A 72,089-nucleotide genomic window follows, 5' to 3' on the forward strand; every position below is an offset into this window, starting at 1 on the left:
GAACCAGCAGAACTGAACCCACACCGCCTGCTACTGAACCCAGATCAGTATGTGACACTAAACACACAACACCACATTACTGATGAGATTATACTGTCAAATGAACATTCTCTGGACGTAACTGAAGTGAATCTGCATCAGTAAAGCTCAACTCTTCAACAGAAAATCATTTCTTTCTACAGCTGATGAGAAAACTGATTCACTGTGTAAAATCTGATGTGCTTCATTTCCATCCTGATATAAAAGAGTTCAAATGTGGCTCCACAAATGTTATTTTACTCCAAAATGTTTCCTTTTAATCAAAGAGATGGAGACAGATGCATTGTGGGTACTATAGTTTGTGTTCTCACCAGTGATTGGCTGAACTGTAGTATTTCCTGTTCCTTTTTTTCTAGTCACTGATAGAGAGAAAAAAACACCAAAGACATGAATGAGCTGCTCATATGGAAGAAGAACACACACGCACACACACACACACACACACACACACACACATATAAATAAAGCCCATGATGAATGTGTCTGAAATAAGCTTGATTGACCCGTAGAGTTGTGCTGATCTGTGCTGCTGCTGGACTGCAGATTCACTTCTGTTGAGCTGAAATATGACGGCGTGTTGGAGAAAGAGCTGACAGATGAACCTTCAGTGTTTTCCTGATCTGATGGACAGACAGAGATGAGCACAAACACTAATGCTGGAGTTCAGTTCAGACACATCTCATTATTCAGTTCATCAGAGTCAATTCACTGAACACACGCCTAGTGGCCTGATGAGGGAGTTATTCACTGCAGACACACACTACAGGAGAATGGGGGAAACAAAAGAAATCAAATTAGATCTCTTACCCTTTTTGACCATCAGCAGAATCTCTGAATAGACATCAGTTAAACTCCTCCTCACAGCACACCAGTATGTTCCTTCATCCTCTGTTCTCAGATCAGTGATGGTGATGGTGAAAACTCTGTTTATTGTGTCGTCAGTCAGAGAGAATCTCTTGTCTTTTGCTGGAGATCCTGATTCTACTATGATGTTTTTATTCCAAAAGTTACACTCGCCTTTACAGAAATACTTTGAGTTTGCCTCATATCTAGACTCATATGAGCATCTGATGTCCAGTTTCTCTCCTCTGCGTCCTGAAACTGTAACTGGAGCTCCAACAACAGCTGAAAACACAGATATGATCATATAGAGCTGTTATGGGCGAGAGATTATCATTCATTTCAGACTGGCGATCCTTCAATAAGGAAAAGTTGATCTGTGAACAAAAGTCTTCAGAGTTTTAATCTCACCTGTAAAGCTGTAAATGAGCAGCAGAATGACGTCCCACATGCTGAAACTGCAGTGTCGTGCTTGAATAAAGCACACAGACTGTGTATGAAACACTCGACCGCCTGTCTCTTCCGTGCTGAGAGCTTCACACAGTCTAAAATTAACATTTCCTTTCTCACCTTTATTTATCTTCATCTCTCTCACTTCACTTCAAGAGGTATTAAAAAAGCACATTCACCCTGACAAACAGCTCCTGCTTTACTTTTATTACTGATCTGAACTGCGTTTACATTCATGATATACACTTATATAGAGGATGAGTGTTTGTTTAGTCAAATTTCAGGTGACAAGTCGTGTGTATTTTTAGGTTTTCAGATTGGTGTTTCATACATTCAATTTTAACATTCAGTGGACAAATGAAAATATTCAGGAAATACGTGAAAATACCAGCCTGATCTCACGAGAAAATGTAAGTATTTTACGTTTTGTCAGTTTAGTGGCTAATTTGTACCAATTCGAAAGATTTTAAAAAAGAAGGCAGGCGTGGCGTGGCACTTCATTTAAGCAGGCTAGGGTAACCCCTCTGCTAAAGAAACCCAACCTGGATCAAACGCTACTTGAAAACTACCGACCGGTATCCCTGCTTCCATTCATGGCCAAGATTTTGGAGAAAGTAGTGTTCAATCAAGTCCTAGACTTTCTTACTCAAAACAACCTCATGGACAACAAGCAATCTGGCTTTAAGAAAGGCCACTCAACTGAGACTGCCCTGCTCTCGGTCGTGGAGGATCTCAGACTGGCTAAAGCAGACTCTAAATCATCTGTCCTCATCTTGCTGGATTTATCAGCTGCTTTTGACACTGTAAACCACCAGATCCTGCTATCTACGCTTGAGTCACTGGGCGTCACAGGCACTGTTATTCAATGGTTCAGTTCCTACCTCTCGGACAGGTCATTCAGGGTGTCGTGGAGGGGAGAGGTGTCCAACCTACAGCATCTAAACACTGGGGTACCTCAGGGCTCTGTGCTTGGGCCACTTCTCTTCTCTATCTACACGGCATCTTTAGGAACAGTCATCCAGAAACATGGATTTTCCTACCACTGCTATGCTGATGATACCCAGCTATACCTCTCTTTTCACCCTGATGATCCCTCGGTTCCAGCTCGCATCTCAGCCTGCCTGTCAGACATTTCACACTGGATGAAAGATCATCATCTCCAGCTTAACCTCATGAAAACGGAAATGCTTGAAGTTTCTGCCAACCCGACTCTTCACCATAACTTTTCAATCCAGATGGACGGAGCAACCATCACTGCATCCAAAATGGTAAAAAGCCTTGGAGTTACGATTGATGACCAACTGAACTTCTCTGACCACATTTCTAGAACTGCTCGATCTTGCAGATTCGCACTCTATAACATCAGAAAGGTCCGACCCTTCCTATCTGAACATACAGCTCAACTCATTGTTCAAGCTCTTGTCCTCTCCAAACTGGACTATTGCAACTCTCTGCTAGCCGGGCTACCAGCTAGTTCTATCAAACCTCTTCAGCTGCTTCAGAACGCAGCAGCACGAGTGGTCACTCCGCTACTCACCCGTTTGCACTGGCTGCCAGTTGCTGCCCGCATCAAATTCAAAGCTCTGATGTTTGCTTACAAAGTGACCTCTAGCTGTGCTCCTTAGTATCTGCTCTCACTTCTGCAGATATATGTGCCCTCCAGAAACTTGCGTTCTGTGAATGAACGTCGCCTCGTTGTTCCATCCCAAAGAGGGAAGAAATCACTTTCCCGAACTCTCGCATTCAATCTGCCCAGTTGGTGGAATGAACTCCCTAACTACATCAGAACAGCAGAGTCACTTGCTGTCTTCAAGAAACCACTAAAAACTCAACTGTTTAGTCTCCACTTTCCTTCCTAATCTGCAACTGCCTCTCTGGCTATACCACTGTGCCCTCTCTCTCTCTCTCTCTCTCTCTCTCTCTCAAAAAAAAAAAAATTAAAAATTTCTACTAATGTTTTGCTTCTTAGACTTTTACACACCTGAAACTTGTCTATAGCACTTGTTCACTGCTGCTCTTATAGTTGTGTAAATTGCTTCCTTGTCCTCATTTGTAAGTCGCTTTGGATAAAAGCGTCTGCTAAATGACTAAATGTAAATGTAAATGTAAATGACCTAACCCCACCCTCAAACCCAACCGTCATTGAGGGATGAGCAAATCGTACTAAATTGTACAAATCCGATTGTACGAATTCATACGAATTAGCCACTAAATAAAAAAGTTACGAATTGCCGTGAGATTGCGTTGGATAATACACTAGTCTCTGGCCATTTTCAGGAAAGGTTGAAGACACATTTCTTTCAACACCTAATCCTTCTAAAATAACACTCCCTATTTACTCTTTACCTAAAATCGTCTGCTAAATGAATAAATGTATGAATATATGACGACCCAGGCTCATTCGAGATACTTGCCAGGGTTACATTTTTAGAGAAGTGTATAAACAGAGGTCAGAGCCAGCTCACAACGGACTGGTCAGCTCCAAGTGGGTGGAATTAAACTGTGTTTAACTATAAAATATGTGCCAGGTTCAACGTTTGCCTGCAGTTTTTTCTTTCACATATCCACTAGAGGCCGCTGTGTACATTTTTGACCATCTCAAATACATTACTTGGTCAGGTTTTCTCATGTGCCATTTGCATGTAAATCCAGCAGAGGGCAGAGTTTACATTTCTGTGAATGTCAATGTCCTTCTGCATATCAGCTTGATATCGACTGACCCCCACACTCTTCCACAAGAACACCCCATAGTGTTTTCAAAAGCAAACTAGATTTAAAAACAACCCAGGCTCATTCTGAAAACGTAGTCCCGAGGACGTTTCTGGAGACCGCGGATTATGTAGCCGGAGGTACGTATGGCTGCATTTAGTTTTTCAAGTGAACGCTGCGAGCGGTATGACGCCGTTCCTTTTAACGCTCGCCGGCTGACCGCTTCCCTTCGTGTGGAGGGCTTTCCCGTCGCATCCAGTTTGTCCGGTTAGCTTGTCCTGTGAGTCGCCGACTCGAGACGCAGAGAGGAGCTGACTACGACGACGATGACCGGGTTCGAGTCTGTGGAAGAGCGGTTCCAGAAATCAGGTAAGGCTAAAACAGAATCCAAGAAATAAAGCGAAGAGGTTCATAACAGGGTGAGAGTGTGGTAAAATCCGAAAATGTGGTAAAAAAAAATTTTATAAAAATTGGACGAGGGCTTTTCTTTTTCCGAACGGCTTTTGTAAATCGTTGGTTGGGTTTAGGGCGGGCGGGTCGATCGGTAAAATCGGTTGGGTTTGGGGAAGGAGGAGGGTGGGTCGCCCAGTCAATCATTCAGCCAGTCGGACAGACAGACGTTCGTTCGACAGCGGCCTCTGGAGGGTTCGCGCGAGAACAGCTCGGGCGTGAACGGCACTCGCGGGTGACATCCGAGAAGCCAAAAAGGCACACACAGCGGCCTCTCGAATTTGCGAAAACCAAAAACTAAAAAAAATACGTACCTCCCGGGACGTATTTCGCGGTCTCCAGAAACGTCCTCGGGACTACGTTTTCAGAATGAGCCTGGGTTGTTTAAAAAAGGCATTGTGGCTCTACGCTTTTACTACAATTTCATGTTTCTTTGTTTCTTGGATATTTTTTTCCCCAAGCAACAACCTCCCGCTCTCCTTCACGAAGCTAATACAGAAATGAGTGAAACTGCAGTTCATTGACTGGCCACTGGGGGCTGGCTCCAAAACATAGCAAATTTCTATCGACTTCCATGTTAAAACGCCCAACTCTACAGCAGAAAAAAAGCAGTTTTTAAAGCCTGGTCCAAAAATTATTTTGGTGTATATAGCTAATATTATGCCTCATGACAACTGTGAAGAGGATTACTTGTTTTTAGCCTAAGGATTTAATTACATATTAAGTCTTTAAATTATGCGTTTTTAAGGGTGTCGCCACTTCAGGGACAGCTAGGTCTCTGCTGCTTGCAGTCACATCACTCCAGCTGATTCTAGTAGCTGAACTTGGCATATATTTATCAGATTTTTGCTTTTAACAAGATGTCGACGGTTGGCCCCGCCCACTTGTAGCTTCATTTTTGTTCTTCAGATACTACTCCATATTTTTTTTACAGTATGATTTCACCTGGTTTCTGGAACTGTCCACTGGACTCGAACCCTGGTGAACTCCACATTCCAAGTCAACACCGTACGAGCTGCCAAGCAAACTGATAACTCTGGAAAAGCTATTCATAAGGAGGTAAGCAGTCGAAAGTAGCACAAAAAGAAACGAAAGTTGTCGGCTGTGTTACACCACATCACACAGCATTCGTTTTACACACAAAGTTCAGCAAGACATCACCCTGTGAACATATTTGACGATTCTCAAAAATGTAGCCCTGGGCACTTTTCCATAATGTACCTGTGTTGATCTATGAAATGCATGAGTTTACTGTGTGTTTGCAGCTGAATTGGTCATCTTGGATGTCGATTTACTGTTTGAAAATTAAGAAGTGTATAGCCCTGGTGTAGTACATCACCTTTAGAGGGAGCAATGTAGAGTAGACTTCTAAACTGCAATCAAAAGCAATGGTGTGCTCTAAATGGGATATATTTGGAACTCTGAATTCTGAAAGGCACTTCAAAGTGAAAACAATCATGACCGCCATATTGAAGTGTCATTTCAATCTAAATAATAATACTAATTCAAATGCCAAATACCATTTACAAATTAATTAAATTTATAAATGCACATAGACAAGAATGAAAGTAGCCCTTTTTTCTTTTTTTCTGCATTTTTACCAATTATATAGTCTATATTTGCACATTCTGTGTTTACAGTAGACATAGTCCAAGTTTTGAAGGCCTGTGTTTGTGCATGCTGTCAAATGGAGGATCATTTGAAAGGCTTTACATTCAAATGTGTGTAATAAATGCTCTATAAACACTTGACTTCAGGTATTGATGCTGAAGCTCTGTGTAAGTCTGTTCATCACCTGTAGAGGGCGCACTAACAGCTGTAGATCAGATTCACAAATCACTAACAATTAATTTTCATTCACACACTTTATTTTTAGTCGTTAGGAACATTTCCTGTTAGTAATATTACACACTTTATAAAAGTAGAGGTGTGAGTAAAAAAAAAAAAATCAATGCATAAACATTTCTCTCGTAATGATTTTGAATCAATTCTTATGAGTTCAGAATTGATTCTCTACTCAAATTCGATCCTGATTATTTGGGCCTGCGCGGCACAAGCTCTAAACAGACAAGGTGCTGATAGACGCACATACACATGCTGTAAAACTCACTTCATTTTGACAGATGGATAATTACAGATGCAGTACTTCTGATCGTAAAAAAAAAAAGGGAAACTGAAAGCAAAACTAGAGGCGGTGATGCTGCTTTCCTACTCATCCAGTGTGCCAGCAGTTTTACAATCACTAAAGGATGCAGAGAGGATAATATGTCAGCGCTACAGCACACACACCCCATTATAAGTGAAAACTCGCGGCTTGTTTTCTGCTAACGCTGCTTGTGAATGAAAGTAAATAACTTGCGGAAAGGATCAACGCAAAAGCAGGATCTTAATCATACTTCATCGTTTAATTCATACATGCAGCAACTTACTTTGCGCCATATAGAGTTGCTTTAAAATGGTAACAGTTGATGTAATATTATTGTAAATAATGATATATAATCATATTCATGAATATAATAATGAATGTACATCAATCATGAGCACGAGCGTTCGCACTCATATTATTATGGCTGTTCTGAACGCCTTTGATTTGCTGCACGAGTGCGCGTCTGCAGTTAGGCTATTCTCTCCCTGTTCGCATGGCTGGTGCAGACTCACTGGACAGACATTGGCCAGATATTAATAATAATAATAATAATAATAATAATAAAAATAAATAAATAAAAGCAAAAAAAAAGGCGTGAAAAGTTATGTCGAGATCACAAGATAATTAGGTTGTGATCATGACAAAACAAGAGTAAAAATATATATTTGAATGCATGGCCTCTCAGGGCTTCCGTATTTTACAGCATCGATAATGTAGATTTTTATTTAGTTTAACAACAGTAAACAGCGCTATTCCGCCTAGCCTGCTTTACTGAGCTGAAGTTGCTTTTATATTCACAATGGTATATTTATATTCATTCAATGGTTCATACAATGACAACCTCCCTATATTGTTTACCATGTTACTCTGAATATTCACTCTGAAATAGCATGTAAGTATGGCTTAGTAATAAGTAGGCCCACATGGAATCTGCGCGTGCAAAATTCAGCAGATTTTCTGCAGATTGTTAGCCCATCATTAATTCTATTTATTTACCTGAGTGAATGTGTGTAAATCTATATTTATTCAGTTTTAAAATTAATTACAGTAATATTATTGACTAATATGAAAATGTTCATCTGATTTATGTACAATGCAGTTTGTACAGTAATATTTTCTGTCTTCACTGCACCTTAAACTAGAGTAATTAGGTTAATTAGGCAAGTGAGGGTAATTAGGCAAGTCATTATATAAAAAATAATGCTTAAGGGGCTAACAATATTGACCTTAAAAAAGATTTTTTTTAATTAACTGCTTTTATTGTAGACAAATTAAAACAAATAAGACTTTAAGAACAGAAATATATTATAGGAAAGATTCCTTGCTCTGTTAAACATCATTTGAGAAATATTTGAAAAATGGGGGAAAAAACTATAATTTTGACTTCAACTGTAGACCATTACTGACTATGTAATATTGCCATAATAATCACAATCTGAATCTGTCTCCTGGTTGGCTGAGTGGGTGTGACCAAAGTGTAAATCAGGCAGCTGATTGGTTACTGTTGAATAAAGATTGATTTTTTGGTGGGTGTTGAAGTCTAATGCTGGCGTCTGATTGGATGAAGAGTCAGCGGTGTTGACATCACTTTTTAGAAGATTTTCATACACACAGTCAGTCTGAAAAACAGCACATGAGTAATGAATAATGTGTTTATTAAGAGAACCCTCACTGCTCATCATGTGTGTGTTAACGTCTACAGGTACAGATATGAACACACACCTCAGTATTCTGCTGCACATTCTGCAGAGGTAAAGCTGAATGGAGGAGGAAGAAACACTGTTAAATCAGCTCAAACAGCAGTTCAGCTGGACTTTATCATCACAGACAAACTGTTACCTGTCTCACATTTCCTTTTCCTCTTTTTCAGGATGAGGAAAGTTCCAGAACACAGAAGCAGAACCAGCAGAACTGAACCCAGACCGCCTGCTACTGAACCCAGATCAGTATGTGACACTAAATACAAAACATTACTGATGAGATTATACTGTAAAATGAACAATCTCTGGACGTAACTGAAGTGAATCTGCATCAGTAAAGCTCAACTCTTCAACTCTTTCTACAGCTGATGAGAAAACAGATTCACTGTGTAAAATCTGATGTGCTTCATTTCCATCCTGATATAAAAGAGTTAAAATGTGGCTCCACAAATGTTATTTTACTCCAAAATGTTTCCTTTTAATCAAAGAGATGGAGACAGATGCATTGTGGGTAGTGTAGTTTGTGTTCTCACCAGTGATTGGCTGAACTGTAGTATTTCCTGTTCCTTTTTTGTAGTCACAGATAGAAAACACCAGTGGCGTAAATGAGCTTTTCTTATACAGAGGACGAACATGAACACACACACACACACACACACACACACACATAAATAAAGCACATGATGAATGTGTCTGAAATAAGCATGATTGACCTGTAGAGTTGTGCTGATCTGTGCTGCTGCTGGACTGCAGATTCACTTCTGTTGAGCTGAAATATGACGGCGTGTTGGAGAAAGAGCTGACAGATGAACCTTCAGTGTTTTCCTGATCTGATGGACAGACAGAGATGAGCACAAACACTAATGCTGGAGTTCAGTTCAGACACATCTCATTATTCAGTTCATCAGAGTCAATTCACTGAACACACAGCCTCTAGTGGCCTGATGAGGGAGTTATTCACTGCAGACACACACTACAGGAGAATGGGGAAATAGGGCTCAATTCTACAAGAGACATCAAAATAGATCCCTTACCATGTTTGACCTTCAGCAAAATCTCTGAATAGAGATCTTCAACAAGTAAACCCCTCTGCACAGCACACCAGTATGTTCCTGCATCCGCTGTTCTCAGATCTGTGATTGTGATGGTGAAAACTCTGTTTTTCTTGTCGTCACTCAGAGAGAATCTCTTGTCTTTCGCTCGAGATCCTGATGCAGCTACTGTGTCTTTAAATCCAGTAATACAGCTCCCTTTACAGAAATACTTTGAATATGCCTCATATCCAGATTTATAAGGGCATCTGATGTCCAGTTTCTCTCCTCTGTGTCCTGAAACTGTAACTAAAGCTTCAACAACAGCTGAAAACACAAATATGATCATACAGAGCTGTTATGAGTGAGAGATTATCAGGCCACAATAATATTATTCATCTGAAACTGATGATCATGTAATGAAACGTGTACAAAAACTCATTAACTGGCATCATACTCGCCTGCTTTACTTTTTATCCATACAGTAGGTTATTATTAAAACAATTAACTCATAATTAGTGTCAGGAACAGCAATCGGTCAACATAAAATCTTAAACTGCAAGTTAAAGTGTTAAACTGACCTGTAGAGAAGCTGGAAACGAGCAGCAGAATCACCAACATGCTGGAAACTCTCTAAATATAAGACTGATCTCTGTGTGTCAAACAGTACTGCGTTTCTCTTCCGCAGTGAGGGTCAGAAATGAAGCGGCTTACTTTTCCTTCCTCTGTCTGTCTCAGATTTACTCAACATCTTCACACAGACAGTGATGTATCTGTGCACATTTAGACTCACATAAACAATAGGTATCGCCTATTAGTGATAATCTCCCCTTCATTAGCATAAACTGCCCTGAGTGAGAAGCAGCCGTTCACCATTTGAGCTCTGACCTGCGCAAGATAATATCAGTGACTAAGAGGATTATAAATGTGGCGTTCTCTGTCTGCGGTTGATGTAAAACCAAATTAACCTTAAAGAAAGTCTGACGTGTGCATTATTTTCACCATGTTTACACAGCAGTTAATATACAAGGGATGGACAATGAAACTAAATCGCCTGGTTTTAGATCACAGTAATTCATTAGCATGGTGTAGGGCCTCCTTTTGCAGCCAATACAGCATTAGTTTGTCTTGATAATGACTGATACGAGTCCTGCACAGTGGCCAGGGGTATTTTGAGCCATTCTTCATCATAATTGTCACTGTAATGCTGCTGGAGGTTAACCTTTCCTGACTCGCTCCTCCAAAACACCCCAAAATGCTCAATAATATTCAGGTCTGGGTGCTGTACAGGCCTTAAGAGATGTTCAACTTCACTTGATGCTCATCAAACCACTTTGTCACCGGTCTTGCTGTGTGTAATGGTGCATTATCACCATGATACACAGCAATGCTTTCCGCATACAATGTTTGACCCATTTGGTGCACATGGTCCTCCGAAATGGGTCAGTAGTCCTTGGCAGTAATGCTCCATCTAGCACAAGTATTGGGCTTAGGGAATGTCATGATAATGTTTGACCCATTGGGTGCACATGGTCCTCCAGAATGGGTCAGTAGTCCTTGGCAGTAATGCTCCATCTAGCACAAGTATTGGGCTTAGAGAATGTCATGATAATGTTTGACCCATTGGGTGCACATGGTCCTCCAGAATGGGTCAGTAGTCCTTGGCAGTAATGCTCCATCTAGCACAAGTATTGGGCTTAGGGAATGTCATGATAATGTTTGACCCATTGGGTGCACATGGTCCTCCAGAATGGGTCAGTAGTCCTTGGCAGTAATGCTCCATCTAGCACAAGTATTGGGCTTAGAGAATGTCATGATAATGTTTGACCCATTGGGTGCACATGGTCCTCCAGAATGGGTCAGTAGTCCTTGGCAGTAATGCTCCATCTAGCACAAGTATTGGGCTTAGGGAATGTCATGATAATGTTTGACCCATTGGGTGCACATGGTCCTCCAGAATGGGTCAGTAGTCCTTGGCAGTAATGCTCCATCTAGCACAAGTATTGGGCTTAGGGAATGTCATGATAATGTTTGACCCATTGGGTGCACATGGTCCTCCAGAATGGGTCAGTAGTCCTTGGCAGTAATGCTCCATCTAGCACAAGTATTGGGCTTAGGGAATGTCATGATAATGTTTGACCCATTGGGTGCACATCGTCCTCCGGAATGGGTCAGTAGTCCTTGGCAGTAATGCTCCATCTAGCACAAGTATTGGGCTTAGGGAATGTCATGATAATGTTTGACCCATTGGGTGCACATGGTCCTCCGGAATGGGTCAGTAGTCCTTGGCAGTAATGCTCCATCTAGCACAAGTATTGGGCTTAGGGAATGTCATGATAATGTTTGACCCATTGGGTGCACATGGTCCTCCAGAATGGGTCAGTAGTCCTTGGCAGTAATGCTCCATCTAGCACAAGTATTGGGCTTAGGGAATGTCATGATATTGCAGCTCAAACCATCACTGATCCACCCAATACTTCAGTCTGTGCTTGTGTCACGGATTGGCCAGGCTCTTCCACCAACATCACGCACCGAGCACCTTCACCTGAGTATTAACCACGCACAGCTGCACCCTATCACTCCCATTCACTATATAAGCACACACCTCACTTCACTCATTGTCCGGTCTCGTTCCTACGAAGCGGACTCTGAGTGAACCACTTCCTAGGTTTCACTCCCCTACGATCTCAGCAAATATACTTACCTTATCTCTGTTTTCATTCCAGTCTGTCCAGTGTTCCAGTTGTCCTGTCAACGTTGTGGGTCTCGTCAGTCTGTCTTCCCCGCAAGTCCTCTGGTGTGTGCATTCGGTCATCCTTCTGTGTCTGTCATCCCATCTGGCAAAGAGAATCATCAGTTCATCCAAACTCCATTTCAACTCTCAATCATTATCCAAATTACTCTGCTGTTGTAATAAACCTCATTTATACTTACTCCCCTTGTTTGTCCGTCTGCTTCCGTAACAGAAGACCGGACCATCAACTACCAACAGCATGAGCACTCACGATCCCCTTCAGGAGTTGGTGGATTCATTGAAGAGAGTGCTACTACCATCTGCTCCACTTCCCGAAGCACCACCAGCACCGAGCACTTCTTCACCGTCCACCCACTCATCCAGTCCCATGGCTCGACCAGCGCCCTACTCTGGCGGGGCGGAGGAGTGCAATGGATTTCTCCTACAATGTTCTCTGGTATTCACTATGCAACCCGAGTTATACCCTACAGATCGGTCCAAAATCGCATTCATCATCTCCCTTCTCTCTGGGTCGGCTCTTCGGTGGGCTGAAACCATCTGGCAACAGTCTGGGCCGGTAACAAATTCCATTCAGTCATTCACCCAATATTTCAAGGAGGTTTTTGGTCGCGCGGATGCCGAAGTAGCAGCTGGAGAACAGTTATACCATCTCAAACAGGGAGCCATGTCCACTCAGGATTATGCTCTCAGGTTCCGAACTCTGGCTGCTGCTAGCGGGTGGAATGAGCGATCTCTCCTCACAACCTACCGGCTCGGACTAGAGCCCAGCCTCCGGTTACAGCTAGCCGTCCTCGACGACACGATGGGATTGGAGAAGTTCATCCAACACTCTCTGCGCTGTTCCGATCGTCTGAGGGTCTACCAGCATGATTCTCCACCGGTATCCCAAGCACTCCTCCGTTCGCCAGAGCCAGCCGTCCCTCCAGAACTAGAACCCATGATCATAGAATCTGGTAGACTCACAATCACCGAGCGACAGAGGAGGCTGACCCGGGGTCTGTGCATGTACTGTGGTGCCAAAGGACATGTCAGGCTGGACTGTCCTATTCGTCCAGCACGCTCTGTGGTGAGTTTGTTCAGTTCTCCCATTGAAAAAATGCATCCTCTCACCACTAATGTCCAGTTAACTACCACTTCTGTCTCAGTTTCAGTCACAGCCCTCATCGACTCCGGGTCAGCAGGAAATTTCATCTCGCACGCCCTCTGTCGCCGACTACAGCTTAACACCGAAGCCTCGACGCACGTCTACCAGATTCAACCCATAACCAACAATATCCATTCTCAGGCACGTATCCATCGAAAATGTGAACCCGTCAATCTCCAAGTAGGACTGCTCCACAAAGAGGAGATTCAATTTCTGGTTCTGGAGGGTGCATCGATGGATATCATCTTAGGGCGCCCGTGGCTGGTGAAGCACGATCCCATCCTCTCTTGGGGCACAGGAGAGATTAAGAGATGGGGAGAAGAATGCAGATCCAGCTGTTTTCCCGATCTACCCTTACCAATTCAACGACCCCTTACCGTCTACGTCACGTCTGTCGAAAGTCCTGTCGAGAAAATATCCATTCAGATCCCGAAGATCTACTCTTCATACGAGGATGTGTTTTGCCCCAAGAGAGCTTCCCAGCTACCTCCACATCGGCCATGGGACTGCGCCATAGACCTGCTTCCAGATGCTCCTATGCCCAGAGGTAGGATCTACCCGTTGTCCCTTCCGGAGACCAAGGCAATGGAGGAGTACATCCATGAGGCTCTGAGTCAGGGATATATCCGTCCATCCACGTCACCTGCTGCCTCAAGTTTCTTCTTCGTGGCTAAGAAGGATGGAGGGCTGCGGCCATGTATCGATTACAGAACCCTAAATCAAGGTACAGTCAAGTTCCGGTATCCCCTTCCTCTCGTCCCTGCGGCCCTGGAACAACTCAGATCCGCCAAAATTTTCACCAAGTTGGACCTCCGCAGCGCCTATAACCTGGTGAGAATACGTGAGGGGGACGAGTGGAAAACTGGGTTTGTGACCCCTACTGGACACTACGAGTACCTGGTCATGCCCTATGGTCTGGTTAACGCCCCCTCCGTATTCCAAAACTTCATCCACGAAGTTCTCCGGGAGTTCCTCCATCTCTTCGTCATCGTATACATAGATGATATCCTGATTTACTCCCGGAGTGAGGCCGAACATCGCCACCACGTTGCGGAGGTCCTGAAAACCCTCAGGAAACACCGCCTGTACCTCAAGGCTGAAAAATGCTCCTTCCACTCACCATCTGTTCAGTTCTTGGGGTACATCATCGATCAAAGAGGGGTTCGTATGGACGAGGGGAAGGTCACTTCCGTCATCTCCTGGCCCGAACCAAAGACCATAAAGGAACTCCAACGTTTCCTAGGATTTGCGAATTTCTACCGACGTTTCATCCAGAATTACAGTCTTATCACCGCTCCGCTCACCAACCTGTTGAGAAATAAACCCAAAGCACTACCCTGGCCTCCCGAAGCCGCCGCAGCCTTCCAAAACCTAAAAGAATCCTTCACTCAAGCCCCACTGCTGACTCATCCTGATCCTGACTTGCCGTTTGTGGTCGAAGTGGATGCATCGACCACCGGAGTGGGAGCCATCCTGTCCCAGTACCACGGTACTCCTTCATTACTCCATCCATGTGCCTATTTCTCCCGGAAGCTCAGCCCGGCGGAAAGGAACTATGACATCGGAAATCGAGAGCTTCTGGCCATCAAGCTCGCCCTGGAGGAGTGGCGACACTGGTTGGAGGGGGCCAAACATTCGTTCCTGGTGATCACAGATCATAAAAATCTTCAATACCTAAAAGATGCTAAAAGACTCTGTCCTCGTCAGGCCCGTTGGTCATTGTTCTTCTCCAGGTTTCAATTCTCTATCTCCTATCGACCAGGTTCAAAGAATATCAGAGCAGACGCACTTTCCAGAATTCACGACCAGCATGAAATTATTGAGACACCGGCCAAGATCCTTCCCGATCAGATCACTATCTGTCCCATCCAATGGTCCGCTCCTACAGTAAACGCCACTCCAGAATCCAGAACTCCGCCGGGCTGTCCCCCCAATCGACGCTTCATCACTGAAAACCAACGGGTAGATCTCATTCATTCCAGCCATACATCTCTGGGCACAGGACATCCTGGGGCCAACAACACCCTCTCGCTGCTATCCCAACGCTTTTGGTGGCCGAACATGGCGAGGGATGTGAGAAGGTACGTCCAAGGCTGCAGAGAATGCGCTATGTCGAAGAGTCCTCGCCATCTACCTACTGGTAAACTCCATCCCTTGCCCATCCCAAACCGCCCCTGGTCACACCTAGGAGTTGACTTCATGACAGACCTCCCATTGTCTGAAGGTAACACCTGCATTCTAGTCATCATAGATCGATTCTCTAAATTCTGTCGTTTGATTCCTTTGAAAGGTCTACCCACAGCCCTAGAGACCGCCGAAAACCTGTTCAACCACGTCTTTCGAAATTTTGGGTTACCAGAGGACATAGTCTCGGACCGAGGACCCCAATTTATATCCAGACTATGGAAAGCATTCTTCAGACTCCTAGGTGTGACCGTAAGCCTCTCGTCTGGCTATCACCCCCAAACCAACGGCCAGACAGAGAGGAAAATTCAGGAAGTGGGGCGGTTCCTCCGGACCTTCTGTCACGGTCACCAAAACTCCTGGAGCCAGTTTCTGGGCTGGGCGGAATACGCCCAGAATTCCCTGCGGCAACCTACCACCGGACTCACGCCATTCCAGTGCATCTTAGGGTTCCAACCTCCACTCTTCCCCTGGGATGGCGCACCATCTGATGTCCCCGCAGTGGATTACTGGTTCCGGGAGAGCGAGAGAGTCTGGGACGATGCTCATCACCATCTCCAGAGGGCAGTACGCAGAACAAAGGAGGTATCTGATAAGAGGAGGATTCCAGGCCCCATCTATACTCCAGGACAAAAGGTCTGGCTCTCCACCAGAGATATCCGGTTGCGACTGCCCTCCCGAAAATTAAGTCCCAGATTTGTTGGTCCCTTCACCATTCTGGAACAGGTCAACCCCGTCACATACAAATTACAGTTACCACCACAGTACAGAATTCACCCCACATTCCACGTGTCCCTTCTAAAACCCTTTCACGATCCTCTGATTCCCTCCACAGAGCCTGGCCATGAAGAGGAACCTCCTCCCCCCCTGATGTTAGAAGAAGGGGCCATCTACCAAGTCAAGGACATCCTACGGTCCCGGCGTCGTGGTGGTCAGCTGAATACCTCGTCGACTGGGAAGGATACGGTCCAGAAGAGAGGTCATGGGTCTCCAGATCCGATATACTAGATCCCGCACTTATGGAAGAGTTCCACTCCAATCACCCAGAATTTCCAGCACCTCGAGGACGAGGTAGACCACCACGACGTCGGAGGTTCAGGCCCTCAGGAGCGGGCCCTGGGGAGGGGGGTAATGTCACGGATTGGCCAGGCTCTTCCACCAACATCACGCACCGAGCACCTTCACCTGAGTATTAACCACGCACAGCTGCACCCTATCACTCCCATTCACTATATAAGCACACACCTCACTTCACTCATTGTCCGGTCTCGTTCCTACGAAGCGGACTCTGAGTGAACCACTTCCTAGGTTTCACTCCCCTACGATCTCAGCAAATATACTTACCTTATCTCTGTTTTCATTCCAGTCTGTCCAGTGTTCCAGTTGTCCTGTCAACGTTGTGGGTCTCGTCAGTCTGTCTTCCCCGCAAGTCCTCTGGTGTGTGCATTCGGTCATCCTTCTGTGTCTGTCATCCCATCTGGCAAAGAGAATCATCAGTTCATCCAAACTCCATTTCAACTCTCAATCATTATCCAAATTACTCTGCTGTTGTAATAAACCTCATTTATACTTACTCCCCTTGTTTGTCCGTCTGCTTCCGTAACAGCTTGCAGTAGTCTGAGTTGTACGCTCCTTTGGGGCTTCTCCACACCGTAACTCTCCCAGATGTGGGAAGGACAGTGAAGGTGGACTCATCAGAGAACAATACATGTTTCATATTATACAGAGCACAATATGTTTGCTGTTGCTGGAACATTGGAACCAATGTTTAGCAATACAGTGACCAAATATTTGGCTATAGTCTGTTTTTTATTCAAGCAAAACACTGAAGTTTCAGCAGACACAGACTGTATGAAACACTCTACAGTCCTCTTCTATAGTGACGACTAATCAAAGTCTGAAATGAACCTTTCCTTCCCTGCCTTTTTTATCTTTATCTCTGTCAAACAGCTCCTGTTTCACTTATATTACTGATCTGAACAGTCCAGCATTTACACTCATAATATACAGAACGAGTGCTTGTCTAATCAACACTCAGCTTACAATTCTTACATATCTTACAGTAGGTTTTCTTAAAAGTACTTATTTTATGTTTTAGCATTCACTAACTCATGTTCTTGTGCTGGACAAATGGAGAACAAATTACTCATGAATTTGAAATACAAAAACTCAAAATACAGTAAAATACCCTAGTCCTTGGCCATTTTTAATTAATGGCTGTAAAATTAAGTCAGTTTGTAGCAGGGGTGTCCAAACTCTGTCCTGGAGGGCCAGTGTCCTGCATATTTTAGTTCCAACCCCAATCAAACACACCTGAACCAGCTAATCAGGCTCTTTCTAGGTGTACTAGAAACTTCCAAGGAGGTGTGTTGAAGGAAGTTGGAGCTAAACTTTGCAGGACACTGGCCCTCCAAGACACACCCCTGCTTTAGAGTAAAAGCACAGATAATAAACAAGGATCAATTTTTTTCTAGTGTAAATTTCGAAGGACTGTTTTGCGCATGTTGTCAAATGGAGGGTTTGAAAGGTTGTGCAATTAAATGTGTGTGTAATAAATACTGTAACTTTTGATTTGAGGTATTGATGCTGGGGCTCTGTGTATGTCTGTTCATCACCTGTAGAGGGCGCACTGTAGATCAGCTGCACAAATCACCAACAATCAGTTTTCATTCACACACTTTATTTTTAGCTGTTAGTAACATTTCCTGTTAGTAATATTACACACTTTATAAAACACTCATGAAAGAGTTTTGTTAATAAAAATATATATACAGTATTTCCTTTCCTTGTAACATACTGTTTTATTTGCTCATCAGTGCAGATCTTCTGTTGGTGACGTTGTATTATTTATGTTTAATCAATGAATATATATTTGCATCGTCTTTTGTGTTGTTTTGTGGATGTGTTGCGGTTACATATATTTCTGATGATGTAATATTGCCATAATAATCACAGTCTGTATCTGTCACCTGATTGGCTGAGTGGGTGTGACTGGAGTGTAAATCAGGCTGCTGATTGGTTACTGTAGAATAAACAACATTTTCTGGGCGGGTGTTAAGATCTGATGCTGGCGTCTGATTGGATGAAGACTCAGCTGTGATGATGACATCACTGTCTAGAATCTCTTCATACACGCAGTCAGTCTGAAAAACAGCACATGAGTAATGAATACTGTGTTTATTAAGAGAACCCTCACTGCTCATCATGTGTGTGTGAACGTCTACAGGTACAGATATGAACACACACCTCAGTATTCTGCTGCACATTCTGCAGAGGTAAAGCTGAATGGAGGAGGAAGAAACACTGTTAAATCAGCTCAAACAGCAGTTCAGCTGGACTTTATCATCACAGACAAACTGTTACCTGTCTCACATTTCCTTTTCCTCTTTTTCAGGATGAGAAAAGTTCCAGAACACAGAAGCAGAACCAGCAGAACTGAACCCAGACCGCCTGCTACTGAACCCAGATCAGTATGTGATGCTAAACACAAAACACCACATTACAGATGAGATTATACTGTAAAATGAACAATCTCTGGACGTAACTGAAGTGAATCCGCATCAGTAAAGCTCAACTCTTCAACAGAAAATCATTTCTTTATAAAGCTGCATGAATTATGTGTGCATCATTTTCATCCTGACATTCAAGAGTTAAAGTGTGGCTCCACAAATGTTATTTTACTCCAAAATGTTTCCTTTTGAGCAAAGAGATATGGAGACAGGTGCATTGTGGGTAGTGTAGTTTTTGTTCTCACCAGTGATTGGCTGACTGAGAACTGTAGTATTTCCTGTTCCTTTTTCTGATTCAATTTCTGGGTTAGTCACTGATGAAGAGAAAATAATCACCAGTGACGTAAATGAGCTGCTCATACTAAAGAATATGAACACACACACACACACACACACACACACACACACACACACATAAAAAAAGCACATGATGAATATGTCTTAAATAAGCGTGATTGACCTGTAGAGTTGTGCTGATCTGTGCTGCTGCTGGACTGCAGATTCACTTGTGTTGAGCTGAAATATGACGGCGTGTTGGAGAAAGAGCTGACAGATGAACCTTCAGTGTTTTCCTGATCTGATGGACAGACAGAGATGAGCACAAACACTAATGCTGGAGTTCAGTTCAGACACATCTCATTATTCAGTTCATCAGAGTCAATTCACTGAACACACAGCCTCTAGTGGCCTGATGAGGGAGTTATTCACTGCAGACACACACTACAGGAGAATGGGGGAAAATAAAGCTCTATTCTACTAGAAATATGAGAATGTTTGGCTTACTCTGTTCAACCTTCAGCGAAATCTCTGAATAGACATCAGTTAAAGGTAAACTCCTCTCCACAGCACACCAGTATCTTCCTGCATCCTCTGTTCTCAGATCAGTGATGGTGATGGTGAAAACTCTGCTTTTCTTGTCGTCAGTCAGAGAGAATTTGTCATGTTTTGCTGGAGATCCTGATTTAATTATTATGTCTTTCCTTCCAAATATCCCCTTGCCTTTACAGAAATACTTTGAGTTTGCCTCATATCCAGACTCATATGAGCATCTGATGTCCAGTTTCTCTCCTCTGTATCCTCTAAATGTACGTGGAGCTCCGACAACAATTGAAAACACTGAAATCATCATAAAGATATCATCAGGCTACAATAATATTCTTCCTGTGAAACTGATGATCATGTAATAACAGAGGGAATCAATAACACACATTATACTGTGTACAGAAAGTCATAACCGCCTGCTTGGGCTTTTCTCCATATTATATATCATCATTAAAGCAATAAACTCGTAGACTGGAGGTTAAAGTGTTAAACTGACCTGTAGAGAAGCTGGACACGAGCAGCAGAATCACCAACATGCTGGAAACTTTACTCGAACATGAGAAGATGTTAAACAATACTCTGTTTCTATATGCTAGAGTGAGTGTCTTAAAGCAGCGTCTCACATTTCCTTCCTCTGCCAAACCACATACAGCTTTACCCTGCATCTTCACACTGACACTAATGCATATCCGCACATATAAACTCACCTGCACATTCATGAGTGTCCTTTTATCAAAATAGAGATGCTCAAGAGCTTGTCATAATAAATGACTCATTAATGCAGCAGTTTGCAGCTGATTTCAGTGACAGGAATCCAGAGTCTCTTTTAATAAACGTCTGTTCACTTGGCGGCCATATTTGACATCATGCCTTTACAGACAACTCCCCAACAATGTAACCAGGATGGACAGTGCTGTATTTTAATTCCTTATACCGTTCCTAAGTGAATCTGTACATTTGTTTTCAGAAAACTTTCATGAATCAGACAGCTGAATGCGTCTGTTCACAAATCAACAGCTCTAATTCAAATGATCCATTCAGAGTGAGTCTTTATTAGAGATTGACTGATTCAAATTAACCATTCAGAGCCAGTCTCCATTAGAGATTCACTGATTCAAATGATCCATTCAAAGCGAGTCTCTATTTTATATTGATTCTTCAAATGATCCATTCAGATCAAATCTTCATCAGAAATTGACTGATTCAAATGATCCATTCAGAGCGAGTCTCCATTGGAAATTCACTGATTCAAATGATCCATTCAAAGCGAGTCTCCATTTGATATTGATTCTTCAAATGATCCATTCAGATCAAATCTTCATCAGAAATTGACTGATTCAAATGATCCATTCAGAGTGAGTCTCCATTAGAGATTCACTGATTCAAAGGATCCATTCAGAGTCAGTCTCCATTAGAGATTCACTGATTCAAATGATCCATTCCGAGTGAATCTCCATTAGAAATTCACTGATTCAAATGATCCATTCAAAGCGAGTCTCCATTTGATATTGATTCTTCAAATGATCCATTCAGATCAAATCTTCATCAGAAATTGACTGATTCAAATGATCCATTCAGAGCGAGTCTCCATTAGAGATTCACTGATTCAAAGGATCCATTCAGAGTCAGTCTCCATTAGAGATTCACTGATTCAAATGATCCATTCCGAGTGAATCTGCATTAGAGATTTACTAATTCAAATAATCAATTCAAAGTGAATCTCCATTAGAGATTTACTGATTCAAATGATCCATTCAAATCGAGTCTCTATTAGAGATTTACTGATTCAAATGATCTATTTAAAATGAGTCTCCATTAGAGATTAACTGATTTAAATGATCCATTCAGAGTGAATCTCTATTAGAGATTCACTGATTCAAATGGTCCATTTAGATCGAGTCTTCATTAGAGATTCACTGATTCAAATGATCCATTCAGTGTGAATCTCCATTAGAGATTCACTTATTCAAATGATTCATTTAGAGCGAGTCTTCACTAGAGATTTACTGATTCAAATGATCCATTCAGAGTGAATCTTCATTAGAGATTCACTGATTCAAATGATCCATTCAGAGCGAGTCTTCACTAGAGATTCACTGATTCAAATGATACATTCAGAGTCAATCTCCATTAGAGATTCACTGATTCAACTGATCCATTCCAAGCGAGTCTCCATTAGAGATTGACTGATTCAAATGATCCTTTCAGAAAGAATCTCCATCAGAGATTGACTGATTCAAATGATCCATTCAGAGCAAGTCTCAATTAGAGATTCACTGATTCAAATGATCCATTCAGAGTGAATCTCCATCAGAGATTGACTGATTCAAATAATTCATTCAGAGAGTATCTCCATTAGACTCTATTAACTTCTATAAGTAAGGATTTGAAAAACACAATGCACATCTTGCTTAACTAAAGCAGAATATATTGTGTAACCCAAAGTGAAACCGCAGTGGTAAACCTCAGCTCTTCAGAGTAAAACACCTCTTTCTACCATTGATGATGTAAAACCAAATTAACCACAAACATGTCTGACATGTGGATCAGTTTCACCACGTTTACACAGCAGCTAAAACACGTCTTTATAAACGCTCAAACAACCTGCTTTCCTCCAAAATATCACGTGCTTAAACAGCAAGCAGGTGCATTGTGGGTAGTGTAGTGTTTGGCTGAACTCTAGTACTTCCAAGATCAATCACACAGAAACCATTCAGAACACTTTAGGATTATGAACAGAGTGTTATTTTCTACTTATAAAACTGACAACTATTCAGTACTGATTAATTTCTGCTGATGATCTGTGAACAAAAGTCTTCAGAGTTTTAATCTCACCTGTAAAGCTGTAAATGAGCAGCAGAATGACGTCCCACATGCTGAAACTGCAGTGTTGTGCTTAAATAAAATACACAGACTGTGTATGAAACCCTCGACCGTCTGTCTCCTCCATGCTGAGAGCTTCACACAGTCTAAAATGAACATTTCCTTTCTCACCTTTATTTATCTTCATGTCTCTCACCTCTTCAAAAGGTCTTAAAAAAGCACATTCACCCTGACAAACAGCTCCTGCTTTACTTATATTACTGATCTGAACAGTCCAGCGTTTACACTCATAATATACAGATCGAGTGCTTGTCTAATCTAAACTCAGCTTATAATTCTTACATATTTCAGGTTATCAAATAAGTACTTATTTTATGTTTTAACATTCACTAACTCATGTTTCTGTACTGGACACATGGAGAACAAATTACTATTGAATTCTGAAATACAGTAAAATGCAGCCGTTTTTGACCAAGAAATGAGAGTAAAATTCACTCAGTTTAGAGTAAAAGTACAGATATTAAACAAGGATCATTTGTTTCTAATGTAAGATTTGAAGGCCTGTGTTTGTGCATGTTGTCAAATGGAGTGTTTGAAAGGTTGTGCATTCGAATGTGTGTAATAAATGCTGTAACTCTTGATATGAGGTATTGATGCTGAAGCTCTGTGTATGTCTGTTCATCACCTGTAGAGGGCGCACTGTAACAGCTGTAGATCAGCTGCACAAATCACCAACAATCAGTTTTCATTCACACACTTTATTTTTAGCTGTTAGTAACATTTCCTGTTCGTAATATTACACACTTTATAAAACACTCAGAAAAGTGTTACAGAATATTGATTAATATGAATAATATCTATACAGTTTTATTTGCTCATCAGTGCAGATGTTCTGTTGATGATGTTTTATCATTTATGTTTAATCATTGAATATGTTGTCTTGTCATCTTGTTGTTTTGTGGATGTGTTGCGGTTATGTAGATAATTTCTGATGATGTAATATTGCCATAATAATCACAGTCTGTATCTGTCACCTGATTGGCTGAGTGAGTATGACCAGAGTGTAAATTAGGCTGCTGATTGGTTACTGTACAATAAACAGTGATTACTGGGTGGGTGTTGAGATCTGATGCTGGCGTCTGATTGGATGAAGCGGCGATGATGACATCACTGTCTAGAACATTTTCATACACGCAGCCAGTCTGAAAAACAGCACATGAGTAATGAATACTGTGTTTATTAGGAGAACCCTCACTGCTCATCATGTGTGTGTGAACTTCTACAGGTACAGATATGAACACACACCTCAGTATTCTGCTGCACATTCTGCAGAGGTAAAGCTGAATGGAGGAGGAAGAAACACTGTTAAATCAACTCAAACAGCAGTTCAGCTGGACTTTATCATCACAGACAAACTGTTACCTGTCTCACATTTCCTTTTCCTCTTTTTCAGGATGAGGAAAGTTCCAGAACACAGAAGCAGAACCAGCAGAACTGAACCCAGACCGCCTGCTACTGAACCCAGATCAGTATGTGACGCTAAACACAAAACACCACATTACAGATGAGATTATACTGTAAAATGAACAATCTCTGGACTTAACTGAAGTGAAACTGCATCAGTAAAGCTCAACTCTTCAACAGAAAATCATTTCTTTATAAAGCTGCATGAATTATGTGTGCATCATTTTCATCCTGACATTCAAGAGTTAAAGTGTGGCTCCACAAATGTTATTTTACTCCAAAATGTTTCCTTTTGAGCAAAGAGATATGGAGACAGGTGCATTGTGGGTAGTGTAGTTTTTGTTCTCACCAGTGATTGGCTGACTGAGAACTGTAGTATTTCCTGTTCCTTTTTCTGATTCAATTTCTGGGTTAGTCACTGATGAAGAGAAAATAATCACCAGTGACGTAAATGAGCTGCTCATACTGAAGAATATGAACACACACACACATATAAATAAAGCACATGATGAATATGTCTGAAATAAGCGAGACTGACCTGTAGAGTTGTGCTGATCTGTGCTGCTGCTGGACTGCAGATTCACTTCTGTTGAGCTGAAATATGACGGCGTGTTGGAGAAAGAGCTGACAGATGAACCTTCAGTGTTTTCCTGATCTGATGGACAGACAGAGATGAGCACAAACACTAATGCTGGAGTTCAGTTCAGACACATCTCATTATTCAGTTCATCAGAGTCAATTCACTGAACACACAGCCTCTAGTGGCCTGATGAGGGAGTTATTCACTGCAGACACACACTACAGGAGAATGGTGGAAAATAAAGCTCTATTCTACTAGAAATATGAGAATGTTTGGCTTACTCTGTTCAACCTTCAGCGAAATCTCTGAATAGACATCAGTTAAAGGTAAACTCCTCTCCACAGCACACCAGTATCTTCCTGCATCCGCTGTTCTCAGATCAGTGATGGTGAAAACTCTGTTTATTGTGTCGTCAGTCAGAGAGAATCTGTCATGTTTTGCTGGAGATCCTGATTTAATGATTATGTCTTTCCTTCCAAATATCCCCTTGCCTTTACAGAAATACTTTGAGTTTGCCTCATATCCAGACTCATATGAGCATCTGATGTCCAGTTTCTCTCCTCTGTGTCCTCTAAATGTACGTGGAGCTCCGACAACAATTGAAAACACTGAAATCATCATAAAGATATCATCAGGCTACAATAATATTCTTCCTGTGAAACTGATGATCATGTAATAACAGAGGGATTCAATAACACACATTATACTGTAAGTCGTAACTCTTTAAGGGGCATTAAAACCACCTGCTTGGGCTTTTCTCCATATTATAGATCATCATTAAAGCAATAAACTCTTAGGCTGGAGGTTAAAGTGTTAAACTGACCTGTAGAGAAGCTGGACACGAGCAGCAGAATCACCAACATGCTGGAAACTTGAAGATGTTAAACAATACTCTGTTTCTATGCTAGAGTGAGTGTCTTAAAGCAGCTTCTCACATTTCCTTCCTCTGCCAAACCACATACAGCTTTACCCTGCATCTTCACACTGACACTGATGCATATCCGCACATATAAACTCACCTGCACATTCATGAGTGTCCTTTTATCAAAATAGAGATGCTCAAGAGCTTGTCATAATAAATGACTCATTAATGCAGCAGTTTGCAGCTGATTTCAGTGACAGGAATCCAGAGTCTCTTTTAATAAACGTCTGTTCGCTTGGCGGCCATATTTGACATCATGCTTTCACAGACAACTCCCCAACAATCTAACCAGGATGGACAGTGCTGTATTTTAATTCCTTATACCGTTCCTAAGTGAATCTGTACATTTGTTTTCAGAAAACTTTCATGAATCAGACAGCTGAATGCGTCTGTTCACAAATCAACAGCTCTAATTCAACTGATCCATTCAGAGTGAGTCTTTATTAGAGATTGACTGATTCAAATTAACCATTCAGAGCCAGTCTCCATTAGAGATTCACTGATTCAAATGATCCATTCAAAGCGAGTCTCTATTAGTGATTCACTAATTCAAATGATCCATTCAGAGTGAATCTCCACTAGAAATTCACTGATTCAAATGATCCATTCAAAGCAAATCTCCATTAGAGATTCACTGATTCAAATGATCCATTCAGAGCGAGTCTCCACTAGAGATTCACTGATTCAAATGATCCATTCAAAGCGAGTCTCCATTTGATATTGATTCTTTAAAAGATCCATTCAGAGCAAATCTCCATCAGAAATTGACTGATTCAAATGATCCATTCAGAGCGAGTCTCCATTAGAGATTCACTGATTTAAAGGATCCAGTCAGAGTCAGTCTCCATTAGAGATTCACTGATTCAAATGATCCATTCCGAGTGAATCTGCATTAGAGATTTACTAATTCAAATAATCAATTCAAAGTGAATCTCCATTAGAGATTTACTGATTCAAATGATCCATTCAAATCGAGTCTCTATTAGAGATTTACTGATTCAAATGATCTATTTAAAATGAGTCTCCATTAGAGATTAACTGATTTAAATGATCCATTCAGAGTGAATCTCTATTAGAGATTCACTGATTCAAATGGTCCATTTAGATCGAGTCTTCATTAGAGATTCACTGATTCAAATGATCCATTCAGTGTGAATCTCCATTAGAGATTCACTGATTCAAATCATTCATTTAGAGCGAGTCTTCACTAGAGATTTACTGATTCAAATAATACATTCAGAGTGAATCTTCATTAGAGATTCACTGATTCAAATGATCCATTCAGAGCGAGTCTTCACTGGAGATTCAATGATTCAAATGATACATTCAGAGTCAATCTCCATTAGAGATTCACTGATTCAACTGATCCATTCCAAGCGAGTCTCCATCAGAGATTGACTGATTCAAATGATCCATTCAGAGCAAATCTCAATTAGAGATTTACAGATTCAAATGATCCATTCAGAGTGAATCTCCATCAGAGATTGACTGATTCAAATGATCCATTCAGAGCAAGTCTCAATTAGAGATTCACTGATTCAAATGATCCATTCAGAGTGAATCTCCATCAGAGATTGACTGATTCAAATGATCCATTCAGAGCAAGTCTCAATTAGAGATTCACTGATTCAAATGATCCATTCAGAGTGAATCTCCATCAGAGATTGACTGATTCAAATAATTCATTCAGAGAGTATCTCCATTAGACTCTATTAACTTCTATAAGTAAGGATTTGAATAGCACAATGCACATCTTGCTTAACTAAAGCAGAATATATTGTATAACCCAAAGCGAAACCGCAGTGGTAAACCTCAGCTCTTCAGAGTAAAACACTTCTTTCTACCATTGATGATGTAAAACCAAACTAACCACAAACATGTCTGACATGTGGATCAGTTTCACCACGTTTACACAGCAGCTAAAACACGTCTTTATAAACGCTCAAACAACCTGCTTTCCTCCAAAATAACACATGCTTAAACAGCAAGCAGGTGCATTGTGGGTAGTGTAGCGTTTGGCTGAACTCTATTACTTCCAAGATCAATCACACAGAAACCATTCAGAACACTTTAGGATTATGAACAGAGTTTTATTTTCTACTTATAAAACTGACAACTATTCAGTACTGATTAATTTCTGCTGATGATCTGTGAACAAAAGTCTTCAGAGTTTTAATCTCACCTGTAAAGCTGTAAATGAGCAGCAGAATGACGTCCCACATGCTGAAACTGCAGTGTTGTGCTTAAATAAAATACACAGACTGTGTATGAAACCCTCGACCCTCTGTCTCCTCCATGCTGAGAGCTTCACACAGTCTAAAACGAACATTTCCTTTCTCACCTTTATTTATCTTCATGTCTCTCACCTCTTCAAAAGGTCTTAAAAAAGCACATTCACCCTGACAAACAGCTCCTGCTTATATTACTGATCTGAACAGTCCAGCGTTTACACTCATAATATACAGATCGAGCGCTTGTCTAATCAACACTCAGCTTACAATTCTTACATATTTCAGGTTATCAAAAAAGTACTTATTTTATGTTTTAACATTCACTAACTCATGTTTCTGTACTGGACAAATGGAGAACAAATTACTATTTAATTCTGAAATAAAGTAAAATGCAGCCGTTTTTGACCAAGAAATGACAGTAAAATTCACCCAGTTTAGAGTAAAAGTACAGATATTAAACAAGGATTGTTTTTTTCTAATGTAAGATTTAAAGGCCTGTGTTTGTGCATGTTGTCAAATGGAGTGTTTGAAAGGTTGTGCATTCGAATGTGTGTAATACATGTAAACTCTTGAAATGAGGTATTGATGCTGAAGCTCTGTGTATGTCTGTTCATCACCTGTAGAGGGCGCACTAACAGCTGTAGATCAGCTGCACAAATCACCAACAATCAGTTTTCATTCACACACTTTATTTTTAGCTGTTAGTAACATTTCCTGTTAGTAATATTACACACTTTATAAAACACTCAGAAAAGTGTTACAGAATATTGATTAATATGAATAATATCTATACAGTTTTATTTGCTCATCAGTGCAGATGTTCTGTTGATGATGTTTTATCATTGATGTTTAATCATTGAATATGTTGTCGTGTCATCTTGTTTTGTGGATGTGTTGCAGTCATGTAGATCATTTGTGATGATGTAATATTGCCATAATAATCACAGTCTGTATCTGTCACCTGATTGGCTGAGTGAGTGTGATCAGAGTGTAAATTAGGCTGCTAATTGGTTAGTGTACAATAAACAGTGATTACTGGGTGGGTGTTGAGATCTGATGCTGGCGTCTGATTGGATGAAGACTCAGCTGTGATGATGACATCACTGTCTAGAATCTCGTCATACATGCGGTCAGTCTGAAAAACAGCACATGAGTAATGAATAATGTGTTTATTAAGAGAACCCTCACTGCTCATCATGTGTGTGTGAACGTCTACAGGTACAGATATGAACACACACCTCAGTATTCTGCTGCACATTCTGCAGAGGTAAAGCTGAATGGAGGAGGAAGAAACACTGTTAAATCAACTCAAACAGCAGTTCAGCTGGACTTTATCATCACAGACAAACTGTTACCTGTCTCACATTTCCTTTTCCTCTTTTTCAGGATGAGGAAAGTTCCAGAACACAGAAGCAGAACCAGCAGAACTGAACCCAGACCGCCAGCAACTGAACCTAGATCAGTATGTGACACTAAATACAAAACATTGCTGATGAGATTATACTGTAAAATGAAAATAAGTCTGATATTTACACTTACATTAGCAGACAGTTTTGTCCAAAGCGACTTACAATTAAGGAAGCATTCAGTAATTCAACAAATAGAGGCAATACACACAAGAAGTGCTGATTATGCAAAGTAACTGCTAGTGCTCAGAGTATTACATGCTAGCATTAGGGGGAGTGCTTTTATATAGAGATATAGAGAGAGTGTTTCTACATGTGGTTTGTCAAACCCACTCATCTGTGTGGGGCACTTCTTAAATGCACAATATTTTTTTGAGTGGCTGTGAGAGTGTCTGGGTCAAATGGGCAAATCTGGTGCAAGTCTTGGTTAAAGTGTCAGAGAGATGAACGAGTGTGTTTTCTACAGGTGGTTTGTCAAGTCCACTCACCTGACTGAGGCACACTCAGACTTGCATAATGTTTTGAGGTTGTCGATTATCATTATACTTTGAATGTTGCAGGAGTTTAGGAAGGTTTATCAGTGCTCAGTTTATATTGTTTGCAGAGTCTTATAATCTACAATTATAATTCATTATAAACAACACAGGCTATATCGCTCATAGAATGAAACACACACACACACACACACACACACACAAACAAAAGATCCAAGTACAGTGAAAAAATAAAAGGACATTTAATTATCCAGGATGGTTGGTGTAGAAAATACAATAAATATTTGTTTATTTCTCGTTAGAGTTATCCTTTATTCTCTATTAATATGTTGTGTATGTTTTGCCTAAAGAGATGTTAAATCACTTACATTACAGTCATTCTTTACTATACTATACTTTACTTTACTTTACTATTTTCCACCTGGGGATACTCTTCCCGAGGCCCTCAGACTATGCAGAGTCACTGATTCGATCCAAGACCAACGACGAGATGATCCCAAGGTTTCCATAATCCTGGACCAGGCCGTATCCTGAGCAGCTACTGTGATGGTCATGGAAGAGTGGAGAACATGAGACTGATTCCTGTGACGCTCCAGAGACAGACGAGTCTTCGCTGAGGCCAGCTTCCAGCCTCCGCCACTGAGACTGCAGCTCTGCACAAGACGTTTGGCCAGCGGAGAAATTAAAATGATCGTGCCCAACTGAGCCTGGTTTCTCTCAAGGTTTTTTTTCTTCACTTTCGCCAATTAGTGAAGTTTTTTTTCCCTCTCCGCTGTCGCCTCTGGCCTGCATGGTTCAGGATCTATAGAGCTGCGCATCGTTGGATTTGCTCTTCAGTGTTTGGACTCTCAATAGTGATTATTAAACCACACTGAACTGAGCTAAACTGAACTGAACTTAAACACTACAAACTGAATTACACTGTTCCTATTTACTGTGACCTTTTATGTGAAGCTGCTTTGACACAATCTACATTGTATAAGCGCTATATAAAGGGGAATTGAATTGAATTTAATTATATATTTTTTTATATTCTATACTATATATTGTAAGCTCTGTCAAATTACACATTAAGCGAAATTGGCCTTAAGGAGATGTATTTTACATACTTATGAGGCATTTTGCAGAAGGAGCTATCTTGTACACGAATATGCAGCAGAAACAATCAAAATACTGTGCGTCTCTAGCTTCTGATTTCCTGTGTTACCATTTATGAAAACATAATGGGGCCTATGGAGGTCTCGAAGTATGTGCATTTAACTGGTCCAGTTCTTCTGTGCAGAAAAGAGGAACTACAGACGGTGCAGAAAAGCTGACGAGACAACGCCTTCTCCTTCTTCTGTGAGTATAAAATGGGTCTTGATTCCTAAGAAAGCCCTCCCAGAGCGCCTGGTGTGTTCTCTTGGATATCATTGTATAACCAATAGGACACATTTGTGCGACCCAGGGCCCTAATCGAATTATTTATTTGTACTTATAAATTAATAATAAATTACTAATACTTTTAAAATTGATCTCCGCCTCCTGAGTTTGTATTGAACACGTATGGAATAACAGAGTAGATATTCTAACAATGGCTGATGCGAAACTGACGTTTTGAAACAGTTTTGAGATCAGAAGTGCAAGTGCTTCGAAACACTGCACTTAAACATGATCTGAAACACCCAGGTCACATGACTAAAGAGATTAAAAAAAACTCAGGTCATGTGACTAAAGTAAATCGAAGCACCCAGGTCACATGACTAAAGTGATTTGAAACACACAGGTCACGTGACTAAAGTGATTTGATACATCTAGGTCACGTGACTAAAACGATTCAAAACACCCAGGTCACATGACTAAAGTGATTCAAAACATCCAGGCCTCATGATTAAAGAGATTCAAGACAACCAAGTCACGTGACTTAATCAATTCAAAACACCTGGGTCACGTGACTAACATGACTCGAAGCACCCAGCTCATGTGACTAAACTGATTCGAAACACCCAGGTCACATGATTAAAGAGATTCGAAACACCTAGGTCAAGTGACCAAAGTGATTCGAAGCACCCGGGTGATGTGACTAAAGTGAATAAGCACCCAGGTCATATGACTAAAGTGATTTGAAACACCCAGGTCACATGACTAAAGTGATTCGAAGCACCCAGGTCACGTGACTGAAGGGGTTAAAAACATCCAGATCATGTGACTAAAGCAACTCAAAACAACCAGGTCACGTCACTAAATAAAAAAAAACCTGGGTCTTGTGACCAAAGTGTTTCAAAAAACCCAGGTCACATGACTAAAGTGTTTCAAAACACCCAGGTCACATGATTAAGTGATTTGAAACACCCAAGTCACATGACTAAAGTGATTTGAAACACCCAGGTCACATGAGTAAATTCATTCGAAGTACCCAGGTCACATGACTAAAGTGATTTGAAACATCCAGGCCACATGATTAAAGAGATTCAAAACACCCAGGTCACGTGACTAAATCAATTCAAAACACCTGGGTCAGGTGACTAACATGACTCGAAGCACCCAGGTCATGTGACTAAACTGATTCGAAACCCCCAGGTCACATGATTAAAGAGATTCGAAACACCCAGGTCACGTGACTAAACTAATTCGAAACACCCAGGTTACATGATTAAAGAGATTCGAAACACCCAGGTCACATGACTAAAGTGTTTCAAAACATCCAGGTCATGTGACTAAACCAACTCAAAACAACCAGGTCACATGACTAAAGTGTTTCAAAACAGCCAGGTCACGTGACTAAATCAATTAAAAAACCTGGGTCACGTGACTAAACTGGTTCGAAACACCTAGGTCATGTGATTAAAGGGATTTGAAACACCCAGGTCACATGACTAAAGTGGTTCAAAAGATTCAGGCCATGTGACTAAAGTGATTTGAAGCACCCAGATCACAAAATGTTTCCTTTTGAGCAAAGAGATAGACAGATGCATTGTGGGTAGTTTAGTTCATGTTCTTACCAGACATTGGCTGATCTGGAACTTTTCCTATTCCTTTTACTGATTCAGTTTCTGGGTAAGTCACTGATAGAGAGAAATAAAAAAACACCAGTGACGTGAATGAGCTGCTCAAATAAAGCACATGATGAATGTGTCTGAAATAAGCGTGATTGACCTGTAGAGTTGTGCTGATCTGTGCTGCTGCTGGACTGCAGATTCACTTTTGTTGAGCTGAAATATGACGGCGTGTTGGAGAAAGAGCTGACAGATGAACCTCCAGTGTTTTCCTGATCTGATGGACAGACAGAGATGAGCACAAACACTAATGCTGGAGTTCAGTTCAGACACATCTCATTATTCAGTTCATCAGAGTCAATTCACTGAACACACAGCCTCTAGTGGCCTGATGAGGGAGTTATTCACTGCAGACACACACTACAGGAGAATGGGGAAATGGAGCTCAATTCTACAAGAGACATCAAAATAGATCTCTTACCCTTTTTGACCATCAGCAAAATCTCTGAATACAGATCTTCAACAAATAAACCCCTCTCCACAGCACACCAGTATTGTCCTGCATCTTCTGTTCTCAGATCAGTGATGGTGATGGTGAAAACTCTGCTTATTGTGTCGTCAGTCAGAGAGAATCTCTCGTCTTTTGCTGGAGATCCTGATTCTACTATGATCTCTTTAAATCCAGGAGTACACTTGCCTTTACAGAAATACTTTGAGTTTGCCTCATATCCAGACTCATATGAGCATCTGATGTCCAGTTTCTCTCCTCTGTGTCCTGAAACTGTAACTGGAGCTCCAACAACAGCTGAAAACACAGATATGATCATATAGAGCTGTTCTGAGATCATCAGGCCACAATAATACTACTCATGTGCTGATGGTCATGTAATAAAACACATTAAACTCTGTACAAAACCTCTTTAACTGGCATCATAACAGCCTGCTTGACCTTTAGTCCATATAGTAGGCTGTTATTAACAGAATACACTCAAAAATAGCCCAGAGTGGTCACACGAACACAATTTCAACAAATAAATTGGTCAAAAAGCATTTTCGGTTAGAGTGTAAGTTAAAGTGTTAAACTGACCTGTAGAGAAGCCGGAGATGAGCAGCAGAATCACCAACATGCTGGAAACTTTACTCCAATATAAGACTGAATTCTGTGTGTCAAATGACACGGTTTCTCCTCCACAGTGAGTGTCAGACATGAAGCGGCCCACATTTCCTTCCTTTGTTAAACCTCATACAGCTTTACTCTGCATCTTCACATTCACAATGACGTATCTGTGCACATATATACTCAACACATTCATCAGTGCATTCAGTGCATACATATACTTTTATTTTTGAGCATCTCCTTTTTATTTGGTTATCTTGCAGAACAAAGGAAGAATATTTAAAGTTATTTACGAGTTTCAAGTGAGTGACGTCATTGGTAGTGGACCGCTGTGCCTGCCCTCTCAGAACAGCGCGTGACTGGAGAGAGGAAGGTATGTTTAAGCAGCGCTCTGAAGCTAACAGTAAAAATGTGCTTTATTAAATGGAAGTTTCATGCTAATTTTAATCTTAAATATGTTATGAAACGGAAGCAAGCGGGTTAGATTTATTTGTTTGCACTTAGCATGTGAATTTAGTGTTTTATTGATGCACGTGTTTATTTCAAATTGCCGCCTGCACGAAAATTTTTCTCTAGCCTTTTCCGAAGTTATTATGCGTTATATCATATAAATTTTGGTAGACTGAGTCTGTGTAACTGTCATTAAGTGTCAGTGCAGTTTTCAGAGTTCAGTTTCGTTCAGTTCAGTGTGGTTTAATATTCACTGCTGAGAGTCCGAATACTGAAGAGCAAATCCAACGATGCACAGCTCCACAAGTGCCAAACCAAGCAAGACAGTGGCGAGGAAAACACTTCACCAATTGATGAAAGTGAAGGAAAATAAAAACATGGAGAGACACCTGGCTCAGTTGGGCACAACCATTTCTCCTCTGGCCGCAGTTCTTGTGCATAGCTGCAGTCTAGGCGCCGGAGAGTGGAGAACTCTGGACGTCCATCTGGAGAAGCTGCAGGTGGGAGAGGTCACCGGCTGGTGTACAGGCTGACCTTTCAGGTATCACAGTTCAAATGATCTTTTCAGAGTCTGAAAGTAGTGACTCACTGATTCAAATAATCTGTTCAGAGTCTGAAGGTAGAGTAAGTCTCAAGGTAGTGAGTCACTGATTCAAACTATCTGTTCAGAGTGAATCGAAGGTAGTGACTCAATGATTCAAACAATCTGTTCAGAGTGAGTCTCAAGGTAGTGACTGACTGATTCAAACGATCTGTTCAGAGTGAGTCTCAAGGTAGTGACTGACTGATTCAAATGATCTGTTCAGAGTGAGTCTCAAGGTAGTGACTGACTGATTCAAACGATCTGTTCAGAGTGAGTCTCAAGGTAGTGACTCACCGATTCAAACGATCTGGTCAGAGTGAGTCTCATGGTAGTGACTCACCGATTCAAACGATCTGTTCAGAGTGAGTCTCAAGGTAGTGACTCACTGATTCAAACGATCTGTTCAGAGTGAGTCTCAAGGTAGTGACTGACTGATTCAAACGATCTGTTCAGAGTGAGTCTCAAGGTAGTGACTGACTGATTCAAACGATCTGTTCAGAGTGAGTCTCAAGGTAGTGACTCACCGATTCAAACGATCTGTTCAGATTGAGTCTCAAGGTAGTGACCGACTGATTCAAACGATCTGTTCAGAGTGAGTCTCAAGGTAGTGACTCACTGATTCAAACGATCTGTTCAGAGTGAGTCTCAAGGTAGTGACTGACTGATTCAAACGATCTGTTCAGAGTGAGTCTCAAGGTAGTGACTGACTGATTCAAACGATCTGTTCAGAGTGAGTCTCAAGGTAGTGACTCACCGATTCAAACGATCTGTTCAGATTGAGCTCAAGGTAGTGACTCACTGATTCAAATGATCTGTTCAGATTGAGTCTCAAGGTAGTGACTCACTGATTCAAATGATCTGTTCAGAGTGAGTCTCAAGGTAGTGACTCACTGATTCAAACTATTTGTTCAGAGTGAGTCTCAAGGTAGTGACTGACTGATTCAAATGATCTGTTCAGAGTGAGTCTCAAGGTAGTGACTGACTGATTTAAACGATCTGTTCAGAGTGAGTCTCAAGGTAGTGACTCACTGATTCAAACGATCTGTTCAGAGTGAGTCTCAAGGTAGTGACTGACTGATTCAAACTATCTGTTCAGAGTGAGTCTCAAGGTAGTGACTCACTGATTCAAATGATCTGTTCAGAGTGAGTCTCAAGGTAGTGACTGACTGATTCAAACGATCTGTTCAGAGTGAGTCTCAAGTTAGTGACTCACTGATTCAAATGACCCATGTACAGGGTCTTATTGTTTACTGTGGCATGTAGGCTATAAACATTTTACAGGTGTTGCTTGTATTAAACTGTATTAACTGTTTATATAGTCAGTAAAAAATACTTCAGATATATGTAGATTTATTTAAATGTATCACTTTATATGATTAAAACTTACCGCTCATTAATAAACAATCATTTCACATGTGTTAATGAACTTCTATAAGTAAGTATTTGAACACCAGCATGTACATATGGCTAAAATAAAGCAGAATGAAGCGCTTGATTATGATTTAGCACATATTGTGTAACCCAAGGTGAAACCGCAGTGGTAAACCTCAGCTCTTCAGAGTAACACACTTCTGTCTGCCGTTGATGTAAAACCAAATTAACCACAAAAATGTCTGACGTGTGGATCAGTTTCACCATGTTTACACAGAAGCTAAAACACGTCTTTATAAACGCTCAAACCACTCCAAAGCAACGCCATGTGCTTAAACAGGTAGCAGGTGCATTGTGGGTAATGTAGTCTGAGTGTATGTTTGGCTGAACTCCAGTATTTCCTGGTTTCTTTCAGGTCTTGAACATGCTGTAAGATATTAAACACACATGCAGTGTCAATCCATCAGCTATAACTGTATTCATGTTCATTTATAAGCAGAATAAGTGACAACAGTATAATATGTAAAGAAATGGCTCAATTCTACTAGAGATATCAAAAAAAGATCTCTTACCCTGTCTGACCACCAGAAGAATCCCTGAATAGACATCAATTAAATGTAATTCCGTCCTCACAGCACACCAGTATGTTCCTTCATCCTCTGTTCTCAGATCAGTGATGGTGATGGTGAAAACTCTGTTTATTGTGTTGTCAGTCAGAGAGAATCTCTCGTCTTCAGCTGGAGATCCTGATTCTACTATGATCTCTTTAAATCCAAAAGTACACTGGCCTCTACAGAAATACTTTGAGTTTGCCTCATATCCAGACTCATATGAGCATCTGATGACCAGTTTCTCTCCTCTGTGTCCTAAAACTGTAACTGGAGCTCCAACAAGAGCTGAAAACACAGATATGATCATATAGAGCTGTGATGGGCGAGAGATTATCACAATACAATCCCTCATTTCAGACTGATGATCATTCAATAAGCAAATACCAAACTCTAAAGAAAAGTCAGAGTTTTAATCTCACCTGTAAAACAGCTGTAAATGAGCAGCAGAATGACGTCCCACATGCTGAAACTGCAGTGTTGTGCTTGAATAAAACACACTTCTGTATTGAGAGCTTCTCACAGTTTAAAATGAACATTTCCTTCCCCGCCTTTATCTTTATCTCTCTCACATCTCTTCAAGACGTCTTAAGAGCACATTCACCCTGACAAACAGCTCCTGCTTTACACTCATTTACTGAAGGAGTGCTAATCAAATCAGCTTACAGTTTGTACATGTTTTACAGAAGTATTACTTAAATAAGTTTTAAATTGAGCATTTATTTAACGTTTTTAGCATTCACTAACTCATGTTCCCGTGCTGGACAAATGGAGAACATATTACTCCTGACTTTTGAAAAAGAAAGTAAAAATACAGTAAAATACCCTAGTCTTTGACCATTTTTAGAAAAATGGCAGTAAAATTCACCCAGTTTAGAGTTAGAGGATCATGTTTGTGCATGTTGTCAAATGGAGTGTTTGAAAGATTGTGCATCATATGTGTGTGTAATAAATGCTGTAACTTTTGATTTGAGGTATTGATGCTGAAGCTCTGTGTATGTCTGTTCATCACCTGTAGAGGGCGCACTAACAGCTGTAGATCAGCTGCACAAATCACCAACAATCAGTTTTCATTCACACACTTTATTTTTAGCTGTTAGTAATTAGTACTGTTAGTAATATTACACACTTTATACTCATGAAAACGTTACAGAATATTGATTAATGTTAATACTATCTATACAGTTTTATTTGCTTAAAATCGCCAGTGTAGATGTTCTGTTAAAGGATACACCCCTCTTTCAGTTCAAGTCTAGCGTGAAGGGCTTTGAGCAGAGGGAGGAGTGGGCGTGGCCGGCAGAGCAAGGGGGGAAAGAAGAGCTTTTATTAGTCGGCTCATAAGCACAAAATAAAAATCTGATACAAAACGCAAGGAGACGCATGACTTTATAGTTTACGAAGTTAAAATGCAAAGAAATAAACCAAGTAATTTAAAGCCCTGCTACATATATGATAGGCCATTCGTAAATTCATATAATAGATATATAACCACAATTTGTTCTAACATTATAAACATAATCATGATTATCTAAACACTAATTGAATGACTAAAATAAAACCCTGGCAGTTATCCAGTGGATTTTACACATAGACGAACGCAGCAGCATGCATATAGGCGATGTGTCTGAATCGTAACAAACTCAACTGATAAAAGACAAAGTCCAGCATTCTCCAATTCTCGTACAGCTCTCCTTACAAAAACGCTTGCTGCACACAAACAGGCTGGCTGTATCGGCACTGACAGTGTAGCTGGGCTAATAAGTATAAAATATACAAATGCAAAGTATTAGTGAACTTCATCAAAACTTTACTTTTTAAAATTACTTTTGTTTTATATTTTCTTTTTTTTATAACTATAATGTACTGTATATAGTTTTGGTAGAGAAGTTTTCTATGCGGAACCATGTTAGCGAACGTTTTAGGGAGAGCACATATTCGTGATGCACACAGTAACTCATGCGGTGTGTGGGCAGGCAGCGCCATCTTCAGTGTTGAATCCGCCGCTGACTGAGTTGGTTGCATGCTCTCTCGCTCTGCTAATGCGAGCCTGGTAAGGATTTTCAAGGGTATTTAATGAGTTCACTGTGTTAATTCATGTGACAGTGGATTTATAAATGTGATAAAGCTATGATGTATCGAAAATGAATGTTAATAATCACATTTTGAGTGCTTAAAGTGACTTTCCTTTCTGATTGGCAGAGTGGAAAAGAGAGAGACAAGTTTTTCATCATGTTGACTGTGCTCTGTGTTTTTGCAGGTATGTTTACTATGTTTTAAGTGATGTTTGAAATCTGTGTTTTACACGAGTTGTGTAAAATGAGGTCTGTTTGCAAAGCAATTTAATTTTGCGGATATTAATGTATTTTATTTTATATTGTAATTTAAATGTATGCTTGTGTATCATTTTTAGTGTTTGACACTATTTTTCATTCTATTGCTCACTAATTTAGTGACCAGTGAGACATTATATTCCTTTTACAAGTTATCTGATGTATACTATAATGTTTGGTCTTGACTGCTAATTTTTGTGGTCTATTTAATTGTATTTTCTTTTACCTTTTGTTTTTGTCAATTAGTTTGTTATTATTAATTATTAATTTAGTGTTGAATCCGCCGCTGACTGAGTTGGTTGCATGCTCTCTCGCTCTGCTAATGCGAGCCTGAGTGGAAAAGAGAGAGACAAGTTTTTCATCATGTTAACTGTGCTCTGTGTTTTTGCAGAATAAATCCAATTTGGGACCTCCAACGTTGCTGTCGTCTTATTAAAAAAAACCACACAACCAGAGTAAAACTGCTACAAAAGCATTGCAAGGAAAGCCATGCAACAAACTCTGTGGATCGTGGAAACAAACACATACAAGCCTTCATGAACGGCTAAATACTGCACGCCGAGCACCGCTGCTGTCTTACAGCTTGGTGGGTCTGTGGTCTTCAGAAAGCACTTGCAGTCATGAATTATTAAGCAGGGTCTTCTCATGGGATAAGAAAACTCCACTATGAATAATTATGAAAAACCGACGCGTCATCACTCCTCTAGATTCATGCTATGTCACCGGTTTTGATCCCACCTCAATAATGATTTTAAACTCAGAAGATCAAATAGCTGACAAAAGCTCAAGATTATCCAGTTTTCCCCACAGTTAAAGCTGACAGTCTCGATAAACGCTGACAATAAACACAAATGAAAAGTGTCCCGGTGTGTACGAGCCTTAGAATCTTAAAACTTGTACTCTAGGGTGTCTTGAATCTTTAATGACGTGTAGCGAGTGGGCGGGGCGAGAGCCATGGGAACGGGATGAGGCCATATTGTTTGTGATAATGTGAAGCATCTATGTTTGAATTTTGCTTTCAGTTTGGTCGAAGTCTCGGTGCGGAGCTGCTGTCTGTTTGTTTTATTTTACCAATAATACATTTTAAAGTTTGTCGGTTTTCCACATCCTTCCTGATGGCCAGTAACTTTAGTACATGATGTTTTATTATTGATGTTTAATCAAGGAATATGTCATAGCATCACCGTTTGAGTTATTTTGTGGATGTGTTGCGGTTACGTAGATTGTTTCTGATGATGTAATATTGCCATAATAATCACAGTCTGTATCTGTCAGCTGATTGGCTGAGTGGGTGTGACTGGAGTGTAAATCAGGCTGCTGATTGGTTACTGTAGAATAAACAACATTTTCTGGGTGGGTGTTGAGATCTGATGCTGGCGTCTGATTGGATGAAGACTCAGCTATGATGATGACATCACTGTCTAGAATCTCGTCATACATGCGGTCAGTCTGAAAAACAGCACATGAGTAATGAATACTGTGTTTATTAAGAGAACCCTCACTGCTCATCATGTGTGTGTGAACTTCTACATGTACAGATATGAATACACACCTCAGTATTCTGCTGCACATTCTGCAGAGGTAAAGCTGAATGGAGGAGGAAGAAACACTGTTAAATCAACTCAAACAGCAGTTCAGCTGGACTTTATCAGCACAGACAAACTGTTACCTGTCTCACATTTCCTTTTCCTCTTTTTCAGGATGAGGAAAGTTCCAGAACACAGAAGCAGAACCAGCAGAACTAAACCCAGACCGCTTGCTACTGAACCCAGATCAGCATGTGACGCTAAATACAAAACACCACATTACAGATAAGATTATTCTGTAAAATTTGAATGATTCAGATTTACATTGTCATTTAGCAGATGCTTTTGTCCAAAGCGATTCAGAGATTCAACAAGAGGCAACACACACACACAAGTACTAATTATATGAAAAGTGTTTTCTACAGGTGGTTTGTCAAGGGTTAGGGTTAGTGTACTATGTAATGTAATACGATGAATGTTGCAGGAGGTTCATCAGTGCTGAAATGTTATTGGTTGTAGAGTCTGATAACCTACAATTATAATTTCATATAAACACAAATTAAATGAAAGATCCAAGTGCAGCAATTTATTTTGGACAAAATAAAACCTACAATATTCTACAAAGACAGGGTGACAAGAAACACAGACAATTATTCAAATTGAAGATGAGCACAAAAATAAGTCCAAACACTAGTGATGTGACATTGTGCACCAACGCTTCCAAGTGTGTATTATTATAATTTTTTTGATACATCACAGTGAAGCGGTGTACTGGAGATTGATTCACTTTTCCAAAATCACGTGATCAGTGACGTCCGAAGCTTAATTTTTACCCATACCAACAGGAATGCTTCGAATTTTGATTCAAATGTTTAAACACCCTTGTGGGTCAGCAGTGTTGGGCAGGCTACTTGAAAAACGTAGTGAGCTAAGCTATTAGCTACTCTACTTAAAATATAGCTTAACCCCACCAAAAAATAAAAAAGGGAAAAAGTTAGCTATTTTTTTAGCTACATGTTTTAAATGGTGTCAAAAATGTGTTCCAGAATTTAAATATTTATTAAAATGCTAATAAATGTATGAGCAAATCCTCGCGCTGTACCCCCGCAATTGTCTGCTTCCAAGACATTCTTTTAGCCTCATAATTTGAGGTTGCTGTTACTTTGCTGTACTGGCATTACCAGGTTACAAAAAAAAAACCCGACATGCTCACAACATGAAATCAGATAAGAGGAACCGAGAAGCAATATGGTGTTTACGACATCATAGAGAAGGTAACATGTAAAGGCATTAAAAGCACAAACTGTTTTTCTATTCTAAGACTGTATTCATATGCAAATAACAAATAGTCGCAGGAAAATTTAACTTGCGACAAGGCAGCACAGATCGGGCCAGTAACAATCCTGTCTCCTGTCCCGAGAGTCTCGCACGCTGGCCACGGGCCATGTGAGGTGGGGCCGGTGAAAATATTGGCAGGGCAAGTAAAAATCTAAACCACTGGCCCAATCGGCCCAGTAGAAAAAATCCTTAGCGTTGAACCCATAGACTGTAAAATATATGGACGGAGTATCCGTGACGTCACCCATAGGTTTCTGAAGAGCGCAAAAGAAGCCACAAGTAGGCGCGGCCAACCGTCGCCATTTTGTTCACGCGTCATCGCACCCACGGTGGGATACCAAACAAGGGCAAAGAGGCGGAGAGTGGGCGGAGCTACAGACACCTGCTGGAACTTTGCTTAGACCTGGCAGACAGACTTTACTTTGGGAGAAACGCTTAATACTTTATTAACTGCGACTCGCTTGTGTTCTGACCACATGTGCTTGGCTGTACATTATATCAATAAAGTGATTAGACTTTCAAAAACACTGTAGTAATACATTGAGCCACTAAACATTGCTCTTATGACGTTTTTCTACAGGAGGAAAACGCGAATTGCTTCCAAACACTTCAGATATAGTGTGTGTGTTAGTAAATGCAAGACTATTGATAAAATCCAGCACAACACTGTATGACAACGCTTCAGATGACTGTTCTAGAGCCTACAGCTAATCAATCTGTCACATTCTGGAGTGCTTTACGGGTCTAAAGAGAAATATTAATGATAAATGATCTTAAATAAAACACACACATTTATAGAGATGGTATTCAAGTATATAACTTTACTCACATGGGAAACGGAGGCCACGTGAATGGTTTGTGAGCACAATTAAATGCACACAGCATCCCATATCATCTGATAATTGTAAGAAATAAGTCCAAAAGGCAGCTGACTGTGTAAAGCCACATAAAACAACACAAAAATACGATGAATATGCCGAGATCAGTGGCTAATCTGCCGGATTTAGCTGAGGTGAAGTGACGGCGACCAGCGAGACCTAGCTGTCATTCAAGTGGCCACGCCCTTAATTATGCAAACTTAAAATAACCTAATATAAAGGAAATGGATGAGTTACAAAAAAATTCACCCCCCTCACAGTTGTCATGGAGGGTAATAATAGCTATATGAACCAAAATCGTTCTTTGTACCAGGCTGTAAACACCTTTTTTTCTGCTGTAAATTTGGCCATTCTAACAGTGGGCTCAATTGAAACTTGCTCTATTATGGAGCCAGGACTAGCGGAATTTTGATGAATTGCAGTTTCTGTTACTTCCGTATTGGCCTCCCGAGGGAGAGCGGGAGGTTGCCGCTTGGTTGAACCCTGCTGTAGCTGACGCTGATCGGTCAGCTTGTATTTTGTTTGTTTTGTATTTCATTATTGAGTGTTTATTGGTTTATGTTATAATTTTCCTTGTTTCCGGTTGGCTTGAGTCGGAGGTCACATGATCTATTGTGATTGATTTAACCTGTGAGAGTTTGTATGGATAGCAAAGTGAGATCTCAACGCAGGCACCCGTCTAATGCTTCTGCTTATTCTACTGCTGGTTATCAGGCCATGTTTGTGTAAAACATTCGGTTTGTTTATTTTTTAGTTTTCACGGTGTTCATTAAAGAAAACGCATATGGACATCAGTGTTTTGGAAGCGTGGATTGTTTTAATAACCGGCGGATAGCTACACCTGCTGTTGTTGTATCACTACATGAATGAGTTGGTAAGTTGTGAACTACTTTTTTGAAACAATGTGCTTTACCACACTTTAACCAGCAGGGGTCTTCATCGAGCTCTGATTTGGAAAGCTTCAAGTAATAGACCTCTTTTTGATACAATTGAGTTGAACAGTTCACTGGTTCAGAAAGCTTCATTTCACCATCACTACCAAACACAAAATAAACAGGAATCCAAAAGGGCGATGAAACACGAAGCAAATCACAAAACAAACATACCAGCACAAACATCAGCAGCAAAGCAAAATCCAAAGGCAAGTAAAACGTGGCACAAAAGCCCTTATTAAGACTAAATGAAGCTAAATGGACAAACAAGCAACTGCTGAAACCAGTGATGTAATCAGGAATGCAAAGGGTTCTGGGGGATGAAGTTCAAAGAACAAAAGAAAAACTGGCGCCCTCAAGTGTTCAGAGAAGCGCACTGCAGCAGGTTGTGACAATATCTAATCAAAATGAATCAAAGTGAAACTGAGCTGCACCGGCACAGCAAAGGATGTTGTCCATAACAATAATATTTCTTTAATTTAATACTTTTATTTGGGGTTATTATTTTTTTTTTAACTGCAAATGCATCACACTTAAAAAACAGTTATTGTGGCCTTATTAAAGTGAGAGAGAGAGAGAATAACAAATAAAACAGCACTCAGAAACTAATCAGGTTTTTTATTTTAGAAATTTGGTTTTGTTAACTTATTTATGCTGATATACAAGAGTTAAAATGTGGCTCAGCAGACATTACTTTACTCCAAAATGTTTCCTTGCAAAAGATGGAGACAGATGCATTGTGGGTAGTGTAGTTTGTGTTCTTACCAGTCATTGCCGGATTGAGCTCAACTGTAGTATTTCCTGTTCCTTTTTCTGATTCAATTTCTGGGTTAGTCACTGATGAAGAGAAAAAAACACCAGTGACTTGTGAGCTGCTCATACTGAAGAATATGAAGGAACACACACACATATATAAATAAATCACATGATGAATGTGTCTGAAGTAAGCGTGATTGACCTGTAGAGTTGTGCTGATCTGTGCTGCTGCTGGACTGCAGATTCACTTCTGTTGAGCTGAAATATGACGGCGTGTTGGAGAAAGAGCTGACAGATGAACCTTCAGTGTTTTCCTGATCTGATGGACAGACAGAGATGAGCACAAACACTAATGCTGGAGTTCAGTTCAGACACATCTCATTATTCAGTTCATCAGAGTCAATTCACTGAACACACAGCCTCTAGTGGCCTGATGAGGGAGTTATTCACTGCAGACACACACTACAGGAGAATGGGGAAATAAAGCTCAATTTTACTGTAAATATGAGAATGTTTGGCTTACCCTGTTCAACCTTCAGCAGAATCTCTGAATAGACATCAGTTAAAGCTATATCTGTAAAACTCCTCCTCACACCACACCAGTATTGTCCTTCATCTTCTGTTCTCAGATCAGTGATGGTGATGTTGAAAACTCTGTTTATTGTGTCGTCAGTCAGAGAGAATCTCTTGTCTTTTGCTGGAGATCCTGATTCAACTAGGATGTCTTTATATCCATAGTAGCACTCGCCTTTACAAAAATATTTTGAATTTGCCTCATATCCAGACTTATATGAGCATCTGATGTCCAGTTTCTCTCCTCTGTGTCCTGAAACTCTATTTAGAGCTTCAACAACAGCTGAAAACACAGATATGATCATATAGAGCTGTTATGAGTAACAGAGAGATTATCAGGCCACAATAATATTATTGATGTGAAACTGATGATCATTTAATAACACATGTTAACCTCTGTACAAAGACTCTATCTGGCATCATAACCGCCTGCTTGACATTTTGTCCATAGAGTAGGTTACTCTTAAAGCAATGAACTCGAAATCAGCTTAGAGAGGTGTCAGTAACACAATTTAACTAGAGAAACTGGTCAAAAAAAAGTGCTAGTTACAGTGTTAAACCGACCTGTAGAGAAGCTGGAAATGAGCAGCAGAATCACCAACATGCTGGAAACTTTACTCCAATATAAGAATGAATTCTGTGTGTCAAACGTTACTGCGTTTCTCTTCCGCAGTGAGTGTCAGACATAAAGCGCCGCATATTTCCTTCCTCTGTCAAACCTCATACAGCTTTATTCTGCATCTTCACACTCACAGTGACGTATCTGTGCACATATAAACTCAACAACACATTCATTGGTGCATTTTAATCAGGCTCCGTTTCTTTAAAGAGCCCCTATTATGTGTTTTTGAGAATGACCTTCCATGTAGTGTGTAACACAGCTCTAAGTGAAGTGAAATATCCAGCTATGGCTTAAATCTGAAAGTGCACCGTGTTTAAAACTATTGATTCGTTCATAAAAGAGTCGACTCAGAGTGGTTGAAATGAATCATCTTGATAATGAGTGTGACGTGGATATGAAACATAAACCCCGCCCAATTGTTGCGCACGCAAAAAAATGAAACCTGTAGCCCCGCCCACTAGCACAGCAGCCAAGAAAAAAGGAAAACAAACAGATCCTGAAGACATGAGTCATGAAGACGCTGTGCTCAGCTGCATATTATTGGAAGTGTGAGGGGAAAGTTAGTGTTATTATCTCTAGCCAAAGATGAAACTGTGAAGAGTCAGTGGTTGAGGTTTATTTTTGCAGGAATACCTCAGCATTATAGCTCAGCCTTGTGCTGTTCCTGTCATTTTTCTGACGAGTGCTTCAGCAATTTTCACTCTTACAACAGGTCATATGTCGGTCGTGTGTTAAAGGAAGGATCAGAAAAGACTATTGATGTATGAGACTTTGACAGAGCTCGACAGGAACTTTATCAGTACGCAGCTCATGGACCAGTTCCTTCCTCCATTTCACAAGTCTAAGTAAGAGTGATTAAAATGGCTGCCTCCTTGTTTTCTCCAGCTTGCAAATTCTGTATTTAATTGTGTTTTGTTACTTGTAACCGCTACTACTGTATCAACTCTTTACATTCTCTTATCACGTCTAAAGCCACGTTGAAAACAAGACACGTGCCACTTTGTTTACGGATTTAAATGTGTTTGTGAGCTCGTGATCCACTGCCGATTGTCGTTGCTTTGGCCACCATCAGCTGATCCTACACACGTGCAGCGGTCAAGTTTCAGAATAGTTCAGATTTTGCCGCTGTGTGGATTAATACTGAATGTGTGTTATGCTTAAGACTAGAGCAATATGCTGGTGTTTAACTGCACTGCTTTAATTCACTCATGCACACACATAAAATCCAGGAGACTGTGGGGGAGGGGGGGGGGAGGTTTGGGTGAGGTGTCTGAATAACACTGTTGAGAACCGTGTACTGTGTACTGTGGTGTTATTAAGTTAACTACTATGAAGCGTGTTTCGGGCAGTACTGCGATCGGATCCTATACCAATTTTGGCCACCCAGGGGGGTTCACAGACCGTACCAAAATGCTGGGGATCGGGGGAGGCGCTGGTTGAAATGATGGGAGTTTTCCGGGATAAACAATAAAATGGGTGAGTGGCTGGAGATGGGTCTGAAATACGAGAGACTCTCAGGAAAAACAGGAGTGTTAGCAGGTATGCTCACACACTCTCTGCACTCTGACTACTTCAATATTGTTGATTAGCTGCTGGGCATTTCACTCTGTCTCTCGCTGAACGCTGTCGACCAATCGCAACAGGCTGTCATCGGTCTAATCAGCGCAAATTAGCTTCGCGCTTAGGAAGGGTTTGGGAACAAATGAATCGCTGAATGAATCATATTGGAGTCGCTGGGATAATCAGGTAAAAATAAATGCAGATTATAAGACCAAGAAAGTGTTTTTTGACATTGCATGCATATTAGCCTGATGTTGGAGACCCCAAACCCAAAATATGACCCTTTTTAATGCATAATAGGGGCTCTTTAATATAAACTTCAGCAGTAAAAAGTCATTTTAACTAGAGAAATCTTGACCTGCTTTGCCTTTTGTTATATCATAAATCACACTGAACATGTTTTTCATGCATTAGACATCTGAATACATGTTCACAAGTCAACAACACTGATTCAAATGATCCAGTCAATTCAAGGTAGTGACTCTCTGAATCAAATGATCAATTCAGAGTGAGTCTCAAGGTAGTGACTCACTAATTCAAATGATCAATTCAGAGTGAGTCTAGAGGTAGTGACTCACTGATTCAAATGATCAATTCAGACTGATTCTTGAGGTGGCGACTCACGGATTCAAATGATCTGGTTAGAGCGAGTCATTAGATAGAGACTCACTGATTCAAATGATCAGTTCAGAGCGAGCCTCAAGGTAGAGATTCACTGATTTGATTGATCCAGTCAGAGTGAGTCTCAAGGTAGTGACCTTCTGATTCAAGTGATCTTTTTTTTATTATTAAAGAGGTAAGTATGGGCGATGCAGTGGCGCAGTAGGTAGTGCTGTTGCCTCACAGCAAGAAGGTCACGGGTTCGAGCCTTGGCTGGGTCAGTTGGTGTTTCTGTGTGAAGTTTGCATGTTCTCCCTGTGTTCACGTGGGTTTCCTCCAGAGATGGGTTGTGGCTGGAAGGGCACAGGGCATCCGCTGTGGCACAGGGCATCCGCTGTGTAAAAATGTGCTGGATAAGTTGGCGGTTCATTCCGCTGTGGCGACCTTGGAGTAATAAAGGGACGAAGCCGAAAAGAAAATGAATGAGTGAATGAATGAGGTATATCAAGAACAATTGCATACATAGAGACAAATAATACAAACAAATGAAAACGTGCACAGAAATATAAACAGACAAACAAACGACAGGGAAACAAGAATAAAAGTAATGAAATAAAGTTTCACCTCAAAGAGACACACAGGAAGAATATAAGGAGACAGTTTTTGTTGCTTTTGGATTAAAAGAGTGCTGGATAGTTTCCAAATATTGGTCTATGTAAATTTTAAATAGATCAAAAAGGGTTTAGAGCCACTAAACTTCTGTTTGTGAATATGAAACTTGGCTAATAAAATACATTAATTAATTATATACACATTTTCCAAGTTTTGGAAAATCATCAAACAACCCAAAGGATATAACTTTAAAAGAAAAGAAGTCACTCATAATATAAGATTGAATACACATCAACAGATCTGACCAGAATCTCTCTGTGTAGGAGCACTGCCAGATCAAATGAACAGAGTCTTCCTCCAAAGAATGACAAACGGAGCAGTTCACATCAATGTCAGACTTATATTTCTGAAGACAGATTCAAATGATCGATTCAGAGTGACTCACTGATTCAAATGATCAATTCAGAGTGGATCTCAAGGTAGTGACTCACTGATTCAAGTGATCGATTCAGAGTGACTCTAAAGGTAGTGACTCACTGATTCAAATGATCAATTCAGAGTGGATCTCTAGGTAGTGACTCACTGATTCAAATGATCGATTCAGAGTGACTCTAAAGGTAGTGACTCACTGATTCAAATGATTAATTTAGAGTGACTCTAAAGGTAGTGACTCACTGATTCAAATGATCAATTCAGAGTGAGTCTCAAGCATTTTCAGATGAACCATTTACAGTGATTCTGATTCAAGTAAAGCTTAAAATAAGGACTTACTGGGGTTTGTACTGTGCTCTTATGTTTGTGTGTGTATTTTCTCCCCCACTGAATGTTGTAAATGATGTAAACTGTAAGCGACTGAACGGCTTGACAGATGTTCTACTATTGAATGACGGAGATTTTACTGTATTCTGCTGAAATTAATGAGATGACCTGAAAAAGGAAGTCATTTTGTTGAATCAAACACGCCCACTGTCTGTATCTGTCATGTGATTGGTCAAGTGGGTGTGATCAGGATTTGAATAAGGGTCCTGATTGGTTACTGTGGCACAGAGACTCTAAACATTTGCAGGTCTTGACTGTGTTAAATCTGTTTATATACTCAGTGAAAATAAAGAAGATATATGTATATTTATTTAAATGTATCAGTTTATATGATTAAAACTCACCGCTCATTAATAAACAATTATTTAACATGTAATAATTTACTTCTAGCAGTAAGGATTTGAATACCAACATACATCTCTTGCTAAAATAAAGCAGAATAAAGCACTTTTGCCTATATTGTGTAACCCAAAGTGAAACTGCAGTGGTAAACCTCAGCTCTTCCGAGTAACACACTTCTGTCTACGGTTGATGTAAAACCAAATTAACCACAAACATGTTTGACGTGTGGATCAGTTTCACCACGTTTACACAGAAGCTAAAACACGTCTTTATAAACACTCAAACTACTCCAAAATAGCAATCTGAGTGTCAAACAGGCAGCAGGTGCATTGTGGGTAATGTAGTCTGAGTGTATGTTTGGCTAACTCCAGTATTTCCTGTTTTTGTTTCTCTTTCTGTTTGAGGAGACTGAAATGTGAACAAACCGACATGATAATTGAAGATCAACCACACAGAAACCATTCAAAACACTTTATGGTGATGAACAGAGTTTTATTTTCTACTTATAAAACTGACAACTATTCAGTACTGAGCACACTTTAATAACAGAGAAAACGGCACTGCAGGAAATATCTGGAGGCTGAATCTTCAGTCTTTAACACAGAGGTGGACTTCAGATCTTGAATGTGCTGTAAGATATGAAACACACAATAATGTCAAATAATCAGCTCTAAATATATTCATGTTCATTTATAAGCACAATAAGGGTTTATTCAGGCAGCGTTTATTCAGGGTCAATTCACTGAACACACAGCCTCTAGTGGCCTGATGAGGGAGTTATTCACTGCAGACACACACTACAGGACAATGGGGGAAATAAAGCTCAATTTTACTGTAAATATGAGAATGTTTGGCTTACCCTGTTCAACCTTCAGCAAAATCTCTGAATAGACATCAGTTAAAGCCACATCTGTAAAACTCCTCAGAGCACACCAGTATTGTCCTGCATCATCTGTTCTCAGATCAGTGATGGTGATGGTGAAAACTCTGTTTATTGTGTCGTCAGTCAGAGAGAATCTCTTGTCTTTTGCTGGAGATCCTGATTCTACTATGATGTCTTTATATCCAGGAGTACACCCGCCTTTACAGAAATACTTTGAGTTTGCCTCATATCCAGACTCATATGAGCATCTGATGTCCAGTTTCTCTCCTAGGTGTCCTGAAACTGTAACTAGAGCTTCAACAACAGCTGAAAACACAGATATGATCATATAGAGCTGTTATGAGTAACAGAGAGATTATCAGGCCACAATAATCAGAGATGTATAAAGTACTAGAGACCCAGACTTAAGTAAAAGTACAAGTACTCTATCAAAAAGTGACTTGAGTAGAAGTAAAAGTGCTCTTTAAGCACCATACTTAAGTGGAAGTACTAAAGTATTCAACATTTTTTGTACTTAAGTATTGCAAGTAGTTTATTTCAAAATTTACTACTCAAGTACTGAAAGTAAAAGTACAAGTATTGTGTAATGTAGTTATTAAAGAATGCAGTCAAAAGACATCATATTGTTTTGTTTATTTTAAATCTCTTTTTTGGGGGCACGTCATTAAGCAGAACGAAAAGAAACATGACTTACAATACTGTTTTTCTCTCACGCTTGAACCACAGATCTGACAGATTATAACAGCTTTAACACACACCTTTCAAAGTTGTGTGTCACAAAAACAGTCCATAATCCACTCAAAACGCTATTGAAACCCATTTTCGGAGCACAAATTACTGGTTGTAAACGCTGTAAACGAACGTTCTAATTCACTTAATTTTGATTTTATTGTTAAAAAAAAGAAAACGTGTATATTACTGTGTTAAATGAAAATCTGAAATATTTGATGGCTTATGGCTCTGATTTAGTATTCAAAAATGTTTCATTTTGATTATGTTTTAATTAAATTGGTCTTAAACTTCATATTTTTATAGTATATTTATTCATTCTGGTACTTTTACCATAAAACATCTCAACCATTTGGTAGAGGCTGATATTTTAGAAATTATGGGATGTGTTGGGGGAAAATGTATTGATTGTGTTAACTAGCGACATTAGGAGTTAAGAAATGCAAGAAATAAAAAAATTCTATTGGTTTTTTTCTTGGTGTGACAGTTAAATGGTTACTTGTTATAAAATTGTGTCCTTTAATACAGCAGTAATATATATGAACTGTACCCTTAATTTGACCCGCTCAAAGAAAACACTCTTTCTGAATGTATCAAACAAAACTCATGCACAGAAGACAGCATGAGCATTTATAGCAAATAAACTAATGTAAATATTCTCCCGCCTGCTTTTTAAACGCTGACAGACGAGGTTTTACACCCCTTTAATTGGTTACTGTCTTCACCTTCTCAACAGAAAGAGCTGCTATCGGCTTTAGAAATGAAAGCGCTGTTCACTGATGGCGGGAAGAACAGCCGCGGTTACAGTCTATGTATGTATAATACGCGGTTATCACAGGTAATCTATAATAGACACAGTGGAGAAAACTTGCACCTCATACACGCCCAGGTCTGGATCCACAAGTATCGCTTTAACAGCCAAGAGGACAAACAGGCCAGCGGGTCAAATGTCCAAAGTGAGAGAGGCAGAGATGGAGTCTCACAACATTTCTCTGTAGTAGTGAAATAGCGGCTCTTGTGCTGTGCCGCCTTCACTCGCCCTCGCGCCTCCGTTCTTCGCCATAGTATTGCGACACCGCACATAGGAGATAAATGACGTCAGTACGTAATAACCCGTTATGATCTATTACTGAACCGATATCGACCATTTTGACACCTCTAGTAACGAGTAACGATGCAGCTCATAAAAAATCTATCGGAGTAAAAGTATTAAACTCATCGAAAATATGTACTTAAGTAAAAGTGGAAGTAGGAGAAAAAAACAATACTCCAGTAAAGTACAGATACTGCCTTTTAGTACTTAAGTACAGTAGTGAAGTAGTTCTACTTCGTTACTATACATCTCTGACAATAATATTATTGATGTGAAACTGATGATCATTTAATAACATGTTAACCTCTGTACAAAGACTCTATCTGGCATCATAACCATCTGCTTGACATTTTGTCCATAGAGTAGGTTACTCTTAAAGCAATGAACTCGAAATCAGCTTAGAGAGGTGTCAGTAACACAATTTAACTAGAGAAACTGGTCAAAAAAAGTGCAAGTTACAGTGTTAAACTGACCTGTAGAGGAGCTGGAAACGAGCAGCAGAATCACCAACATGCTGGAAACTTTACTCCAATATAAGACTGAATTCTGTGTGTCAAACGTTACTGCGTTTCTCTTCCGCACTGAGTGTCAGACATAAAGCGCCGCATATTTCCTTCCTCTGTCAAACCTCATACAGCTTTATTCTGCATCTTCACACTCACAGTGAAGTATCTGTGCACATATAAACTCAACAACACATTCATTGGTGCATTTTAATCAAGCTCTTCAAAATCTGTAACTGGTCTCCGTTTCTTTAAAGAGCCCCTATTATGTGTTTTTGAGAATGACCTTCCATGTAGTGTGTAACACAGCTCTAAGTGAAGTGAAATATCCAGCTGTAAGGGCCCATCTATTTTTCCTAATGACGGAACTAACAGCATGGGTGAAGGTTAAATGCATGTAAGCCTTTTAGCACATGTGAAAAGAAATATTTTTATTCATTAAGATTTATTTTAATTTGTTTCCAACTCCGAATTTTATCCTGACTCCAATTTATAATCATTTTAGATTTAGATTCATCTAATTCAAGCTGATTACCTTATAGGTTGTGATTAGGTCTAATTTAGATTGGTTAACCTAATAATTCCTTATTCTCTATTAATGGTTCATCGTTTAACCGAAGTCGCTTAGAGTCAGTACGCTGGCCAGTTTCATCTGCTCACAGACACATCCTCGCCAGTACCGATTCTTAGCAGATAAGCTAATTTCCTTTAAGTAACAATAGGCCACCCCATGCTTGCACATACTTAAAGAAAGTTTTGGTTTAGTCCCTAGATTATATCATACTAAGTCAGTGATTGTCAGAAATCATCAGGTCTCTAATGCTGTGCCCATGCTCCATCCATTGAGCCTGAATGTATGACTGATCCTGGTCGTAAGCTGCGGAAACATCAGCCTAAACAATCTACTAGATTTAAATGATTTCAGGAGATATTAGAGTTAAACAAGAAGTTTACATTTATTTGTCAGGGAAAGATTTTCCACTCCAATTCACAGAATTAAACAAAATAAGCCAATCAAGATTGTACAACATCAATTATTCAAAGATACATTTAAGAGTTAGAGATGAATACCTGACCATGTAGAAATACATTGCAGCATATAAGTCCTGATGCAGAGCTCAGAGACTAACAAACTGCAATGGGGTATCCTGTCTACAGAATCCCCCCGACACTTCTGCACCCTTTGCCTAAATACTCAAATCATCATAAATTAAAGACATTAAAAGCTTCACCAAGCCTCTTGCCTGCTCATGAGCTGATGTGAAGACCATTTTCCCTGGAGTGGAGCATCTGGCAAAGATCTTATCAAAGTCAAAACCCAAATTAACTAATATAAGAGAGATTGTAAAATATTACAGTGAAATTAAGACCACTTTACCAATCACACAGAGACATTTAAAATGACACCAAACATGAATATAGGGCCACAAGATACACCATATTAAAAACTTAAACACTCTGTGTGGAATGTGAGGGAGCTGTTCTGGTGGAGAAGGTAAAGTCCAGGGCAAAGAGGGGGGCTCCGGATGCATGATCGAGACAACCTGAACAACTGGTTTTCTAGCTGATCTTCTTCTCAGATTAGAAAGTTTATTGTTTTAGTGCTTGACCATTCTCATGGTCTTGTCTCGTGTGGAGCTCCATAACCGTTTTCAGGGTTTAATATTATGGAGAGATATAGCCATCCTTACAATGATAATAAATTTGTATTTTAAAAATAAGTATCTCTTTATATTTATTATTAAAAATTTTCATTATTTATAAAACTGTAATATGAAACTTAGTTTTAATGCACATTTGTACATAAACACTTAAAATAGTAAAATAGTATGGTAAGCAATTTGACAGAATGGTTGAAAATATTTGTGGTACATCAACAAGTGTGGATATGATAAGCATCTGACAAGCTAATCCAGCTAAATTAGTTATTAAAATGTCAGTAAGATGTAATATTTATACCTCATAATTAAATAGAAAATGAGGTGTATAACTGCAAAAAAGTTGAGTTTTTCTGAAGCACCCCTTTCAATAAGCTGGCTACAGGCCTGATAGTGTAATGTTAGAAGAATGTTCATTAACTGATATAAAGAGAGAGAGAGTTTAATAAAGCGTTTATTTTAGCCGTAGTGCAAATGAAACATGTCTCATTTATCAGTGTTCTGCCTATACACAGGCTGTATTTTTTCTGACAAATTGTTTCAACTGAAATTGCACATGCTACTCTGAGAGATTAGGAGAACTGACAGGGATCATATCTGTAGTTAGTTTTCAGGGCATATTATTCAGACTATATCAGACTACCGCCATTATCATGATGGACTCATTCAGTGGTGTAAGAGGCTAAATTATTATATGCGTTTGTTTATATGACAAAACATGTATTTTTGACTCAAGAAGGTCCATACTGACTCCAAAGGCAGATACTGATAAGATCAGGGTCTGGTGTGTGGACTTTGGGGGTTTTACGATGTGGTCACATGTTGATTGGTCAGTTTGAATGTCTCAGCATTTGGGCTTTAGTCACATGGTCAAGAAAGATACAAAATAGGTGGTAAAACGCTGCTCTGTCTCTTTTCTTTTCCTGGCCTGTCTTTTCCTGGTCTGCTTTCCTCCTCTCCTCTACTGGAGTCTATCTTCTCTGACTCTACTGCAATCAGGCTAACTTCTGGGCCTGCTCTCTTTGTCTCTCTCTCCCTCCCCCTGTGTCTCTTCTTCTACCTCTGGTAACTTTAATTTTACATTTAAGCTGGGTACAGTTTATATCATATGTTTTATCATTCCATATTTGATCATTTTATACAGTTATTGGTAATTAATTCAGTTGTAACCATAGAGAATTATTGTCATTAAATCATCTCATTTTCAATTATTTGTGAATTACTTTTGATTTAACATCAACACTTAACTGTTCCATATTTCAACACAATGCAATCACATAATATGAACGCTCTCCCACATTTATAGCTATTAATACTGCCCTTATTTCCGTTTTTGGTATGAGATTGCAGTAGGATGGTTTGACTAGAAATGTACAGTTTTTTACCGTCAATACTGATAACTTTAGTCATTCGGCAGAACTACAGTTCGAACCGCTGTGGTTTGAAAACCCAATCCTAAAGAGGTGAACTTCCGTTTATGTGACTCACACTTTCGTTGAAAAAAGCACCTTATGTCCACCTTTTTTGCTTCCGCCATCCTCGCTTGTGTGTCACCCAACACACCTTATTTCTGCACGGGACAGAAAACACAGTCCACTGCTTTTGGCGCTGCTTGTATCTGAAGGCAGCCACAGCCTCTCACATGATAGCAGGGAGAGGCACAGCCAATCGAAATGTCCATATGTGTTTTGGGGGCGGGAGGACTGGAGGTGATAGTGTCATTTAACCTGCATGTCTAGGTTAAAGCTGCGGCCACACCGGGCTTTGTGTGTGCGAAATTCTGTTGTACGGCGTTGTGAAAAGGGGCGGGTTTAAACAAGATGATTAGACATTAAAAAAAGCCAGCGCCTGCTCCATATTTTAAATTTCTGTCCAGAGAGGTCGTGTTTTGATCCTCGATTCGTCTCACGCAGTCAAGTGATGCGATTTCGCAGGTCAGAGTTCACCAAGCGTGAACTTTGCACCGCAGCAACCTGCGAAACTTAACGCCTTGCATAATGACCTTGCATTTCCGGTCTGACGCAAATCGCATCAATTGTGTGACCGCAGCTTCATGTTGACAGCGCGATTATTAGTGGGGACATTTCTATGGTCGTTGGATATTGGTGGGGACGCGTCACCTCCGTCCACCCTAAACCTACGCCCCTGAATCAAATCAATTTTAATATGGGCCGCTTTTGTTGCTTCACACCTTTTATTGGTAATTTAAAAGTATTAGAATAAGTTACTTGTAACATGTTTTCTCCATTTAAAAACATTACATTAACGAAAGCAGACTTTTACGTCAGATTGTATGTTTTCTCACACAGCTGGATGTTGGACTCGCGAAAAAAATATTTGTTAGCATAGGCCAAAACTGATTAGCAGAAGTCACACCGAAACTTAGTCTAAAGCATTAGCGATGGGTTATTTTCACCATGATGGCATAGCAGTCAAAATAGGACAAATAAGCTCATGTATGAGACAAATTCTGGACCTTTGTCAGTGAGGGGTGGGTCTTCCGAACCACCCAACCCCCCTGAGGCCTGAGACAGTTGTACTCTTCACACTGACACCGATCCATCTGATCTAAAAAGCACTCATCTATCAGCAATATTGAAATTTTCCTTCTGTAGCACGTCTTTAAGTTTCTTTAAGTTTAACATCAGTAATTAAGTTAAATTTCACAGTTGTTTGCAGCGGTAGTATCTGCATGCAGCTTTGATGATGCAAGCTAACACTGCATATCTCAGAGATGCAATGTCGGAAACTGAATGCACTCAGTGGAACGAATGACGTCAGAGTGAGGGACAAGGGTAGCATAATGAAAGCATTGCATGCAGCTCAGGTTGCAAACGCACCAGCTAATTTCAGTGACAGGAAATCAGAGTCTCTTTCCAGTAAAGTCGTTTCACTTGAAAGCCATATTTGCTGAATCTCTGACAGCGATTTCAGGCATTCAGTGTACAGGATGCATTATCAACAAGTCAAACCCAAAAAATAAGGTTTAATTTAGGTGTGTATTTCTGCTCATCACCTGTAGAGGGCGCACTGTAACAGCTGGACAAATCACTAACAATCATTTTTGATTTTAATTTTATTTGTATTTTAAGCACCATTCTTGTTAGTAATATTACACTTTTAATACTAAAATAATTATATTTAAATACTGATTAATAAAAATATACATACTGTATCAGATTTTTTTTCCGTGTAAACATCAGTGCATCGGTCAGTGGATGGTTTATTATTGTCAAACCCGTCGAATAATAAGTCGAGAATAAAAACATGACACCAGTTCGTATAGTTGCAATGAGAAATGAACACAAGAAGAGATAAATACATACAACAACAAAACAACTAATGCCGAGTTCAGACTGCATGATTTTGATCTCGATTTTAATTCGCCGGGCACGTTTTGAGAAAACAAATGCTTGAAATCACAGGTAAATCAGTGCTCGTGCACGTGAATGTCAATCACACAGCATGAACTATCAAAGACGCCATCTGAGAGAATCACTGATGAGATGCTCGTGAGATTTTGCAAGCCAAATATCTGGAGCTGTTGGTGATTCAAAATCATGCCATCTGAAATGTGTAAATAACATCGGCGATTACCTACAGCCATTGAGAGAGCAGCATCCACTAGTATGGGAATCTGCAGGCCAGTGGGAGGTTGGGGGAGAAGCTAAGGGCTTCTTTTCTGTCTTTTTGAACCCAAGAAATGGAGGAAAACTAGTGTAAATTTGGCAAGTGCACCGGCGTCTGTCTGATGCTTCATCTGAGCGATATCACAACCGGCTCGAAAAAGAAAAAAGTTGAGGAGGAATTGCTTATTCCCTTTAAAACCCAGGGTATAAGCACATGTTCTACCCCACTAAAGACCCCACTATAGCAAAAGATACACTACATGACCTTGCATTGTTTCCATGTCACTTCTCTCCTGTGTTTGGTTGTTTGCAGACTGAGACAAAGTTGTCGGCGATTCTTCCTATTGTAAAGTCATGCAGTATATTAAAAACCCTCTGTTGCTGATCCATCTCGCAGTGTAAACACGGCAGTGACAGAACGCTAGCCCAGATAGTCATACAGTGTGAAAACATTCGTGACGCTACTACTTTGAAAATCCTGCAGTCGGAACTCGGAGACACTTGATGTAATCTAACAAAACAAGACCAAAAATAACATTAGAATAAAAAATAAATCACCGAAACCCAAATCAACCAATAGCAAACCACCACCATGTCAACAAAACCCAAGCTTTTATAAAGAGAAGATTATTTTCCTGATTAACCTCATATTAACGCACAGTCGTTGCTAGAAGGGATACAGCTGTGGCCGGAAGTAAACGAGAATTATTTATATTAGTTATTAAATTACTCATTAAGTGCATTTGATTTTAGACTATTTTATTTAGTCTACCCCAACCCTAAACTCAACCCTCACAGTAATGTAATTATACAGTAATTATACCCAGTATTATTTATATCATTTATTAAATTACTCATTAAATTGTATTTTAATAACTTCTAGCCCAACCTTAAACCCAACCCTTACAGTAACATAGAAATGATTATTAATAATTGTAATACAGTTTCACAAAAGATATGCTAACTTTATGTGCATATCCACTGTCACGGTTCGCCTCTCACAAAAGCACAGGTCACAGGAATTTATTTCCAAAACCCACTCACAGGCCGAGACCAGGAACATACAAAGGAACAGGAATGACAATATAAAGCTGCGGTCACACTGGAGTTTGAGCTTGCGAAATTCTGTTGTATGGCGCTGCAAAAAGGGGCAGGATTAAACATTTTAAAGTGTTTTAATTTTCTGCCCAGAGAGGTCATGTTTTATTCAAGTGATGCGATTTCGCAGATCAGAGTTCACCAAGCGTGAACTTTCCAATAGTAATGTGACGTTGTGCGCCGAGGCTTCGAAGCATGTATCAAAAAAATGATACATCTCGCAGTGAAGCAGTGTACCGGAGCTTGATTCGTTTAGCCATCATCATGTGATCAGTGACGTCCGAAGCTTCACTTTCGCCTATACCCACGTGACTGCTTCGAATTTTGATTCAAAGATTTTAACACCCCTATGGGTTAGTAAAGTGTATAGTGAGAGATTAGGCATCAATTACATACATTTCCACTGTTTTAAAGCACTGCACCGGTCCCACACACCAGTAATTAAACTAAAATACAACAGTAATTTATAATAAAAAGCTTTTGAACCATACTAAAGTGTATTAGCATATTTTTACAACTATCTTTAAAGAAAACCACTGCAGATCGTAGTATAGTGTTTAATGGAGACCAGCTGGTGAACACAGCCCAAGAGCATCACTCACACAGCCTCCTCCTTAGAGCATTCGCCACTCATGCAGGAATCGCTGGTTCGATCCCCGCTTGGAACTAGTGGGTGGGTGAAGGACTAGTTGGAATAAGATGCAAGTACTTTTGAATACCTTGGATTTTACTACAGTCATCTGTGGTATAATGTAATATATCTTATGTGTAAAAACTACAGTAATTGAGTAATTTGTTTATATTACTGTTGTTGTACTACTACATGAATGAGTTAGTTGAGAACATTTGACATTGCAACACAGTGCTTTCCCACACTTTAACCAGAAGAGGTCCTCATCGAGCTCTGATTTAGAAAGCTTCGAGTAACGAACCTTTTTCCAATACAATTGAGTCGAGCGCTTTACTGGTTCAGAAAGCTTCATTTCACCATCACTACTGTCCAACACACTTGACCTGCGAAACTTGCCACATGAGCTTGCGTTTCCGGTCTGACACAATCGCGTGCGTATGACTGGAAGTCTTTGGAGAGAAAAGTCCAGTGTGACCGCCGCTTAATACCAGACAAAGAACTAATGAAACTCATGTGTATAAATATACCAGACATGATTAAACTGAATACATACAGGGGTGAGACACATGTGGAAATAATTAAACTAACGAATGGCGGGAAATCTGAACAAAGGAATCACATGACAATAACAGGAAGCACACGGACCACATGAGAGGTAAACACCAGGATCATGACATCCACAGCTGTATCCCTTCTAGACTTTACCTAGCCTAACTACACACACTCAGGTAGAGTAGGAGACGCTATTTATTTATGGCTAATCACTGAATATATCAGACCCTCATTATTTGAGATTTTAGGTGGAAGATCTGCTGTTACATAGATTGTTTCTGTTCTGTTGTCCAGAGTTTGTTGAGATGATGTAATGTTGCCATAATAATCACCGTCTGTATCTGCCATCCGATTGGCTGAGTGGGTGTGACCAGGAATTGAAATAGAATGTTGCTTAGTTACTGTAGAATAAACAGCATTTTCTGGGCGGGTGTTGAGATCTGATGCTGACGTCTGATTGGATGAAGATGCAGCTGTGATGATGACATCACTGTTTAGGATCTCTTCATACATGCGGTCAGTCTGAAAAACAGCACATGAGTAATGAATGATGTGTTTATTAAGAGAACCCTCACTGCTCATCATGTGTGTGTGAACTTCTACATGTACAGATATGAATACACACCTCAGTATTCTGCTGCACATTCTGCAGAGGTAAAGCTGAATGGAGGAGGAAGAAACACTGTTAAATCAACTCAAACAGCAGCTGGACTTTATAGCAAAGTAAGTCATTTCACTTGGTGGCCATGTTTGAAACGTCACTTGGTGTTTGCCAAGCTTATGATTAAAGTTCATATGCGGAATCACCAATAAAATTAAATATAAATTATCGTAAGTTTTGTTTTTAAAGTTCAAATCAAACAATATCTGATATTTTTTTAGCTTGCCCAAACTAATGCATACTCGAAGAAAACGAGATCACAACACCAACCTCATTTATGGCTGTGTTACCTATTTATCTGAATATTGTCTTATCCATTTCTTCTCATCTTCTGAAGTAAATCCCAACTTGGATTTTAAAGCAGATCTCTGTAACGTGGTGGAGCGAGTCGAGGGACAACAAAAGTAGGGATCCAAGTGCAGGTTTAATAAGATTAGTCGTGCAAGCGGGCAATGGTTGGGATGGGTGACTTGAAACTGGAATTTTGACAGTGTTGAGATCCCGAAGCGCAAATGATTCGAAACACTACACCGAAGCACGATCTGAAACATCCAGGTCACGTGACTAAGGTGATTCAAAACACCTAGGTCGCATGACTATAGTGTTTTGAAACACCAGGTCATGTGACTAAAGCTATTCAAAGCATTGGCATTTCAGAAGTGTTTCGAGACCTGGCGAATCTGCGTTTGACTGACAGGGTCGGAAAAAGATTTCTCATGCAGCCTAGAGGACTATTCTGAAATTATGACTTAATGTATTTTATTAATGTTACCTTTTTATGATCAAAACAAGACATATTTATTCACAAAGTGTTGTCAGACAAAATGTTAAAACAAAACTTGTTACAAGAACAGAGCATTTAAAAACTAACATCCACAGCTGCATCTCCCTGGATTCGAACCCATTATCTCTGCATGCCAGCCACAAACTCTCACCTCTCCACTAAATCTTGCAACTCTTCAATGTGGGGTTTAATACCTTAATCTGCTTAACTCTTTCTTTGCTGAAGCTGTTCCAGAACATTACATACAAAAGTGACCACTAGGTGTCACTGTAGACATGGGTTTTGAATCCTTTTGAAGCTTCGGCACATTTGCTTTAACTGTTTCAGTGTTTCATGAAGCCTCACTTTGCCCACTACTAGGCAATGATCAATACAGGAGTTTCTGGTACATATGGACACTCCAATTCATAGTCATTAAACAGGCATGAGGTCAAAATAAGCGGCAATACAGCATATAACAATAAACAAGGCTAAGATCAAAAACAAGGCATACAAAACAAAACAAAACAAAAAAGAAGACTCGTTTCAACAGACTCAGCAAAGAACTAGTATGTGGTTTGTAAATAGGCCAAATGATCAGCTACGAGTGTGTCAACAACAGTGATCGCCGACTGGTGTGTCTGAAATGGCATGATGGGATTTGTAGTTCGTTAAGGTGACATATGTAGTTCACCAGCGATCTGCTAGGACTGGATTGCTGGTAATCATGACAATCTCCTCCCAAAATGACAGTGACCTTTTTGTTTATAAGTTTGTGAGTGTTCGAGTTGTTTATTTCATATGATGTGCATTTGATGAGACTTACTTTACCTCACATTCTTTTCATACAAATTACAAAACCACACATGTTTGTGTTCAATAGTAGATGATTCATTTAAAAGTAGAGATTTCCAGCTTAATGTGTATATAACTCTCATGTCTGTAAGGTAAGTATTCACTGAGAGTCAAGTGCATTTGCTGACCCGAGAGTTCAAAATGAAGCTGCAGAAACTGTCATAAACACACGTCTGGTCTGAGCCCCTCCCCCGGAGGATCATCAGTCTATAGTGATTGCTTATTGGCTCCTGTATGAGAAGGCGGGGCTTCATTTGCCATGTTGACATTTACATTTTTCCCAGTTCAAAACTTTACAAGTCAAATGTCTCATGAACATTTTCTGCTTGTTGTCAAACTATTTCATAACTATATCAAGATGCAATTCAATCATAACTTGACATTAAAATAGCAATCATAACATTATTTATCAATATGTGGACATTTTTGGAATCAATGAAGCTATGGAAATCAAAAACATAAAACAGGAAATACGTTAGGACCATTGCTATTGTTTACGTCCCTCAAAATGGTCCATTTATCATCACAGACACACTGTTACCTGTCTCAAATTTCCTTTTCCTCTTCTTCAGGATGAGGAAAGTTCCAGAACACAGAAGCAGAACCAGCAGAACTGAACCCAGACCACCAGCAACTGAACCCAGATCAGTATGTGACGCTAAACACACAACACCACATTACTGATGAGATTATACTGAAAAATTTAAATAATTCTGATTATTACACTACCTGTACTTAGAATTGTGCTTTATTTAAAATACATTGTTATTTTGAATGTTGAGTATAGAAAAACAAGATATATTACATACTATATTACAAAATAAATGCTATATTCTATTATATTGTACATTATATCACAATATATATGCTATATTACAAATTTACTTACTCTAGACAACAACGAAACACACACAAGACTAACATCACACATACTTTCACATTACTTTCCTTATTAAAAAGCAACTACAGTAAGTAACACAGTGAGTTAAGATTGTAGTATATGATTATTTCCCAACACTGCTGATATTATGTAGCTGAAGTGAAACTACATCGGTAAACCTCAACCCTTAAAGAACACCAGATTCACCACATGAAATCAGACGTGTGCATCACTTCAAACCAATTCTCTAAAATATCTTCTCATTCGTTGTGGTCAAAGTGAAGACAAGTGGATTGTGGGTAGTGTAGTTTGTTTGCTTACTACTAGTGGCTGCCTCACTGGGTTCAACTGTAGTATTTCCTGTCCTCGTTACCATAGTCACACTTTCATTTTGAGTCACTGACAGGAAGAAAAGCACAAATGAAACGTGCAGCTCACACAAAAAAAGTTATATATAAAACATATATAACTTACATATATAATATATTATATATATTATTATATTATCATTATAAAACAGACAAACAACATCACACTATTATGGTACTACATGAACAGATTCTGTCATGTGATCTCATTATAAACTGAGTTTTTGAATTTAAGCACCGTATCTGCTAAATGCATGAATGCTAATGTTAAGACATAATGGAAAGTCACATGTAAAGCAATGTTGTGCCCATGTTATATTGGTATTACGAACTGATTTTACTATGAGCCGAGAATAAGTAAAAGCTAGAAAGTGCTCCAGGAAACACTGGCTGTAATAAATTTCCATCAAACGCTGAGTTATTTTACATGTGGATCAAATGCAGAAGAAGATGATGATCTCCATCTGTCGAGACCACTGGAGTTTTGGTTTATCTTTAAAGGAAGTTGACCATTGATGAGATTTAGAGTTTCCAGTTTGTTGCAATTTTCCAGGAAGGCATGATTAAACTAGTTTGAACGATTTGGAAACTCGCAATTACAAGAATCATGATCTCAAATCCCTGCTGAAAAATCCAGCTTAAACCAGCCTAGGCTGGTTGGCTGGTTTTAGCTGGTTGACCAGACTGATTTTAGAGGGGTTTTGGCCATTTCCAGGCTAGTTTCCAGCCATTTCCAGCCTGGTCTTAGCTGGTCAAGCTGGAAAATGACCAGCTAAATCCAGCTAAAACCAGCTTCACCTGCTTGGTTTAAGCTGGACATAGTTGGTTTTGGCTGGGCTCCCAGCCTGGCTAGGCTGGTCAAGCTGGTTTTAGCTGGTCATCTCCCAGCCTGACCAGCTAAGACCAGGCTGGAAATGGCTGGAAACTAGCCTGGAAATGGCCAAAACCCCTCTAAAACCAGGCTGGTCAACCAGCTAAAACCAGCCAACCAGCTTAGGCTGGTTTAAGCTGGTCTTTTCAGTAGGGATATCCATATTCATATTTCATTAAACAAGATCATGACTAAAGAAAATGATCAGACTAAATTTCACATAAACTTCATATTAAAGGCTAAGTTTACCCAAAGATGAACATTATCCGATGATTTTCTCATCTTTATGGCATCCTGGGGGGTTGGTGATGACTAGGTGTCAGGGGAGAGGTGTCTGAATAACACATCTAAGTAATTGCACTATGCACCAGGGCTGTTTCTCAATTCCAAGTAAGCAGAGAACGGACTTGCGTTCTTGTGGAGAGCGGTCTTGCCAGGTTACACCACAAGAACAAACTTGGAAGACTGTGAGAACAGCGTTCTCTGAGAAATGCTGCGTTTTTCCTGATGATCACATGACCTTCATGCGTTTTTATGATCACATGACCTTCACGCATTTTAATGATCACATGACCTTCATGCGATATTAATGGTAAATTATTTAAACATTGTTTATTTGTTTGTTTACATTGTTATTGTTTTTCCCTGTTTCACAATATAGACTCTGCATAAAGACTTTACATACATACATTGCACAATACAAATAAAACAGATTTTAATACGAATTTCAGCAAATAAATTGTGTTTATTCCTTTATTAAGATTTACATGGTAATGTTTACTTTCACCATCTCACTTAGGGAAAGTCCTAAGGTAAATAAATGATATCTCTGAAATTTAATAATTAGCCTATGTAAAATGCTGCGCTTCCCACCTCCAGTCGCAATGACCTCTGGGACTTCTAGAGCGAGTTCGGTGCTCAATTCTGCATCGGTGCGCCCTCTATCTAGAACACATCCGGTTGTTTCAAGTGCCCTCAGTTCTTGCAGTCCTGAGTATTGGAACTGAAGTTCGGCGGATGACTCAAGATCGCTGAAGAACGCATTTTGAGAAACAGCCCAGGTTTTAGGCAGCTGCTGCGATTGGATACTGTACCAAAGTCAGCGATCCGGGGGTGTTAAAGACTCTACCAAAAAGCTGAGGACCGGGGAGGAGGGTGGTGGTGAAGTTACGGGAGTTTTCCGAGAAAAATAACAAAACGGGAGGGTGGTGGGAGATGGTTCTGAAATACAGGAGACTCCCGGGGAAAAGCGGGAGTGTTGGCAGGTATGATATATGACTTTTTGCTTACAAATGTATCCAGTCAAAGTTATATAAAACATTGCATTTATCAGCACTACGATGGCTGTATTTTATCAACAGTCTAGAAAAAAGGCAAAAAAAGCACAGTCATCCATAATAAAAAGGGCTTTGTTTGTCTCTGGGGTGAATTTTGGTCTCCTGTAGCAAATTAATGCAATTTTGTAAGAAAAAAAAATACATTTTTGATCAACTTTATAAACAGTTTTGTGTAACTTCCATGTGAAACTGCAACTTTCTTTTCCTGAAGTGGATTTATTTGCTACATTTATCACCTCCAACTGTACAGGAATAGAAAAAGTGCATTTCCCAGATTCACTACTTTTACTTTAATGTCTTGATTTACTTGTAAAAATAATAAAACACATTGCCTTAAAAATGTGTATACTTGTGGCAACTTGGAATTGTTAGGTTGGTTTAACTTATTATGAATAATTTTGCACATAGTTAATTTACTTAATAATTTTAAGGGTTTAATTTTACTCTTTCGTTAAGTAAAGTAATGTAATGTGTATTTATATAGCACATATATTGTGTATGGCCCATAGACTGTAAAATATATGGACGTAGTATCCGTGACGTCACCCATAGGTTTCTGAACACTGCAAAAGAAGCTACAAGTAGGCGCGGCCAACCGTCGCCATTTTGTTTATGCGTCATCACACCCACGGCGGGATACCAAACAAGGGCAAAGAGGCGGAGAGTGAGCGGAGCTACAGACACCTGCTGGCACTTTGCTTAGACCTGGCAGACAGACTTTACTTTGGGAGAAACGCTTGATACTCTATTACCTGCGACTCGTTTGTGTTCTGACCACATGTGCTTGGCTGTACACTATATCAATAATGTGTTTAGACTTTTAAAAACACTGTAGTAATACATTGAGCCACTAAACATTGTTCTTATGACATTTTTCTACAGGAGGAAAACCCGAAATACTTCCAAACACTTCAGATATAGTATGAGTTAGTAAATGCAGGACTATTGATGAACTCCAGGCATAGCACTGTATGATAACGCTTCAGATGACTGTTCTAGAGCCTACAGCTAATCAATCTGTCAGATTCTGGAGTGTTTTACAGGCCTAAAGAAAAATATTAATGATAAATGATCTTAAATAAAACAAATACATTTATAGAGATGGTATTCAAGTATATAACTTTACTCACATGGGAAACGAGGCCATATGAATGGTTTATGAGCACAATTAAGTGCACACAGCATCACATATCATCTGATAATTGTAAGAAATAAGTCCAAAAGGCAGCTGACTGTGTAAAGCCACATAAAACAACACAAAAATACGATGAATATGCTGAGATCAGTGGCTAATCTGCCGGATTCAGCTGAGGTGAAGTGACGGTGACCAGCGAGACCTAGCTGTCACTCAAGTGGCCACGCCCTTAATTATGCAAACTTAATATAACCTAATATAAAGGAAATAGATGAGTTATAAAAAAATTCACCCCCCTCACAGTTGTCATGGAGGGTAATAATAGCTATATGAACCAAAATCGTTCTTTGTACCAGGCTGTAAACACCTTTTTTTCTGCTGTAAAGTTGGCCATTCTAACAGTGGGCTCAATTGCAATTTGCTCTATTATGGAGCCAGGACTAGCGGAATTTTGATGAATTGCAGTTTCAGTTACTTCCGTATTGGCTTCCCGAGGGAGAGCGGGAGGTTGCCGCTTGGTATGGCCATACATCCAAAGTGCTTCACAATCATGAGGGGGCATCATGAGTCAACTATTATATTTTAACAGTGTCACTTTGACTAAAAAAATTAAGTTATCTTTAAATAAATCATTAAATCATTGATAAATGTATTGATAAACTAATCCTTTATCAATATTTTATATGAAATGCATGTGTGTAAAGATGTCTGAGTGTTTGTGTGTGTTCAGTACCTGTGCTGCTGTGGTCAGTTCTGCTGTTTGCATTAGGATGAATAGTGGACCTTGAGATCTGGACAGGTTTGTGTTTCTTTGGAGCTGAGAAATAAGATGATGACATTCAAATGAAACTAAAATTTCTATAAGCATGAAATGCAAATATAAAGGAAATGGAGATGTTCAGTATTGAATGTCAAGCACCTCTGATCACATTAAGCTGGACTGATTTAGAATCTCCCCATCCAGCAGCACAGCTGTACGGTCCAGCATCGTTCATCTGCAGATCTCTGATGGTCACTGTAAATAAGCTCGCTTTATGATTGTCCTTTAGTGAGAATCTGCCATTGAACACTGGAGACTCTCCTCCATCAGACTTTAGCCATAGTGTACTCTCTTTGTAATGTCCTTTGTAGAAGTATTTATAAGACGCTACATATAATCCTCCATAAGGACAGTTAATAACAGCTTCTCCTCCTTCTGCTGCTCTCACTGTAATATCAGCACACACTGAAGCTCTCGCTGAAGCACACAAACACAACACAACACTGCTTTACTCAAACACACTCACTAAATACACCATACTGTACAATAATAAAGCCTTCACAGAGATCTTTGAGCACTTACCCATTAGCAGAAACACATAAACCCTCAGCGCTAACTTCATTTCTTCAGAAAATAAGCCTGAAACTCTGAGCACTTCCTCAAAATCACTGTCTCAAACTCTAATAATACAATAATTCTGCTAAAGTTGCTCTTCTGTTGCCGGTGTCGAGTGTGTAAATCGAGCATCAGCGCTGACTGACTGTGTGTTTGAGTTTCCATGTGGCTTTATGTGTGAAAATGCTTCTCAGGTTTGACCAGGAAACTAGCTCTGATCTCTCAAACCACAGACCTTTCGCCTCGCTTTCTCTTCTGCTTTAATATGTGCCTGAATTGCCCCGGTTTGCACATTGTTTCAGTTAGTACTTTCTTTTATATCTCAAACATGTTCACTACAGTATATGTCAAAGTTGCAGTAAGTGTTGATGTTTGAAGCCACACCCCTTCAACAATAATATTATTATGAGTAATTTTATAATAATAACAGCAAAACTCAAAGTTCTACTGCTATAGTTAATGTTACAACTGTATATGACTCTTAATAGCAAAATGTTTGCACTCTAAAGATTTTCCAACATTAACTTGGCTCAAAATAGGTTTTGCCTAATCATAATATGTTTTAAAATATTTGTTTATACTATCCCTCATATCTGTTATATTTTGTCATCTGTATTTAAACGGTCTTTGTACCAAAATTCTGAATAATTCTTGAATAATGAAAATTGTCTCTTCTCCCCTGTATGAGTGGACATGCCCACACATGCAGATTAACTACAGCTCTCTCCTTTGTAAGGGTGGACACGCCCTTAAATGTTGATTGGCTACAACTCTCTCCTTTTTATAAATGGACACACCCCCAAATGCAGATTAACTACAGCTCTCTCCTTTGTAAGGGTGGACACGCCCTTAAATGTTGATTGGCTACAACTCTCCTTTTTATAAGTGGGCACCCCCCCAAATGCAGATTAGCAACTCTATCCTCCTTTGTATAAATGGACACACCCCCAAATGCAGATTAGCAACTCTATCCTCCTTTGTATAAATGGACACACCCCCAAATGCAGATTAGCTACAACTCTCTCCTTTGTATAAGTGGACACAACCCCAAATGCAGATTAGCAACAACTCTCTCCTTCTTTGTATGAGTGGACACACCCCTAAATGTTGATTGGCTACAACTCTCTCCATTCGATAAGTGGATATGTAACCCTGTAAAAATTGACAATTAATAATAATTAAATTATTCAGTAGTTGTTTAATAAATTAACTTATTATTGAACTCAGAAGTTAGTATATAACAAAAAAATTGCATGTTCGTAACTTGATTGACATTTCATTGATCATCCAATCATATTCATGTTAAGTGAAAGCCCGCCCAATGACGTTAGACGCTAATGGGAAAAGCCATGTTGATTTTTTTCCGTGTGTGCAGAGAGGCAAACAGCTGCGTAAAGCAGTGTTTCCCAACCCTGTTCCTGGAGGCACACCAACAGTACATATTTTGCATGTCTCCCTTATCTGACCCATTCGTGTCAGGTTTTGGGGTCTTTTCTAATGTTCTGCTGAGTTGATTCAGGTGTGTTTGATTAGGGAGAGGTTGAAAATGTGTACTGTTGGTGTGCCTTCAGGAACAGGGTTGGGAAACACTGGCGGAAAGGATTAATTACAGAAATATACACAAGTATTTTCTTTTCGTTGGATTTTGGTCAGGTTTTTTTTATTATGCTGGAAAACCGAACGTTTCAGAGGATGATCCAAGATGGCGAGTCAACCCACGAGACGAATGCAGATGTGAATCAGTTCAACTGAACCAGGAGCGTGGTAGGAAAAATTCAATTATTTGCTAAATTGTACAAACGGAACAAACTTTAGTTTTTTTCTCTTGAAAGACTGCTTAAAGAATTATTTTTTCCGTTTGAATTTGAGCCAACTTTCTTCATTTTTCCGCTGCGCTGACTTTTCTAGAACTGAACTGAGAATTGAATGTTTTTGATGAATCGATTCAATCTCAATTGAACCGAGCCGATCAACTGACCGTGCTGAACGCTGTTATTTGAATTCAAGTGATTGAATCGAACTGTTTGAACTGCGTTATTTGAACTGAATCTAAGGAATCATTTACACGAACTGAATCTTTTTCTTTTCTTTAACTGGATCTCTTACCGTGTTACACAGTTGTTGAACAAACACTTGTGATTATAATTTCCTGAATGGTTAACATAACGAACATGGTTTGAACATATTGAATTTGTAAAATGTATATTTAAACTGTTTTGATGGTTTAAGTTCCTTCTGGCATTCTGTGTTACAGTAGTGTTATAGTGTGGGTGCACCCAGTAATTGTCAGTGAATAATCAATGTGTATTGGTAGAAATTCTACATTATTTTGATTTAATTCACACATTGACACAATTGTAAATTTAATTGCTCATTTTATTTTATTTTCATTTAATTTCAAGAATTCATTTATTTTTCAATACAGATTTATTCATACAAGTTTAAGTTGTCTAATTACATCTCCATAGACGAACCTATTGGCCTATAGTTAAAATTAGCATAAAGTGTACATTATTGACACAAGTGCTACAGACACGCCCCCATATGCAGACTGGCTATAGCTCTCTCAACCCTATATATAAGTGGACAAGCCCCCAAATGCAGATTAACTGCAGCTCTCTCCTTTGTATGAGTGGACACATCCCTAAATGCTGATTGGCTTCAACTCTCTCAACCCTATATATATGTGGACAAGCCCCCAAATGCAGATTAACTACAGCTCTCTCCTGTGTATGAGTGGACACTCCCCTAAATGTAGATTGCCTTCAACTCTCTCCTCCCTCTGTATGAGTGGACACTCCCCTAAATGCAGCTCTCTGCTTTTTTTAAGTGGACACGCCCCTAAATGCAGCTCTTACATTTGTATGAGTAAACGCACCCCTAAATGTTGATTGACTACAACTCTCTGCTTTTTTAAGTGGACACGCCCCTAAATGTTGATTGGTTACAACCTTCTTCTTTGTATGAGTGGACATTTCCCTAAATGTTGATTGGCTACAGCTCTCCCCTTTGTATGAGTGGACACTCCCCTAAATGCAGATTAGCTACAACTCTCTCCTTCTTTGTATGAGTGGACACACCCCTAAATGCAGATTAGCTACAACTCTCTCCTTCTTTGTATGAGTGGACACACCCCTAAATGCAGATTAGCTACAACTCTCTCCTTCTTTGTATGAGTGGACACACCCCTAAATGCAGATTAGCTGCAACTCTCTCCTTCTTTGTATGAGTGGACATGCCCCCAAATGCTGATTGGCTACAACTTTCTCCTCAGCCAAGCAAAGTTATTGTCTTTTACAGAACTAAGAATACAGCCTGAAAATGAAGATCAACTAACAGTTGCATTGTGGGAAATGCAGTTTGTGTGTTTAGCTCAA

The 72,089-nt window shown here is 39.8% G+C and overlaps 3 protein-coding genes and 3 pseudogenes across 3 annotated transcripts in view; all 6 read right to left on the reverse strand.

Annotated features, from left to right (window-relative positions):
• Nucleotides 1-1,330, reverse strand: part of LOC130243865 (CMRF35-like molecule 8) — a 1,861-nt gene extending 531 nt beyond the window's left edge. The window contains 5 exon segments of the mRNA XM_056476493.1: nucleotides 1-57; nucleotides 543-659; nucleotides 847-1,168; nucleotides 1,170-1,192; nucleotides 1,291-1,330. The exon segment at nucleotides 1-57 is cut by the window's left edge and continues 60 nt beyond it. Coding sequence (XP_056332468.1) covers nucleotides 1-57; nucleotides 543-659; nucleotides 847-1,168; nucleotides 1,170-1,192; nucleotides 1,291-1,330 — 559 coding nt within the window.
• Nucleotides 1,331-8,040: 6,710 nt separating this feature from the next.
• On the reverse strand, nucleotides 8,041-9,986 carry LOC130244751 (CMRF35-like molecule 5; annotated as a pseudogene).
• An 8,295-nt stretch (nucleotides 9,987-18,281) lies between these two features.
• On the reverse strand, nucleotides 18,282-20,315 carry LOC130229080 (CMRF35-like molecule 5). Its single transcript, XM_056457734.1, has 6 exons — nucleotides 20,252-20,315; nucleotides 19,741-20,073; nucleotides 19,418-19,534; nucleotides 18,812-18,928; nucleotides 18,695-18,729; nucleotides 18,282-18,591 (listed from the first exon to the last, which is right to left on the reverse strand). Exons 1-6 carry the CDS (start codon nucleotides 20,313-20,315, stop codon nucleotides 18,292-18,294), a joined length of 966 nt encoding a protein of 321 aa, XP_056313709.1. The 3' UTR covers nucleotides 18,282-18,291.
• A 3,210-nt stretch (nucleotides 20,316-23,525) lies between these two features.
• On the reverse strand, nucleotides 23,526-25,509 carry LOC130245632 (CMRF35-like molecule 8). The gene is made up of 6 exons (XM_056478744.1): nucleotides 25,470-25,509; nucleotides 24,928-25,254; nucleotides 24,605-24,721; nucleotides 24,025-24,141; nucleotides 23,908-23,942; nucleotides 23,526-23,804 (listed from the first exon to the last, which is right to left on the reverse strand). Exons 1-6 carry the CDS (start codon nucleotides 25,507-25,509, stop codon nucleotides 23,526-23,528), a joined length of 915 nt encoding a protein of 304 aa, XP_056334719.1.
• A 3,293-nt stretch (nucleotides 25,510-28,802) lies between these two features.
• LOC130229158 (CMRF35-like molecule 5) lies at nucleotides 28,803-33,801 on the reverse strand (annotated as a pseudogene).
• A 6,233-nt stretch (nucleotides 33,802-40,034) lies between these two features.
• Nucleotides 40,035-45,780, reverse strand: LOC130229242 (transmembrane domain-containing protein TMIGD3-like; annotated as a pseudogene).
• Between the last annotated feature and the right edge of the window lie 26,309 nt (nucleotides 45,781-72,089).

The sequence above is a fragment of the Danio aesculapii genome, chromosome 1 (assembly GCF_903798145.1).
Source record: "Danio aesculapii chromosome 1, fDanAes4.1, whole genome shotgun sequence".
In the NCBI taxonomy this organism is placed as follows: domain Eukaryota; kingdom Metazoa; phylum Chordata; class Actinopteri; order Cypriniformes; family Danionidae; genus Danio; species Danio aesculapii.

What these genes read in the sequence shown, in the direction of transcription:
- LOC130229080 (XM_056457734.1), bottom strand. Translation starts at nt 20,315, where the DNA reads ATGTTGGTGATTCTGCTGCTCGTGTCCAGCTTCTCTACAGGTCAGTTT. An exon ending in GTTTAACACTTTAACCTCCA is followed by an intron (nt 20,074 to 20,251) that starts GTCTACGAGTTT and finishes TGATGATTTCAG; the next exon opens with TGTTTTCAATTGTTGTCGGA. An exon ending in AGATCAGCACAACTCTACAG is followed by an intron (nt 18,929 to 19,417) that starts GTCAATCACGCT and finishes TTTTGTGTTTAG; the next exon opens with CATCACATACTGATCTGGGT.
- LOC130245632 (XM_056478744.1), bottom strand. Translation starts at nt 25,509, where the DNA reads ATGTTGGTGATTCTGCTGCTCGTGTCCAGCTTCTCTACAG. An exon ending in AGATCAGCACAACTCTACAG is followed by an intron (nt 24,142 to 24,604) that starts GTCAGTCTCGCT and finishes TTTTGTGTTTAG; the next exon opens with CGTCACATACTGATCTGGGT. An exon ending in ATGTGCAGCAGAATACTGAG is followed by an intron (nt 23,805 to 23,907) that starts GTGTGTGTTCAT and finishes GCTGTTTTTCAG; the next exon opens with ACTGGCTGCGTGTATGAAAA.